Here is a 71,778-nt window from a genome sequence, read left to right as displayed (position 1 = left end):
CAGTATCCATCCTCTGTCTTCTCTCCTCGTCTCTGTTTGATCACTTCAAGGTACCTCTGGCTGTTGGCGAGCCATAGCCACTGATCACTACAGACAGCCCGCTCCTTCCCCTCGTTGGACCGACATCAGCCAAAGGGACACGTGTTTTTAAACACTGTTTGACTTCTGCATTCGGCATCACTACATGGACTGAAAGAAAAGGGTTCAACCGTCTGGAAGCAAGCTGGTTTTTCTAGTTTGCATCTCTCACATCGCATCCTTCATCATTTTGTATTCTTAGTCCTCATGTTGACACGAGGCTCTTTTTAAAAAAACAACTGAATCTGATAGTGATCTTTGTCAGTTAAAACAATCTGTGATTGTAACAATTTGATCCTTTCTTTAATCTTTTTGTAAACTTTTTATGATTGGTTGCCTCATGAGCTGCATACAATTTAAACAGAAGCCTTTTAAGAGGCTGGTTTTGTGGCTGGACTGTTATTCCTCAGCGTGAATCATGTTTTCATTAAAAGTGCACTTTTTTTGAAGAAGACACTGGGGCAGGGTGACGGTTTTTCAGACTTTTAACAAGCTTGAGAACTAACCCTGAAGTAGCCCCTGCTGAAAAGTATGCGGTCTTCGTAAGCACCGTACAGAAGACATTGGAACGGACTGTTCAGTTTTTATTTTCTCTCTCTCTTATGGTTTATTCACAGTTTTCCAACCACAGTCTGCATGAAAAGTAGTGATTCTTTGTACGCAGGTACCTGCCGAGAAGTTTTGACTTCCTGTTTTTCACTGAAGTGTTCCATTCATTTTTCTACCACAGTCTTTTATCAGAGTTGAATTTTCTGTGCTCTATGTTAGAGTGTATCGCTAGCACGTTTACAGTGCTTTAACAGATGCTTGTTCTGAGGACACGCTATTGACCAGTGATCAGTATCAGCAGGATGCTCGGGTGCCGAGAGGACATGCCAGTAACTATAAGTGTGTTTGAGCCCCTACAGGCTGCAGAGATGCATCTCTTTAGCTGACCCTGACCTCTGACCTTTCTCTGATCTCTGCAGAGGGGAAAAATCCAGGCAAAATCTCACGTGGGATCTAGTCATAGATCAAACATTTACGTATACCTTGAATCATCATTTGATTTGAAATCCACAATGTTTTTTTATTAAAAAACAAAAAGTACTGAACATCTCGACCGGCGCGACCACTTAAAGGTGATTCATTCCATTTTTCTGGCATGTCACTTTCACAACTTGATCTTTTGCTTCCTACCTTGCACTTGTCTCGCACTCAGTGTTCCACTGAATCAGAAGCTGAGGCGACAGAGAAAGATGGTATTTGATGCTACTCAGAGCATTATGAGCTGAAATGATCACGAGACGAAACCAAACCGCTTTTGATTGTCTTGATTCAAAGTTGGGTAAAAATGCTGAGCTTATGTTTGTTTGTAAGCCCAAAGATGTTGTTGTAAGATGCACACTAAATGGTGTGTGTGTGTGTGTGTGTGTGTGTGTGTGTGTGTGTGTGTGTGTGTGTGTGTGTGTGTGTGTGTGTGTGTGTGTATAAATAAATTGCTTTGCTTGTTCAGTTGAAACAGAAAAAGACTGATGCATGCTTCTTTTTTTCTTTCTTGCTTTACCCAAATAAGTGATGGTGACTAGATTTAGTGGAGTGTGTCTGCCTTTGTTTTCCAATAAGTTTCAAATTCTTTGGCTCCAGCGTCATCAAACTTAATATTGTTCCGATATGATAAGTTTTTTATTACTAGTAAATGAGGGAATGAATATTTCCAGCTAAAAATATTAAATTGAACCATGCTAATCATTACACCTACTTAGCATGTTAGCATAGTGACCATAGTTGCAGCACCCCCTTAGACCTCATGTCTCCCCTCTCTTTCCATTTGCCCTGTTTTGTAACTACTGCTTTAATTTAAAAATAAATAAATCAACAAAAACAAAACATCGGGCCACCTTAGTTTTTTCTTATCAAGTGGGAACTGTCCTCTTCCTGACACGTCCAAAGTAAACAAGGCCTGCAGTCACGCCGGTCTCGTGCTGCCATCAAAACAAACAGGTCAGGCCTGAGTGTGGGCACATGTCCTACATGGCTTAGTCCCCTCCATTGAGGGCCTAATTCCCCCCTCACCACCTCATAAAGGGATCTATTGACAGCCCTTCCTGAGCCCTGCTCACACATAAGTGACCCTCATTGTGAAAATATGTGTACCATCGTTTGGGGCAAGCTGCAGCCTATTGCCCTTCCCTTTAAAATAACAACATTTGGCTGAAATGGCATTTTGCCCCCTTTCCTGTCATGATACAGTGACTCAGGGCTTTTCCATCATGTACAGTTTGTAAACAAGGAAACGATGAAAGCTAAGGATTGAGGCAAATTACTGTTGAGCAGCGAGTTCGGTGGTCTCTTTGTTCACATCTGCTTCATCTTTCAGTAACCACTGTGCTATTTTTCTAATGCTGCTGCATGGTCAGGAGGGGAAAACTCTGCAGGCAGACCTAAAAATCTGATCCTCTCCTCATGTTTGACGAGGCTACCTAATCTCTTTTGTTCCACCCCAAGAGTCTATTTCAGGGACAACTGAGCCCACTGTAACAAAAAACCAGTGACGCAAAGCAGGTCATTAAACGCTTCTTCCACTTATTTATTGATGGACGCACAGATCAACTTTTTAAGTAGGTTGAGTGGACGCTCCAGTGCGAGTTCAAGGACGAGGCTTTACGTTTGATCTTTGAAAGCAGATGCGATGGTGATAGATGACATTTCAGAATTTAAAATCTACCAGGATACACTTGTGTTAAAAACAGTCAGTATTAGCTAACAGATTATTTTGTAGAATAGTCCTGTTACCTAAGAAAAAAATAATATAGTTTCCAGCTGCTGATAATCCAGAGTCACCTTCATCCAGACAGCAGTCAGTGTCACAGTACAAATTATACAATGAGATTTTTTTTTAAATAATAAAATCATCCCCGGTGACTTTGTATGTGGGGGATTTACACAACATACTGTAACCTTTTCACAGAAATGAAATCTACCTCGAGTAGATTTGCGATTAGGTGAGCTGGCACACTTTGCACAAAAAGTATATGGTATTGCAAAGATGAAATATAAGTGGTTATTAGAAAATATACACAACTAGACCCATTTTTTTTTTTAAACCAACAATCATTGTTTAGCACAGGGGTGGGCAATCTCAGTCCACGAGGGCCGGTGTCCCTGCAGGTTTTAGATCTCCCCTTGGGTCAACACACCTGAATCACACGATTAGTTCTTTAACAGGCCTCTGAGAGAACTTCAGGACATGTTGAGGAGCTAATTTAGCCATTTAAATCAGCTGTGTTGGTTCGAGGACACATCTAAAACCAGGTCTCGTGGACTTAGATTGCCCACCCCTGGTTTAGCATGTTAAAAAGCTGATTGACTCAAAGAATAATCTTAAGATGCAACAAATTTCGATGTCCAAAATCTATTCGGGAAAACCAAAAAAAATGAACAAACAAAAAAAAAAAAAAAAAAACCGAAGAAATTTCTTCAGAAAATTTTGTTCTATCGTTTATTGTAAGAGATGAAGAGAATGGCTAAAAACACTTGAGACCTTTGACAAAACCGTGCACACTGGCTCCAGACAGAGCAGAGCAGTAGAAAACAACTTTGGTTCTTTTTTCTTTCCCCCCCCCCCAGAGGTTTATCAGGATCCCCGACTCTCTAGTCTGACAAACGGACACCTCAAGGGTTAACTTAATGAAAAGTTATCAGAGCCAAGCTGTGCTGGTTTGTGCAGGGAGAAGTAAATATGGAAGCTTCGGCTTTGAGTTCCCTGCTTGCAACCTTCATCTGTTAGAAGCTTAAAAATGCTGATGAGTTGCAGAAAAACACCACCCTTTTTTATTGCTTCTTTAATCAGTAAAACAGCTTTAGTTGTGCCAACACAAGCTTACATTACAAGTTATAAACAATGTGTCATGAATGACGCTGTTAATCATGGTCATGTACATTTTTGATCAATTTAATGTAGCTAGATAAAAACAAATGTGCTTCTCTTTTTTGAAAAAACAAAACATGGGTAACCCAAACTTTTCAGCAGCTGTAATAATAACTAGAATTTTATTGGGCTGCCGGTAAATTATAGATTACAATCACACTAGTAAATCAACTAATCTTTAGTTTCAATTCCAGACCACAATTTTCGATTTTCACTTTAGTTTCAGGTTTTGGGTTTCAGGAATAATCATGAGTCATCTATTCTGGGCGTTACTACCAAGCAAAATTTGTCTCGTATTTAAGAGATTCTTGTACAGTAGTGCAGAGGAAATAATTTCACACCAGCTGATTTTACACACACACACACACACACACAGCGAAATGTTTGCCATGCTTCCTGTTTTTCTAAAATAACCTTACTGTGCACATCTGTCTCTGTCATAATGAAAGATGAGGACAGGTCAGAGTCCAGTGAGAGGCAAGCCTCGCACATCTTACATAATAGTACTCCGACAACCTGTCTGCCTGATTCAAAGAACACTCCCTGCTCTCACGGGGCAGTGGATAAATAAGTCATGAGCTGGAGGATTGTGTGACAACAGTGCTCGACAGACAGTCACAACAACACATGCTGGCAGGAAGAAGACAGCTCTAGGTTTGGCAACTGCTTTCAAATGGGATGCGACTGTGACTGATGGCCCCCAAAGTGTTGGTGTTGATTTCCAAAAAGCTGCAAAACTTAGATGCTAAACAATCAGCTCCATTAAGACGTCTGTGTAGCTGTGAAATGGTGACATGCTGCAGAAAACTGATTCACTGACTAATTAAAAGCACTGCAGGACCGCTTCTCTGCAAACCATAAAAATTAGGTCACTTCCACTACATAACTGAGAGCGTGGATTCAGGCGCCACACAGTGGTCAGTCTGAGCAGCCTCAGCTACATTTACTGAGTGGGTTATGCTACATTAACGTCTGCTACAGTTCACAGCACTGAAAATAATGAAGAAAAACAACAACAAAAAGCTACATCAGCAAGATTTATAGCATATACTCTGAAAACAACATGAAGTAGGCTCTGCAGTATTTTTAAAAGTACTATTTATTTTATTTTAAAATATTTAGAAACTTAAGAATCCCAAAGGTTTGTTAAATTCAGTTTTGACAACAAAATTCATCATTTTAGACGCGATTAACTGTGTTAAAGCACAGCTCTATTAAAAGAAAACAAAAACACCACAATTCATTATTAATGATTACATCAGCTGTGCAAAAGCATTCTTCATATCCAGTTCAAATTCCAAACAATATCACTGCATCACTAAAAAACAAACATGGAACCATAAATGGGAAGCAATGGGAGGTATTAATGGTGTCAGCAGAGTATACCGTGGGTGTGGAAAAAAAAAAAAAGTTCACCTCCTTTAGTGGAGAGACGCCGTCACCCGTATCAGACGTGCTGTGACCTGGGTGAAGCAAGTGAACAAGGTCCTGGAATGTAGTTACAATTTCAGAGTGCCCACAAATTAGTTGTTTTTGTTTTTAAAAGGACACCAGAAGGAATTCTAAGACAGTAATGCATGGTAACAAAACTTTAATAGTTAAAAATCAACTACATAATAAATTAAAAAGGTGAAGGGATGACTCTAGATGAGCACAGCACAATAAGTGTATTTTAATTCAGTCCTGTGAAAGCTTTTTCATGGCTGAATGTGAAGCCGCATCTCTCCACCTTCTTGGTGCAACACGTTGCACTGTAACTGTATCTAAACACTTCAATATAAAACCGTTCTAAGCACCATGGCTCCCTTTGCACCTGGCATCAACATGCATTCTGGCTGCATTTAAGTCCAACAATCCACATCTGCAGTCGCTTGAGGCACTAAAGATAAATAAGCAGGTTTGAAAGTAAAAAGCGACAACTACCAATGTGGAAGCAAACAATGCGGAATGCACATATATGGAATGTTTTGGTTGGGCTCTGTGTCACAGTGTTTCAACACTGATGGCGTTTATATCCACCAGATGCAGAAAAAGTCCTCTTTCTTTAACGCTGCTGCTAAGCATAGTTTCTGTATTGCTTTGTTAAACCTGATTAACCTTAGAAAATGTTTACACGCAGCCCACTGGGGTCAAATCGCTGGAATTGGAAAATGTGGTGGATCATTATTTGCTTGATGTGTCGTTTTGTGTGATGTGAAGCTGAAGTTATGATTCATGCTAATGCCAGATATCATAAGAGCCTGTGATACCATTATCATCATTAGCTCTAATGTTGTATAATATCAAATAGCTATATAAAAGTCCTGCTTTGACAAAATCCATTTACATGTTTTTGTGGTTATGTACATTTATAATAAAAGTAACCAATATCACCCTTTTTCGTTTTCTCGAATCAGAACCACACGCACCATTTGGAACTGACTGAGGGTTTGTCTGTAAAATGATGCCGGGGGTGGTGAATCTCCCACATTCAGACTGGCAAAGTGTCTGTTCTGTGGTATGTTGCTCAAGCTTCAAACTCTGAAGTCATACTTATCCTGTAGTGTGAGTAGGCGGAAGAGGAAGGAGGAGGATTGGTGGGATCCAAAGTCTTCGGAGGAAGTTCGGTAAGTATGTATTCGGGCAAGGCCTCTGGCGCTCCCATTCCCAAAGTATATTCCTGAGTGAAATCCATGCATAGTAGTGGCAATGACGACGAGTGCGTCAGTGGTCACAGAAATTGCTCGCGCTCACACCCACGCATGTCGCTCACAGACAAATAGTTAGTTCATTGTTCACTGGCTCAAGCAAGCTGCTAGTAGTTGAGTAGGCGCTCCCTTTCTGTGCCAGACCAGCTCTTCTTAGCAGCAAACACCTTTGCTTTGTTCACTGACGGACCTGTGAAGAGTCAAACACGTTAAAGTCAGTATAAACAGCCTCTATATTGGTGCACTTGTTTCTTCTATTTACCGCATTACTGACCTATATAGCTGAGCAGTACAGGGAGGAAGATGAGGCCGTGCGCCGCCCCCAGCAGCACTATGGCCAAGTACATCCTAAAATAAAAGACCTGGAAGATCTGCGACTTGGAAAGTGCCAGGATTAAGATGCCTCCAAACTTTGTTAATGTGATCCCACTGAAAACCTGCAGAAAGAGGAAAAAGTTACATGAGGCAGTGATAATTAAAAGTAAACGTGACCCTTTCATCTAGCAGTTTTTTATGCGCTGCATTACCAAAGTGCCAAAATTATTCTTTAAGCCAAAAGAGATCATAATACGACGCCCTCTTGTGGATTTAATGAGAGGTGAAAAACTTACTGAGCTGCCCATGTGAGCTAGGGCCTCCTCAGCACGCTCCACTCTGTTGTTCTTCACACTGACGGTGAAGGCTCGCACGATGTGACTGCAGAACTCCACCGAGATCCCACAGCTCTGCAACAGAGGACAGGAAACACCTCAGCACCACCAACATGAACATTCAGGAGTTCTATTCTGTGTGAGGTTTTCTAATCTTTTTTTTTGTGGTTTTTTTGTGTGTGTGTGTTTTTTTTTAAATTAATACAACATATTACTTTGCCAACACATCTGCAAACCTTTAGGGACACTGTTACATTGCAAAGACAAAATCCCTGATTGGAGGACTGAAAATGTAAACAGTCCCAGTTTAAAGGGTACAGCGTGTGAACCAGATGCAAACAGGAACAAAACTTGACTACACCTACATTGTGTTCCGTTTCACCTATTCTACAGTAACAATTGGGGAAACAGTGGCTGGAGGCAGCAGCACAAAATGACATCGGCCATGGCAACCTTGCTTTTATATACAAATATACCGAGAACACAGTCAAGCTGGCAGCCACCGGAATCACTGATTGCAAAGATGTGTTTGCAATCTATAGGCGTTTAACAGTGAGAGAATTCTTTGGAAATTTGTCTCACTGATTGCAGTCAGACTGTGATTGTTTGAAGACAGGTTGCCTCCCACAAGGCAATCTGTGCAATTGACTCAAGTAGCTGCTGGAACTGCTTACAATGAGTTGCTGGATGTTAAAGTTTAAAATAAATAAATAAAGAATTCAGTGCAATCACTGGGCAACCACAGATTCTACTCCTATTTGCAAAAAAAAAAAAAAAAAAAAAAAAAAGGCATTTTTCTCCTACTGTGACTGAGCTATTAAAGGTTATATCTTTAATAATATCACAAAAAACAACACCTATATAAAACACTTAACGCTCAATGAACCAGTATATTAGGATTAGTTGTTACTGTATTGTGAAAAGCATGCAATAGAAAACAAAATCAACAAAATCTGGGTTTAAAATACAAAGCTTTTTGGTTTTCCACTGTATTAAAGTGGATATTTTGGTTAAATGATAGACTTTCACATGATTACAGTGTAAAACAGGCTCACTCTATCAAACCTCAACTCCGAGTCCAGTGAATTCAAGGTGCTCTTACCATAACCAGGTTCACAAGTGATACTGCATTGAGACTGATGTCCCACAGCCACATGACACCGAACATGTTGACCAGAATCATCGCGATGGTAATGCTGACCAGCACGCCTGCCCACAGCTCGAAGCCCAGCAGCACCGTCGTCACCACAAATATGGCTGCCAGCGAGACGCACAGGTTCAGGATCGTGTCATTCATGATGGTGAGGTACTGCTCGTAAAACACGTAGAAGACGCTGCAAAGGAGGAGAAGACACATTAGTTAGCAATAAACTGTTATCTCAATAGATAAAAGAGTATGTGTTTAATACTTGTATTGAAATATTGGTCTATATGTTTAAAAACAACAAGGAACTGTCGCTTTATTACATTGCATTTTTAAACTAGTTACCAATCATCCTGTTCTGACAAACAGCAAATGTAATTTCATAAAAAAATAAAGTGAAATTTGTAGAGAACAGAAAACGCTTTAATGTCAAACATCTGCATTTCCATAAATGTTAACCTTTCACTGCATTATTCCTGATTCTCCTAGGTAATATTTTTATATTTTGAATTGACCCTGAGATGCCGTACCCATTTTATTTAGCCCCCACTCCTGGTGCTTCCCACCTGTTTTTGTACTTCGTTAATGTTTTATATCAATAACTTATTGCATTATTGTGAAGCACTTTGGTCTACCTTTGGTTTTAAATCTGCTATATAAATAAAATTGTACTGTATTGTATTGCAATGTTGTTTTCTTTGCTGTGTGTTTATCTACAACCTACTTCCCCACCTCTGATAACCCTAAAGTTTCAGTTCAAAAAAATTCAGCATACACCACCATAAACCATAAAACAGCGGCTGAAACTGAAAACTTTTCATTTGGAACAAACTTTAATAAAGAACTATAAAATGATTTATATATATGCGCGGCAGGTTGATACGATAGGTCTTACCTGTAGGCGAAAACTTTGTGGTCCATGGACTCACTGATATTTTTGGCCAGGATTCGAGCCATTTTCAGAGCCTCTACATAGTCTGGGGACTCCTTTAGGATGGTGTGGTAAGTCATGAAGTACGTGGCTCCTACCCCTGTGTTGTTGGGATACAGGTCAACTGCGGCAGCATAGGCTGCATGGCCACTAGAGGAATATGGGAAGAAGTGAAACATCATAATCCACAACAAAGTTGGTACACCGTGCTTTCAATAGAAGGAGGAGATGTCGACAGAGCTTTAAAATTACCCTTTTCCGCATTTCAGGTTGGGGTTGTCAGACAGGAACATGGGTAAAAAGTGCATGAAGTCTTCTCCTTCAGGCCTCTTTTTTCCACTGGGAGTCATCGGCCGACAGGATACACAGGACGAGTTCACCACTGGAAAAATACATCAATCAGTACATATAATTCTGCACATTTATTGTGACAAAAAACACAAGAACAGAAAACTAATAAAGTAACAAGTGAATGTTTTGGAAAGTCTGATATACAACATAGAGGTGATTAACATACAATATATACAGATCACACTGTCAACATTATTACTAAGATTACCATTATCATCACCATGGATACAGATTCCTGCACCTGTTTTTTGTTCTGAAAAATGTAATGCACCTTACTTTAACTGTTTAAGTTCTTATATTGCCTTGTTGTTTTGGCATGGATTATACGTTTTACAGCCATTGTTTCATATGAAGAACTAGAAATAAAAACCTTTGGCCAGACTGGCCCATTGTAACGGCAGAGTTATGGGGTTATGAAACAAGCGTTCAAAGCACTGAATAAAACTTTACCGGAGGCATTGCAGAAGGCCCCGGTGGTGTTGTAGTACCGACAGCAGGTGGACTGAGGCTTCACCCAGTCAAAGTAGTCATCCAGCCAGGAGGATGGTGTGCTGGCAATGCTTGTGCTATAAGCAGAAGAACAAATAAATAAATAGCTCTGGCATCACAACATCAAAGCAGACAGGTTTCAAAACCTTTGCAGGATCTAAAGTTTAGCAATTGATATATTAATTTACACAAACACTTAAACAGTTGGATCAGGAGCTCAGACTTACTAGTTGCTTATAAGTGAGGCTGTGTAGACCTGCTGCACCAGGGAGTTGTTGTTACACCCCACCCCTCCACACACAGCATTCTGACCCTCTGGGCTACTGTAGTTGAGACCTTCCTCTACCACAAAGTAAACAGGTGCTCCAGTGTGGAGATACTCGCTCATGTTCTTGAAGTACTGCAATACATACGAGTCCTAGAGAGAAAGAAACTGTCAGAGCTGCCCGCAGGAAAAAGGATGTGAGACAAGATATCGTGCTTGTTCCATGCCCCCCCACACACACAGCTGTGAGAAATTATGGCACATTACATGCATGATTTAGCTTCCTGAATGACTAAGCAGCAAACTAACCAGACTACAAATTTCAATGTCACTGCTGAATGTTGCTACAATCAACCTGTAGACAAACTTTTCCAAAAGTATCAAAATGGTTGAAATGGTGTACATAAAACTTACATCCGGCATGGATAATTTCTGGTCCAGTCCGATCTCAACTTTATTCACCACAGCAATACTGAAGGAGAGCATTCCCACAAACACTGCCACCTATAAATAACAATGATCATGAATGCATGCTCATGATAAACAATTCTTCAAATCAAACCCAAAAACCTGTTTTTAGCTAATTATTAAAAGGCAGGCGTGCATGACTGCACTGAGGTACTCACTATGACCGGTCGCACCCACTCTGTGAGGATGAATGGGGCGAAGACTTTCTTGAAAAACTGGAACAGGAAGCCATCTGTTTTGATTTCCTGTCCTTCTGGCAGCGTCACGCAGCAGCAGATATCAAGTCGATTCCTCTATTAGACACAAACAACAAAGCATTTGATAAGTGTACGTTACCACTACTGACCTAGTCTGAAACTATCAAGAATATGCACTCAAACATTTGTTATTGAGATTCAAATACACTCCAAACTCCACTAGGAAATTTGAACAATAAGAAGAAACATCACTGCACCAATTTCATTTTAAATCTCCTCAAAATTAGATTAAGAGTTTGCTGGGACTGAAACTTTCAGCTTAAATATTTGGCAAAACATCTCCATAAACCCTCAGTCTGTAAATCTCTAACTCTGTTCATATGATCGTCTCACCTCTTGCCTTTTAGCGTCCAGACCGAGCAAGCTGACAAAGCAACTGATCTGCAAAAGGAAATCAATAAAAACAGCCAAGCCAGCAAACATGGAGAACGTCCTGACTGCTGGCATGCTGGTCAGCGCTCCTGGAAAAGAAAAAGAAAAGAATTATTTTATCAGTATGTGACTCACCAGAGCATTTTGACACATTTTGTGGCCATGGCAACAATTCGGACCCAAAAAAAAAAAAAAAAAAAAAAAAAATTGTTCCAGCTTTTAATGCCTTTGATAAGTGTAATGGAAACAAACACTATTAGAATCAAGATTCAGACAATCAGCGTTACACAGCCTTGGCATACAGTCAGAAGAGTGAAATAAATAGCACCGTCACTGCCAAGTGACTCAGTTGTTAGAGATTTGAAATAGTCCCATCAGTACAAACAGTGTTACAGAGCATTTATTATACAATCACTGTTGTATGAACACTATGTCAGGGTAGGTATTGATGATAAAAAGAGCAGTTTGATCTGAGAGCTCTCTGTGTACTTGATGTAGTAATAAAGGAAAATGTAATAACCGATCTATTTTACCCAGGAAGAAGGCGACAGTCTCAGAGAAGGAGGACAGAAACAAGCTTGGGGCGATGTCTCCAAGAATACGACCGATCTGCTGGTGGAGTTCTTCCTGTGGCATCCGCTCATCCCTCTGTTCGAAAATACAAATGAAGAACCAATTTAGTACACGTAGCTGGTACAAAAGGGACCCATTTTTATTTACAGCTCCATTTTTCTATTCTTGGACTCACCAGAGTAGCTTAACATGATTCACCGTCCGAAATAATCCTTATTAATCTTACACTGGGCTTGAGCGCAGCCCCTCAGTTCATCATCCATCTGAAACATGCCATCTTATCTCCCCTTCTATTTAGACCACCCCCTCTTTACTCTGATTGGTTGTCAGCCTGACTGACCTTTTGGCAAACATGGATCACTTGCAGATAAGCTGACCTCATTATCTGAACGTTTAGTTATGCTTATAAGAAAAAACCCAAACCAAAACAAAACATAATAGAGAGACAGAAAATTGGACAATAATTTATATTTAATATTAATAAAGGTCTAGAGTAGCACCACATTATATGGCAAACCACTTGTTAATTATGTGTCAGTTTAATGGACTGGATTGAAAGAGCTTACCTGGTATGTCTGTACTATGATAAAGATGTTGTCCACTCCAACAGCCAGCACAAGGAAGGGAATGACCTCAATCACAATGAGCGTTAGTGGGACACCACAGTAGCTGAAGATCCCCAGTGAGCAGGCCACAGAGCTCAGCACAATCAGGATACCTGCTATACCCAGGGAAATCTTAGAGTCCACCTGTAGGGGCAAAAGTATAAAAAGCCCATTATGTGCACACTTTATGCACGACTAGAAAAAAAGCTGCCAATCATGTTGATCCAGTTTAGCTAAATTAAAGTCATGTGTTAAATTCTATGGTCACAAACAGGAAGGAGGAGTTACAAAGCATAATGTGTCAAACTATTTCAGGCATGGATTATGTTCACTGATCATTAAAAGCACATGCACAGTGAAGAGAAAGAATTTAATTTTTACCAGCACTCTTCTAAAGCTGTGGATGTGACCCAGGGCCAAGGAGATGTAGATGAACATAATGCCATAGCTGAGGACCACAGTGCTGATGTCGCTGTTGCTCTCTCTGTTGATCTCATCTTCAATGCTCCTCTCTGCACTGAAAGCGATGGTCAGGTTGGGGTTGCTGAAGTTCTTCATAAATTTGATGAACCTGAAATGGAAGCAAAAAACCCAGATGTTAACGTAGGAGCAGCATCTTGAGCTACCGTGAGCTTATTGATCGTTTGTTGTCTCACTCGTTTTCCCATGCCCGAGCTTTCTCCAGTCTGACGGTATCATTCAAATAGTTGTTGATGGGAAAAGTGATCACGAGCGCAGTGGCATTGTTGTAGTTTGTGTCTGTAGTGGGAAAAGAAGGAATACAAAAAACAAGATGCATGAACCACTTAAAATGCTTCTCATTTATCAATCATAATAATTAGGATTACTGAACTGACAGTTATTGCTTAATGTTCCTTTTGAAAAAGTGTACAGATTAAAATGGCTTCTAAATTACATCGTCACACTTGGCTGAAGACAAAAATGGGAAGTTGTTCTTACTTTTGATTTAGGCTTTATTTGGATGCAACATTTCAGATCTAGTAATGCTCCATATTCTTGCTATTAGTAGAGATGGCACGATACCACTTTTTTATGTCCGATACCGATACCGATATCATAAATTTGGATATCTGCCGATACCGATATGAATCCGATATAATGTTTTTTAATCAACAAAACTGTTTTTTAAAATATCTTGCTGCATTTTGTGTAAGTTCATACTCAAGTTTAAAACAACAACTACACTAAAGCTATTCTGTTATACCTGTATGCAAAAAAAAATATTTCATAGTTCAGCAATACTGATCAATCTAATAAACTTAGACCTACACCATCCTCCCTATTCTGGTATTTTAAAGAGTACTTAGCGTAAATATTAAGCAACCTAACTAATAGGGTTCCAACTCCCAGCAACAACAAAAATAAATAAATAAAAAATAGGGAACCACCCCTCACGCTCCACCTCATGATGCTTAATCAACGTAATCAACCTTAATTTGATGCAGTGTGAAAAAAAATGCACAGAAATCAATTATTTTTCAAGAAATATTAAATAGATTCAACATCTTTCTTCAACAAAATTGCAGACTGCACAGATGGTACCTTCCCAAAGGAAAATGTACTATAGCTTACTAGGGTATATATATATTAGACTTAATAGTCACTATATACAGTAATTGACTTCTATTCATTTTACATCAAATTAAAACTTTGGGTGTCAGATAATTATTTATTAAAAGCTCGACATTTTAAATGAGAATAAGAAAGAAAAGTATGTCTTTGTGCCCCCTTTTCCCAGTTAATGCCCTATCGGCCCCCCTGGCTAAACTTTGCTAGATCCGCCCCTGCACAGTTACCAGCCGTCAGCTACGTAGAAAAAGATCCTGGTGTAGAAAGAAATATTAAATAAATTGTAACAACAGCTTATCAAGCTTAAACGTGCTGCTGTTGTTCAGCCGCTGGTTTGCTCTTTCTGGCGCAAAGTGGGCCAAAAACAAACAAGAGAGACTCACGACAGAAAAGCCGATCAGCTGATCATTAGCAGTTTCACGATTGAAGTAGCAGCCGGAGAGCGAGAGGCAGTCGCTCGTTAAGCTTAACGTGGGAATGCTTTACAAACATTCAGAGATGGACTTACACACTTGCTTTACTTCTCTCGGGATAACTTTGTTGGAGATGAAATGCCGGGTTGCTAGCGAAGCTCCAAATGCTATCCAGACCACCGACAGGTCCCGCATGCCACAGCTGCTCTATCACGTGATGCATACTGCTCCGACGTTCTGAGGCGAGTTACGGCGTGTTGCAAGTTTTGTGAGGTGCTTTCGTGATATTTAATGGATCGGATTACATTTTTTATTTTTCTCCGATATCCGATCCAGTAATTTAGGTCAGTATCGGACCGATACCGATACGTAATATCGGATCGGTCCATCTCTAGCTATTAGTACTTGAGTCATTTGTTTTTCATTTTCTAATTGTAGTACAAGATCAGTTCTAATGATGTTGCACTACACTATAATAAATGCAATGCCACAGTTTATTCTGAATCAACACTACTACAACTGCAACATAGCCCAACACCATCTAAACCTCGCCCCGATACTTGTCTCCAACCTGAGCTGTCCCCTCTAAAGTTATTACAAAACCCATCCTTCCATGGTAACTCCAACAAAATATTACAACATAAAATGAATAAAATTAAATTAATGTAGGTATAAATGAATTATATAATCAGTCATTTGGAAGGCCAGACATTTTCTTCTACAACAATCATGCACTGTAGTACTATTATTATTATTTTTTAATTTACCTATTTATATATTTTATAACTTAACACCACTGAAATTTAGACATGTTATTTCCCCCGTTGGATTTTTCCTGCTTTTAACTTGCACAGAATTATCTCTCTCTCTTTTTTTTTTTTTCCATTGTTTGTTTTGTATGCATTTCATGGCACTTTTTTTTAAAAAATCTATTCCATTATTTTATTATAATTTCTAATCAAATTTTTGGCACTTTAGGCCCTCCATACACTGCTACAAATGGAAAGTTTATACGCAGAGTACAGCGAGTGATCAAAGACCAAAGTGTTTCTTTCAGCGCAGTAAAACTCAATAAAGGAATAATATGAGAAGCTGTAAACCAATTATGTAACTACTGTAGGGGAGAAAAAAGAAAAAAAAAAAAAACTATTCCCACAGTTCTGGGACAAACAGCAGTAATGATTTGCACTTAGAATTGCTTTTCTATGAAACGTGTTGCATGCAACTTAAAAGTACAATTTCATTAAAACAAAATTCGGAATTGGTGAATACGCAAGTTTCCCCCCCCAATGCAACAGTTTAACTACCAGGGTGGCGTCCAAACAACTTTTAACATACAAAGCTGTGCCAGTATAACCCCCATGCTCTGATTGAAGTTGTGTCAAACCGAAGTCATGTGAATATACTTCACAACTCACCATCGTATCCTCCCAGTGCAAGCCAAGGGAAGACAGGGCCACCAAAGGTGCCTAAACAAGGGTCATGTAGCATAGTGGTGTCGTTGAGGGAAGCCGGTGCACTGCACAAGCAAAGAGAAAACAATTATGTTAAAGACAACCGTCAGTAAGGGTTTGCAGAAATCTGCGTCACATAAACATTTATTGCACATGACAGCGAATGAGGAAGTTTGAGTGCACTATTTTAAGAAGACACTTTTTTCAGTGACCTCAACTGCACAAAGGAGATTCTTGTTAACTGCAGGTGCCATTTTTCAACTGTTGGTTTGCTTTTTTTAACTTTTAAAAATATTTCTTAGACATTTAACACAAATGTGACAGCAATTAAAACAAGCTGATAAGAAAAGTAAAGGCTAAATCTATCAATAAAACAGATACAAATACTTTTACCTGACACAGTAGAGGAAGTGGTCATGATAGTCAGCCCAGATAAAAAATTCATCTCCCATTAAGTGATCCAGTGTAGCGTGGCTGTTCTGGAAGTAGTTTAGGACACTAAGAATTGTACAGTTGTCATTGTACGGAGCCAGAGGAGCCAAGCAGATGTCCTTCAGGGTAACGGATTCTTGATTATATGAGGCTACGAGGCCTTCAATTTCAAGCTGCAGATCCAGGACCTGGTAAGTTGAAAGAAAATGGAAAAAGAAAGGAGAACCTTTTAACCACCGTATGAAAAATGTGCTTGCTTTTCACGTGCAAAGCTTCTATTTTATCTAACAAAGGAAACAGTGACGTTGTTACAGAATTTACACACTGACAGCATTGTGGCTCGGTGGTTAGCAATGTTGCTTCATAGCAGAACGGTCTCTGGTTGAAAACCTGCGTGAGTCTGCATGTTCAGCCAATGCCATTAATGTGGAATATATTAGCCAAGGATACGCTCAAAACAGAGACACCATGGTGCTGTATTTATTTATTTATTGAAGATAAGAAAGTCGCTTGTGTACATTGGGAGAGCATTAAATCATATCTAACCTCATTGAAATATTTGGATGGTTCGTTAATACCTTTTGTTTAAACTTCTATATAGTTTATATGTGTCAAAAATTGTCAAAGTAGACTGAACAGGCTTCCAAAATAAACCAGTGTGTGAATGGGTGAATGACTGAATGTAGCGTAAAGCGCTTTGGGGTCCTTAGGGACTAAGTAAAGCGCTATACAAATACAGGCCAATTGTTTTGTTTTTTTTCCAAACCAGTCTGACTTCAACTCACCTGATGCAGGAGCTCTTTGTTCAGAACCGAACCGAATGGGAAAGATCCTCCAAAATACGGATTGTAGGTCTCATTGAGCTCGAGTGGAGTAGTTATGATGAGCTGCACAGTTCTAAAGAAAGGTCCAAAGTGTTTGTCGAAGTAATCCTTCTCTTGACGAGCTTGGCTCTTGGGAGATGACCAGAGCTCAACGGGGTCGGTGGTGATGCGCATGTAGGCCAGGCCCCCAGCTGAGGCTCCCACCAGTACCAGGCAACAGAAGAGGATGAGAAATGGATGCCTCACGCAGAAGGAACCCCAGGAGCTGAAGAGCATCCGCAGGCCATTCTCAAAACGCTCACCCAGCGTTTCACAGCATGATGCATTTACTGAAAGGTAGGAAATACCTAGAACTTAGTTTGGGCTGTGTGGTAATTACATCAAGACACATTTGGAGAAATTATGCAGTCTCAATGACATTTCATAGCTGTACCTTGATCAGGATCATCACTGTTAAGTGACAGTGGGTTATTACTGTCCAAAATGGGGCCATACTCAGATGTGATAGCTCTTTTCCTGCAAAGAAGGACAAACATACGATATCATCCAAATCTGTTTTCCACTATGAAATATATTCAGCTACATTATGTACTGCTTGACACAGGACCCAACAGTATACAATCAGAAAGATTTGTTATTTTAATTATTCAACGAATTATAAGATGCAGTTACAATTTCAATGTAAAGCAAGGTGCAAGGCACTCCGCCCCCCGCCCCTTTTCTTTTTAAATTTGCCTGATCAATTAGTTTATGACCTTTTGCCTGCTTAACTTCAGAGAGTGGCATTTGCATTTGGAAGTTGCGACTAAATGAATTCTCAGGGCAAGTAAATCAGACAATTCCTATGCTATAAAAACAACACCGGTTCCTGCTCTTATCATATGAATGTTTGAGTGAATGAATGAGAGAGAGAATATCAGGAGTGGGATAAACAGTCTGGTAAACTTATGAGAAAAATAAAATGAATCACAAAACGTGGCAACTTGAAAAGGCTCGAGTTCCAACTCAAGGCAAAAGTGGTGGATGCTTGCAGGATCCTTTGAACAGTAGTGATAATTTAAAAGAATCACATCAACTCTTTGGACAGACAAACGCAAAATCAGCATGAGTGACGATGTATTTCCCCAGATGAAAACCAAACCATAAGCAGAAAAATAAAAAACAAAAACAAAAAAACCTGACAACTGAAACCAGCTGCAGTTAAGGCCTGGCAAAGCATCAAACCTCTTCACACAGTCATCGCCTTTACCCATCATGCGCGTGCAGTCAACCCTCAAGGCTTATCTCGTACCAGAAAAACCCTGCTTAACCTTCCTTGAAGTGTGTCATCATACAAATCTCTCCACATCCAACTATACAGTGTGTGTTCAAAGCTAAAAAATTCCATTACCTGTAACACCACACTCCCAGAAGAACTCCAAAAAAGATGAGCAGGAAAGCCATGTAGGAGATCCACATGATGACAGCCATGGCATCGATACCAAGGATGGTCCATGGAGGCGGGAGCAGTGGAGGTACGGGTTTCGGGCCGCAGGACTTGGCGCAGTCCTGACAGGAGCACGGACCTGAACCATCCTCCAGGCTTTCGTTACAGGCGTACGTATTGTTGTTCATGGGAGTGTAACCAGCCAACGGGACATCTAGAGTAAAGACATTGCACATCACAGGACAACAGAGGGATCAGACACTTAAAAATACTCAAGCTCAGAAAACTACTGCTTTTGGGGAAAAAAAAAAAAAAGTACTTGAAAAATACTGACCTGTGAATTTTGGATCGATGGGAAAAGGGGTCTGTTTATTCTCGGTATTGAACATGAACTGGATCCAGTTGGTAGCATTGCATGCTTCTGCAGTCTTGCCACACAGAAGAGATAAGGCCTTCACATTGCTAGATGGTGCCTGGACATCCTTGCATGCATTGTACATGGCTGGCAGAAGTCAAATGACATAATTTTAAAAACAAGGCAAAAAACAAAAAGGTGGCATATAAATAATTAAGTCAACTCCAAATTTAAATGTTATAATTATCAGTCACCAAAAATGAAACAATTACACAAGAATTTGTATAGAACTGATCAAGCTCCCTACTGTTACAATACTGGGAATTCTGGCTAAAAACCTCACCGTTAGAAAATGTTTGTCCAATATAGTATTGCACTGCCATTACGTCTTTGCCAGTAATATTGGTGACATTCATAAACTGACTCTGGTGTGGACTGCAAGTCAGCTCACAGAAGAGGTTCATGAGATTGTAGAAACACGCCGGGCACCTGCAGGCAGCCGCACAGTCAGACAGAAACAGGGAAACAGATTTGCTGCTATAACTCACAAAATAATAAAACAAGTTAAAGTGTAAAAGTCTGTAAAGGTTTCTTGGAGAAAACAAAAGTGTGCTGACATAAAATGAAATTCCTTTGGCCTTTGAGCGAGTCCATGTCTAAAGCAATTAACTGGAAAATGCAACGTTGACACTTGAAACATGGAAGACTGTCAGTATGCTGTGTGCCACTGCAGAGTTTATCATCAGAAATTTTTTAAAAAGGGAACAACGATGCCAAGTCAAGCAGGTCATGTGTTCTGGCAGTTTATTATATAACATCTTTGCGTACCGAGACAGGAACTGAAGTGGCAGCTGGAGACTGCCTTTGAGGGTTCGCAACTGGTCAACGTTGCAGCAGAGACTTTTGTTTCCATAGTCGTACCCAGGACAGAGCTCCTTCATATTCAAACACAAAGAGAATGACAACACTTTATAAGAAGATTTCTGTAAGAGGAAACCTGTGGGATGCTTTAGGTGTCAAAAAATGTGAGCAATAAGAGAAGAAACCCCCCCCCCCAAAAAAAAAAACATCAAAGGGCTGTACGTACAGTGAGAAGCAGATAACCATCAGGTGGTAGTGGCTTAGGTGGACCAGTGTAGTTGCAGTTGTACTTTTTTCCAGGCACAGGCGAGTTACCGCACTCACCGTACCACACGCAGTGATGGGCCGCAACATGATACTTGTAAAACAAGAAAATCAGAAGTCATTTATTTAGTTATCGCAGCGACAACTGCAGTGCAAGTTTATGCTCGTTTCAGCTGCACAGTCCAGTACAACATGTTTTTTGTTTTTTTTAACTCATGTGACTCAACTTCAATTTTCACCAAGTGAGGATATGGTCAAAACCAAGAGGGCAAAGAGAAAGCCCAGACGCATTTAGTTTCTCTAAAGGCTACAGCAGACCATATGACTTTGTAGACCAATGACCTGACTTCCTTTAGATACATTTCCGCCTCAAAGACTTTCAGAGTGAGTGTGCTTTGAGGGCTGCAGAGATTTATGAAAAAGAAAAAAAAAAACACCAAAAAACTAAAACTGTGATTAAATGTAATTGATAAAAGTTTACAAGATTAAATATCAACTCAGGATGTTGGAATGAGACTTGAAACAGTGGCAGCAGTTAGAAATGCTAGCACTTACACAGTGATTTATTTATTTATTTTTTAATTCGTCTCACTCACTCTCAATCACTTTTTTCTATAAGGTCTAATATTCACACACACCAACTTAAACTGGGGTTCAGCATTGTGCCCAGGCTGGGGCTAACTGGGGAATCGATCCACCAACCTACCTCCTGAGCCACAGCAGAAGTGGGTGGCCCTTACGAGCGTTCAAATATGTGTGAAAAGAGACCACCCCTTAACAGAGCCACATTTATGCATTCTTGCATTTGTGTTTGAGAGTAATGAGAGTTCATCGGTACATGACTGCAGATTCTCACTTCCCTTACACAAACGCAAAGAGTGGCCACATTTGTCTCTCTCCATTCCTCTCCTGTCATCCCTCCAAGAGGGTGAAGAGCTGAAGTGAATAGAGGGAGGTTTCCTTGCTTTCACTCCTCTCCGCCAGCTTTTCCTCCAGCAGACTGTGTGACTTTCATTGAAACTGCTTAAGGGGATTTAACAAATTTGGATGCAGACGACATTTAACAGAGTTAAATATCAGACCGGGTCTCATTTCCTGTGTTTCTAGTATCTTGTGCTTTGTATGTCTGAAAATAGTCACTTCACTTCTGCAAACATGTTTTCTTTTCATCTGGTATTTTTAAGAATACCCTTTGAAAAGCAGACAGACACATTTCTCAGTTTTTGTTTTCCAATCAGTCAACCATGGAGAGATACTCTTACATAAAGATTTAAAACTAAACTTTTTTTTTTCTGTTTATTCAGCATCAGTGCGCTCTCACATGCTTTTTGCTTTCCGATGAGTAACTTAAGGAAGTTGATTCACTTACTCCACAAACTTTTATGGGAAAGCCTGTCACACTTTGTCCTACTCGTGTCTTGTGGTGCGAAGATGACACTTGACATTAGAATATCACTAAAAATTGAAAGTGCAGCCAGAGCTAGTGACCAAACTCTGCATCTATCAAAATTAAGTCTTGTTAATTCAGGGTAAAAAGCAAAACTCCGCCTGGGAATATTCAGAGAAATTCACCTCAACTCAGGAGCCATGCATACTCAGAGCCTTTGCTAAAATACTTTCAGCTTCATCCACAGCAGCCACAAATCAATACTCTTTCACTGATTTTGACATTCCTGCTGCTTCTGTCAGGATATCTTATCCTAAAGAGGTAATGATTAATCAGATTCTGGTGTTTTAGCAGGATTTCAAAAAAGTGCAGTCAGTGGACTGACCTAATTACATCATGAGGAGAGCAAACAATGCAGTGACAGTCAGGAGCTGGGAGGCTTAGCATTATCTACATCTGATTAAATCACAGACAAATTCTTTTTTTTGTCTGCTTTGATCAAAAATCCTTTAAACTGATCTTAAATTATTTTATGGGTATTTCTTAAGGAGATGCAGTAATTTAAACGTTTATCAATACATGCAGAAGTTGAAGCTGGCACACAAAACTGTGCTTTTTTTTATGTGAATTGATGTTAATCTCAAAATAAACCCCAGTAGTTTCAAGTCTCATGAGCGTCTGTATTCTCTCAGTGCACCATTTTTTTCCAGCAGCTCCGCGGTTACTACATCAGCTACATGACGTGTAGTTCAAATACTTGATACATCCAAATAAAAAGCGAATTTTTCACCACAGCTATTCCTTCTAACTAGCTAGCTTTTAACTCGCAGGTTTTGTTCACCCTTTGACAGGCTTGAGATTTTAGCGACATTTATCATAGCTGTGATGACATTTCGGGAGCCATTAGTCAGCACACAAATCTGGTTTCGACAATCGCTGAACCTAGAACCTGTACACGCACCGCCGGTCTCATGTTAGTCCGCAACAAAGCAGCAGTACTAACCCCAGCTATATGTTCAAACCGACATTAAGCCAATTATCGTCTAATATTGTCTTCAATATATGCAAAATAGGGTGAATACTTTTAATAGCTCAACTCAGCCTAAATCCGAGTTTCCCTCGACAACTGATAAACAAACACTAGCTACGCCTGAGCTGAGTCATTAAACAGTCACGAGAGCGGTGACGTTAAATCAAACTTACCGATCTAAAATAACCCTCGGCCAGGAATATAACGAGGAAGAGCAGACTTAAGAAGCTTCTCCCTGCCATGAGCCCCATCTCGGTGCCTGAAACGATCAAATTCAACTGACTTGCTCAGGTAAACTTTACATTTCCTCACAACTGTCTTCTTCTTCTTCTTCTTCTTCTTCCTCCCAATATTTATTTGGGGCGGAGATAAATATTTATCCCAGCGCTGCCCCCTAGCGACTAAGATGACCCACTGCACCACGAAGGCCACGAAAGGAACTCCCCCATTTAATTTAATAATCCCGTTACCTTTTTTTTTATTGTCTTCACGTGAATTCACATGATTAAACTAGGGATTAGAGTGTTCTTGAGTCAGATACATTTGGGTTGTAGTGATAGACATCTCCTTGCTTACATAATAAATGATTTACCTTATTTTAAGACAATAGAAAAATTATTTAACCTTAGCTTATAAGGGGAAACCATATATACCTTATAATAAAATCTAACATTTTTTAACATCTATGGAACATATCATACAGTAGTCAATCATCCGTATCAGTTTACCACTCACAGCCCTACCCTGTCCTATGTCATAAATACAATCATTAAAAAAGTGACTGTACTTTATGTAAATATGTGTGCCAAGAGTTTGTTTGTTTCAAGATTTGTCCCGGGGTTGATGTGGCATTCCTTGGCCTTCCTTTTCCCAACTATTTTTAAACACTGCCAACCAGGAAGTGAGCATTTCTATTTTATTGATACCACAAACCACATGTGTTTTCAGCATTCCTTTGAAACACACAAGTTTGAATATTTTACCAAAACAGGGTAGAGTTCTGGCTCATGTGTCACCTGAACAGCTTTATATTACTGTTATAATTATGTATTCTGGAAATGTCCAAAGACAGGACAGAAACTTCAAGAAAGCAGAGGATATTTCCACATTTCCCCTGAAGCCAAACGATTTAATTTACCTTTGATCCTGCTGTGATGTTAGTGGCTCTCTGCAGTCGCAAATCTAATTTAAATAATTCTTTCCTGCAGGCTGACGTTTTAATTTCAAGTTTTTCTGCCCACAACCCAGCAGTCATTACCTTATCTCATGTCCTGGTACTGCAAGAAACCTTTTGTGTTTTTTGTAATGACTCTGTTTCCCTTCACATTCCTAGTTTTTGAGGTCCACCAAAAGTCGTCTGCTAGGACAGAAAAAAGTGCATAAGCGACATATAAACCTGTAATTTGTTCTGCCAAATAAATTGAATGTTTTAGTCTATGCACACAGCTAAAATTCAATCAAGAGCATATCTTGATGTCCGGATCTCTTTAAAGCTGTGAGCAGAACACCTTAATGCATCGTTGTTTCACTAAAACAGAAACGGGAAAGCATTCAGGCTGCACTGAAATAACAACAAACAGGAGACATGTCCATAGAAAATAAGATTTATTCATTTACACTTTTGAATGAAATAATCACAATTCAGGAATAAGTGCATATTCACATATGATATGACAAAACTGTGTACTGAGTATAAATTACAGGCGACTATGCCGGGTTATATTACAGCATACACACTGTTACCTGTACATGTACCTGTGTAAAATCTGCAAAGGTAGGTTTACAGGCTGCTACAAAACTATATTCCCTTAAAACTAGGAATAAATATTTGTGAGGCTTAATGCTGCTGCAGGACTAAAAAAGGCTTTAAAGCTAGGAACAGATTCATAGATGGACTGTCAACATTTTTTGCGAAACAACAAGGAACCAGCCAAAGGGGTTCTGGTGATAATAACAGACCGCGGGCGTCAGAAACATTCATCTCTAAAATATGTCCCAGGGAAGTGCAACTACTGCTACAGTTCAAACAATTTACTCAAACGGCCTAAGACAGGTCAACCAGCATTTCAAACATGGTACAAACAAGACAAACGTACTATATATGTAGATCACAACTGGTGCTGCTGAGATTTTTCCCCAACTTGTCTATCTATGATGTGGTTTTTGCTTGCCCAAAATAAAAAAACAAAAACAAAAAAACCCAGCTGTTTTCTGAAAAGTACTCAGTCATGAGGGCTACAAATGACTTCCTTAATACTCAGACTTTAGTATGACACACTGATAAAAAAACCTCAGACTATCTCGCTTTGTGGGTCTCCACAAATATGCTTCATGTTACAAGAACGCTGCCGATTCTGAGCTACAAAACACAGCAGGACGAACGGGAACATTTGCTGTATTTACCATCACATTCTCCACATAGTTACGACAGGGAAAAACAAGAAGCTCAGCTCTCTTGTTCTATGCCAGGTGATGCGACAGTCTTTTTTAATACATACAGAATTAATTTAGAACATAAAGATCACACATTAAAATGACAATTCACCAGAATTCCCCTTTATGCCGACTGTACATTCCCTACATTCCAAGGTATTTGACTCATCCTCTAGGCGGGGTGCCAAAGGAATTCTGGGGAATCTTTAAAAAAAAAAAACTCCCTTTAATCTTTTTGACTTCACCACAGAGAAACAGCCTCTAACTAGCGAGTCTACAATGCATGTACCTCAAGTTGTGTTTTTGGGTTGCGCTGCCCGCTTCGGCGTTCTTGAAATATTACCGGAGGTGTTTACACGCTTTTAATAGCATTCCTCCACCAACACATTTGGATCACAACATCTTTTGTGCATAGCATCTACACATTTCTACTTCTCACATTTTCAGAAGAGAGTTTCTCTTCCTGTCAGGAGGTACGTCACAAAGGTGGAGTCTATCTGGTCTCTTAAGGTCAGCTGAGACATGCGAAACAACTTTTGTCGTTCTCATTGGTAGTTTGGAGGTGGTGTGAAAAAAAAAAGTCTTTGGAATGAGACTGGTTTAACTTGAAAGCATGCCAACAATGCTGCTCAAACTGTCAGCTGACTCCATAAGATAGGACAGAGTAGGGTGGTACCACTCAGCAATCCAGCCAAGATACTGAAGATAACGCCTTTCATAAGTAGTCTCTTATTTCTTGTCACATTCCACTAAGTCAGTCCGGGCCCAGGTACTCTGCATTCTCCGCTGCCGGTATGTGTCCATTGGTGTGGGTCTTGAAGGTGGGAGTGAAATCCTGTTGGTAGTCGGGGTTGTCTATGCTTTGCTGAGGCAGGTATTTCTCAATGCTGTGGACCGTGCCGTTTGACGTGAGCGGGAGGACGGCCGGGGACAGAATCTCATTGAGATATTCTGGTCCGGCGGCCCCGTTCTTAAAGTAGTTCAGGTATTCTGTCTCCGTATGGTCCGAGGAGATGGTGGGAAGAAGGGTGCGAGGTGGACCGGGATGCTGATAGATAGGATTCACCACATCTGAGATGGGATTCTGGTTCATGTAGCCTGCAAGAAAGGCATTTACATTAACGAGGGCACCAGACAATTTCTCTGATCATAACAGGAGCGCCGCATATTTTAGGGTATTTATTTATTTAGATCAACTGACTATTTAGACATGGCATGAGTGAAGGCTAAAAGATGAGTCATGACATGCAGCAGAGACCCCTGGTTTGATGCGCCACGAGCTGAAACCATCAGTGCAGGTCTTTTCCGAAAGCTCCCAAATAATGCTGTAATCTTTACGTTGAGCTATTTGCATATATTAGAGCTATTTCTTATATTTTGTAACTTATATTATTATATATATATATTGTATTATTTAATTTAGTTCAGTCTGTTACTGTTCTTATTACCTTGGAGCCACTGTAACCACATACCTTTCATAAGGATTAATAAAGTATTCTGATTCTGAAGACAAAATGCTACAAATCTACAAATCTATGCAGAAAGGCATTAATAAGACTCATTTTATCCAACAAAGAAAGTCTTCTTTTTCTTGTTTTTCTTCTTCTGCCTCTATCTCACCTTGTCCCTATCATCCTCATCATCACTAACCCTCTCTCCGTGTCCTCTTTCATTACATCCACGGCAGCTCCATCTCTCACATCCTTTGTCCAGTATATCTACGATCCCTCCTCTGCACACGTCCAAACCATCTCAGCCTGGCCTCTCTAGCTTTGTCTCCGAGCCTGAGCCGTCCCCCTGATGCACTCGTTTCTAATCCTGTCCATTCTTTTCACTCCTGATGAAAATGTTCAACTCTGCCACCTCCGGCACCACCTCCCTTTTTTTTGTCTGTGCCACCGTCTTAAGACCGTACATCATAGCAGGTCTCACCACCATCCTGTAAACCTTCTATTTCACACTGCTGTCCTTATCTCACAAGTCACCCCTGACACTTGTCTCCACCCACTCCACTCTGCCTGTACTCTCTTGTGCACTGTCTGATCTTTGGATGGTTGACCCCAGGTATTTAAAGTCAGCCCCCTTCGCTACTCTACTTCTCACATCATCCCTGCTTCACCTGCCTCCCTCTCATCTCCAAAGAAACTGGGACATGAATAGGTGTGGCACGTCAAGGTTGATAAGCATTAAAGACACATATGCAAAAGCCTTACAACGTCTGACAAAAAGAAGCGGTCAAATCCCAGTGGAGATGGTAATAATAGTTGCTCATAAAATCTAATGCCTGATTGCTAAGCAGTTCTCATTTTAAGTTCCCCACTAGATGTTCTTGGGCTAAAGATTTGAGTGGTAACACTAATGTAACTAGTAAACAATACATGGGTTACTGCATGTTCTGCTAACAGCATTACAGGAAGAGGGGGGCAGTACACTTGCTGGCCACTAGATGTCCCCCTTCCTCACTTAATCACCCAAAGAACACAGAGGCAAGCCATGTTGAGATTTCTCTTGAACTAAATTAAAAAGTAATGGCATTTAGTTGAAGTTTACTAACCTGGAGACGGCTGGAAGGCTTCATCGAGAAACTTGTCTGTGGGGTCTGGAATATATCGCAGGGCCATGCTTCCATCTCTGCTCGGGAATCCGTTCTGTAACAAAGAGCAGAGGTTTTCAGGGCTGTGGCACTCCCTGTGAAAATATTGCAAAGAGGCCAGCACAAAGAGAAAAATCCTTTTCTTTACAGGTATAATAAGGGTTTAATGCATTCTCACCAGTAAGCCAGTTCTGCTGTGGCACGTCCCGATGCTGCTGTTGAGGCTCTGAAAAATAGGTACGGCAAACGTTTTGTTAATCATCAAATGATGATGCCACATCAAATGCGACACAGGAAATTGTGTTTTATGAAGCCATAACATAATTAAATAATCCTCTATAAACCATAAAGCAGCCACTGAGTGAAGAGGAAGGTTTAACATTTTATTAAGCAGGCATAAGGCACCGTACAAAGACAGGCTGCTTTGTTTAGTTTCTTTTATTCTTATTTTTTGTTACTGCATGTTGCTTTTGGACACAGGGACGGCAAGTTCTCTCTGAACTGTGACATGAACGTGTTTTTATGGTCCCCGAGAAGTTATAGCTGCCATTCTTAGTACAAGCTGATAGGGATCAAAATAAACGTTCGCCGTGCAGATTCATATGGATTCAGACAATCTGACAAGCTTTGCTGTGTCCAAATCAAAGGGCTGTGAGTGGCATAAAACCATGAAAAATGGGAAAACAGGGAAAACAGGGTGACAGCTGTGGCAATACAATTACTTTCAACAAGAAAAGGAAATTAAATACGCTGAAGCACTGACCATGTGGGGAAAAAGAAAGAAAGAAGGCCTTACTGGGCCATGTCCCAACAGTAATATTACAAAAACAGACCTATTCTGAAGTTTTATTGGACAGAAATAAAAAACAACAACGGGAAAAAAAGGCGCCTGTAAAGGTAATCAAACCTGAAACCTCATATGGACTAACCAGGCTGTCAGTGGCCGGCAATAATCCCAGGTAAAAGAGCCAGACCTACGCATGGCCTTCACTGAACCTGCAGTAGAAGAGTTCTGCTTATTCCACCTTCATCAATCACAGGACAACTGGGAGGAAACGTGGGAGAGGCGCTGATTAAGGAGGGCGAGTGGGTGGCAGTCACGACAGGCCAGGTAAACAGAAGCAGGGCCGCTGGGGTCAAAAGCAGCCTTTTCCCACTTCAAGTCAGTAAAAGGAGTTAAATTCTGTCTAAACACCTCTGGTAGAGTTTAGCAGCTGCAGCTCTGTTTCTCCTGACTGAAGGCATGAGCAATTGTTTTCAACACAGTAAAAGAAAAAAAATGACTGTGTTTATTTCCATCCAGACTCACAGGGTAATGATTTATGCCAAAATCTCATTTCCCCAAAACACAGTTAACACAGCACAATTACATTTTCAAACAGTTGACTGCCTGTTGGTAAAGTGTTCACAGCTAAAGCTGTGTGAACCAAGAAGGTCAGTGTGAGTGAATCTGGTGTGGGTGTGTGTCTGTGGTAAACGCACCATTACATGGCTCATTAGGGGCCTTACAGCTCACAGCACAAAATACAGTGGCAATATTTTCCATGTGGATCCTGTATTTGTGTCAAAATCTTTTAAAATTAGAAGTGAACGTGCTGAAACAGGTCAGCAGTTCAGCATTTGGCTTCAGCCTTGTGCTAATAGAGGGACAGCAATATATATATATGTAGAGAGAGGATATATTGTAAGTATATAAGGGCTCTTTCTGTGTCTATAGTCATAATTGCATCAATTTTGCAAGATCCAAACCATGACAGAGCCTACACCGTTTACTGAGCCTCACTCACTCTTCCTGTTTCCCTTCATAAAAAATGGCAGATGCATCTCTCAGATCCTGGATTTTTCAGACACTGTTCATCTGCTGTAGACAAAATGCTTGAAGAAACAATTTAAAATAAGTTTTATTTCCCTAAGTTGCCTGTTATGTGTAGACAACACTGCCTCATCCCCTGAGTTAGGTGCCTTTTTATGCTCGAATGACACATTATTAAGTATTAAGAGGATTAAAAAAACAAAAAAACATTCCTTGGAAAACGGTCATGTACAAGGACTGGATTAAAATGAGTGAAAAAGCAGCCAATGAAAAACTTAATAAACCTTTCAGAAAGTCTGGAGAACTATTGCTCAAGATCACTTACAAAATTACAAGACAGTCTGGCTCCTTGGAAGGAAAATGTGATGAAATGAAGAATTGCTCAAGACTTTTGCACAGTACTTTAGTTCCTAGTATTCACAGCAGCAGTGACTTCAGCCTTTTGATTACTAGGTGCACACAGCACAGTCAGTTTGTGTGATGTTCACAAGAACGATAGAGTGGGTTTCTGGTGAGCTGCGTCACCTTGTGGGTGTAATAAGGAGTAATCACTACTCAGTGTGACACCAACGCAAGTTGTGATGATTTCCCGTCTCGTAATTACATCAGTTTTGATTTCGCTTTCAGTTGAGCTGCACTAGTTAAGCAGGAGCACGCTCTCCAACACTCCTAAGTTTTGCATAATTTCTAATGATTTTTAGTTTTACTCTTACAGGCCTGTCCTGACAAAGCAGAAAAGCTTCACGCCATTTCTTTTTTTGTGTAAGGATTGCATGATTTATGAGATTTCTCTAAAATCTAAATTACTGTAAACCACGTACAGACTTGATTTTACATTTCCATAAAGGGTCTTACTGTTGAGTGAATCAGTGGGGTGCGGGAGGTACTCGGGCTGCTGAAGAAGCCACGCTGTGGCACCAGATATTCATCAACATCCACGGCATCCTCCATGTCCTCCCCGCTAATCAGGCTGCGGTAGAACTTATTGTCTGAAGGACTCGGTAAGTGCATGCGGTCATCCCCCTAAAATCAAAGAGTTTACCCTTTTTGTTATACGTAAAAAATCACTGCTGCTCATCATCAGATATTCTGTATATTTAAGCAATTTTAAAGAAAGAAGTGGCTTAAAATTATACCTGGATGACAAGATAACGCGGTGGATCCCGAGCCATCTTTGTAAACTCCGCTATAAGTTCTCGGAAACGAGGGCGGCTGTCTGCATCAATCATCCAACCTGCGCACATGCATCAGCAGAGATCATCAGGGTGGGTTGACTCAGTAACATGAAGCTTTAAATTTGTGAGTACATTAGCAGACATAATCTGTAAAAACAGCAGGTCAGCAGGAAGCAGAACTGGGAAAGACGGATGATAAAGACAAAACTAGAACAAAAGCCTGAACCACAAAACAACTGCCATAAAATTTGAGTGTTTATTGAACATTCTGACGAAAAAAACTAAACAAAAAAGAAATTGCTTTGTATCATATTTGCTACATCACATCGATGATGTAGGAGTCTCGCGTATCAGATATGATACTCTAGGCCAGGGGTGGGGGAGCTCCAGGCCTCAAGGGCCGGTGTCCTGCAGGTTTTAGATCTCACCCTGGGTCAACACACCGGACTCAAATGATTAGTTCATTACCAGGCCTCTGGAAAATTTCAAGACATGTTGACGAGGTCATTTAGCAATTTAAATCAGCTGTGATGGATCAAGGATACGTCTAAAACCTGCAACACTCCGGCCCTTGAGGCCTGGAGTTTCCCACCCCTGCTGTAGGCTGTACAGGGGTAACATAAAAAACAACTGTTTGCTAAAGTGCATTATGTCTTAAAAACAATAAAACAAATGGTGATGTAACTAATTATTACTTTTTCCTTCCTGATTCATTTGCTGTTAACTGTCATGTGTGTGTTTGTTCTGGAGGAAACAGACAAAAAACACCCCCCAAAACAGACTAGTAATTACTGCAGCTCTTACATAAAGTAATAAATGCACACGGGTTTTGTACACGAGCTTACATTTCACCATGATCATGTAGACATCTATGGTGCAGATTGGTGGCTGAGGCAGGCGTTCTCCCTTCTCCAGTATCCCAGCTATTTCACTGGCTGGAATCCCATCGTATGGTTTGGTCCCAAATGTCATCAGCTCCCAAACTGTTACACCTACAGTACAGAGACGAGGACAGATGGTAAATGTCAGTTTGATGAGCTGTCACTGACTTTGTTTTGCTCCCAATAAAAAAAAAGAAAAGAAAAAGAAGGGAAGAAATGAGAGTGACAGGATGTACGCTTCTTAAGTATTGCACAGTATCAAAATAGCTATGTTGACAAATTGGCTCTGCATGCAGGAGTGGGAGTGAGCAGGATGCCTCTCTGCGTTGGAGGAACTGAAAAAGGGAAAAGGAGAAAAGGAAGCCCGCCACTTCTTCTAGGGTCTGCTGATGCTTTTGCCATACTGAGCGGAAAGCATGATCAAACCCTCGGGGAAAGAAGATTTGGAAGCTGGCCCACAAAAAAAGCTGTACTGTGTTTGGTTTCTGTGTGTGTGTGTGTGTGTGTGCTCCTGGGCTGGTAGAACTGTATATGTGGGTTGATGTGAAATTGTCCATCCGAGACTGCAAGCATGTAGGTGTGCGCTACCTAAAATTGCAGATGCTAACAAGATGTTCTCCCTTTTCACTCCCTGTTTGATGAGCTTTATTGACTCCAAAAACAACACGCTATCCGAAGCTTCAAAACGACTGCCCGCTCCCTGCCTCACTTTCTGTTAAAACGCTTTATTTAGCGATGAATGAATATTGCTCCAGTGAGAATGTCACCAATGCTCAGGAGCACGGAGGGCCAGCTGTTTTACTTATCAGAAGTTACACAAGGATTCGGGCTCAATCTGGGACAGCGCAAGTGAGGTTTTCTTTCCTTGTGACTCACCGTAACTCCATACGTCGCTCTGGTGCGTGTAAGTTCTGTTCAGGATCGACTCGAGAGCCATCCATTTTATCGGCACCTGTGGGAATAATCATTACAGTGTGATTAAAAAGAATGCAAAACCCGTGTGCACTTAAACTAATGACAAGTTACCCACTAACACGTTTATAATGTATGGTGTGTATATCATGTTGCATATGCATGCATGGGATGAATTAAATGTGACACTACTGATAACAGTGAGTTTATTTTTTGGCATCACTTTGCATCAAGTATTTGCAGGGATGTTTTCAACTTAAAACGCTGCAGATCTTTATATTTCTGAAATTGATTAATGTCTCTGGCCAATTCATTAGAGTTTATGATGCAATTTTGCTGCCACCTAATGGTGAGATATACAAAAGTCTCTTTTTATTATTAACCTCTTGAGACCCGAACTCTTCCACAGCATGCATTTTTAATTTCTCTTTGATATTTGGGCATATTGGGACCCGATGAATGTAAAAACAAAGAATTACCAGATTTTTTTTAACTGACTTTTGTTTCTAAGAAAAATTAGGATATTCATTTAAAATTTTGATAGAACAGTAGCAGTATAATGTCCTCGTAAGTAGATATCAGGCCCTTGTAGAGCAAATTTTGTATTTTGGTCTAAATAACCCAAAATGTGATGTCCACATATGTGGATGCCAGGTCCTAGGAGGTTAAGGCAGACTTAAGGTATGTAAAGACCGTCACACAAACCTTATGGCAGTTTTTCTGATTAAGCCAATTATATTTTTTTTAATTGCACTACACAAAAGAGTGTCTGAAGTTTAGTGATTCATCTGGATTTGTCCAGATGTTTCTTTTCCACACCTGCACATTTGGTGTTGACAGGCAATACAGAGAGATGTCTGGGCTGAATTTGTATTATATTATTTCTCCTAATTACATCTGATATAACATGCACTGCTCACCCTGTAGTTACAGGCACAAAAAAACAAACAGCACAGCATGTTCTTGAGTAAGGAATCCTTCAGTTTCCCAAAGGAAACAAAAGACAAGAAACCCTTTTGATTTGTCATTTCTCTCTGAATGTAATTCACTGACAGAAGCTATTTAAATACAGCACCACTTGCATGAGATACAGAACAAAACAAAGTACAAAAATATATCTTTTATGCAGTCGAGCTGAGTGAACTACAGGAAGCGGTCTGTCAGTTGGCAACTGGCTATAAATTCATTAAACAAGATCATGTTCATATTTAGGCCCATTTGTGTGCAGCAACAACTCTATCCATCAGTTTTCTTCCACTTATCTAATTCAGGGTTGTGAGGGGGCTGGAGCGTACACTCTAGACAGGCCACCAGTCTAATGCAAGGCTAACACAGAGAGACAGGAAACCATTCACACTCACATTCACTCTAAGGTCAATTTAGCATTGCCAATTAGCACAAACCCATCAGTGTCTTTGGACTGTGGGAGGAAGCCGAGTGGATTCTAAACTTCTGGGATCACCCGCTGTGATGCAACAGTGCTCACAACAACTGACTAATAAATTTAAAAAAAAAACCCAACTAACCTTTCCTCCATCCGCATGGTACTCTTTCTCATCTGCCTTTAGCAACTTGGCCAAACCAAAGTCAGTGATCTTGACATGTTGAGGAGTCTTCACCAGGACGTTTCTGGCTGCCAAGTCACGATGCACTAAGTGGCGCTCCTCCAGGTAGTTCATTCCCTTTAATCAAACAAATAGTGAAATACAGATTACATAAGAGCCGTGCTTTCACGGGCTCGCCGATATTGTTGGAAACGTGAAAACACCGCTTGCTCAGACAAAGTGAAAAATGACATCTGTCACGACAGACTTGTCATGATAATCTGATTACTCAGATAAAAGAAACGGTATTTCTTTACAAAAAACAGCTGTTCTTTATAAAACCTCTAACAAAAACGCTGACGACTTGACTCGCTCTGCAAATCTAAGTTTAAGCGTATGTTTTGAAATTGCACACCCACTAAGACTTAAACCCACAAAAGCATGTGATTAATATTATTGTTATTGAAAATAAAATAAATAAAATGCCTAGATTTATATCTTCATTGGCTGATACAGAGCTATGCGCATGTAAAACAACTCCAGCAACAACAGGTCCAACCTAATCAACAGATTACTCAACTGTAACGTGACACCTTTATGAACTTTCCCTCTTACCTTGGCTATCTGCACACACCAGTTGAGCAGGTACTGGGAGCCAATATTGTCCTTGTGCTCTTTGACATAATCCAACAGGCAGCCGTAAGGCATGAGCTGCGTTATGAGCTGCACCGTGGAGGTGAGGCAGATGCCCAACAGACGACACACGTGGGGGTGCTCCACACTGGCCATCACATAAGCTTCCTGTAAGATGACATAAATGATTTACATGATTTACAATTCAAAATTATGTTTATTTCTCTTCTTTACGTATTGGCTGTTTATGCAGCCCCTGAGCTCGTGTCTGCTTAGCGCCCTCTTCCTTTTAATGGACTTCTGCGAGGAAACCCGGTGATGGAAGCCATTTAGGAAATCCATGCCATGCTAGCATCGGATTCATGTAAGATTATTAAAAGAAAAAAACTTAAAAAGAAAACACAAGGTAAACAAATAACCAAGTGTTTAGGACACATACTTTTATGTGTGTTTAATTTCATTTTTTGCAAACTTTGTCCACATTTTGTAAGTAAGTAAGGGAAAGCACAGGTTCCCTTCAAGGTACAAAAGCAAAAAAATACATTTTTAATTATTCAAAGGTCCTGTGACTTATTGGCTGGTAGAGATATCCTTGTGAATGATAAACAAGACATTTTTTTAAATACCCGTTATCAGGCGATAAGTTTCTCAGGAGCAGTAATACAGCACCAACAGCTGTGTATTTTATTGCTCGACAGTGGAAATTATCAAAAGAGACAAAGTACTTTAAGAATTTAAAAAATGGGGATAAGGAAACCACTGCAAGCAGTAATTCAAACTGAACTTTATCTAGTTTCCTGTCATGAAAGCAGAAATGCATGCAAAATATTGTCTACACGCCTAATACGATATCAGTATTGCTCAATAAATTCTCGGCTTGGGGCTACGCAATTCAGACAGCCTGATGAAAACAAGGTTTCCAAACACGTTCTACTTTACAGTGAAAGACTGCCCTTAAGTTAAGAAGCTGAGAGGACATTTGTGTCCACCACAGCGAGTGGACGTGCAGTGACTGAGCAGCAGAACCACAAAATCACAGGATCCAAGATGCACATTTGTCTGTGTGCATAATGCATTTAACACAGGCTGCTTTCTCGGCACTGCATCAGCGCTGCATTCCTTTCCAGAACACCTCAGCCTTGGATTACACCAACGCCCACTCGCTGCCTTCCCATGAATTAATCCCATTTCCAGCAGTCCCATAAGATGAATGCCATGTAAACAGACACGTTCTCCATTACAAGGAAAAGTGGCCATTAGCTAGATTATAGGACACATTAGTGGAAACTTGACAACCAGCAGCCAACAACTGTCGCTCCTTAAGGCTGATGTAGTTTTGAGTCAAAATATTGTGATAATTCCTTAAAAAATGTGCGTAACATTTGTAACTTTTAAAATGTATACTTTCATTTCCAGCCCTTAACAGAAGGAGGCAGGGAGGGAGTATTTCAAATGAGCTGTTGTGTTCAGCTCCAATTTAGTATTACGGTAAGCACAGAGACCAAAAATTACCACATAAAATGAGTGAACCTACATCCAAGATCTCCTTGTTTGCTTTAGGGGACGTGGCCTCTCTCAAAACCTTGATGGCGACCGGGATTTTCACGTCCTCTCCCTCCGGGACCCACAGACCCTGCATGGACACAAGCATTTTATTTTATGTGCTGCAATTAGACCTGAATCATCAAGTGAGCGCACAAGCATATGTGTAAATGTTAGCATACACTGTGCAGTACAAGTACAAATATTGACATGCATGTGCAAGCCAAAGCTACACCTGCTCTCAAACATACAGTAAACAGTGCATTTGTATTCTGCTTGCAGTCCATTCTTTGCAAAACTGTCCACACTACGAAGGTCAAAAAGCGACAAACAGGCAGAAATACAAAGCAGAACATCGAGCTGACCTACAGTCTCTCCCTCTCTCTCTGGAGAGTTACGCTAACCTAAAACCGAACCCTAAAATAAATGGTTAACCTTGAGGAGACCAGTGTTTTGTCCCCACAGGGAAGGAGAGTTTCCAGAATGTCACTGCATAAACGCATAAACCCAAATTAACACACGAGCACCGAAAGTGAGACTGAAGTCACCCGTGCATGATCTGGCTTGTTAAAAATGTGGTTTTATAACAGAAAAATTGACAACAGATGTAGCAGATGAGTGAAAACGCTGACGGTGTGTTGGTTCTGGCTCTGAGAGAGACCCAGATTCAGTAAAGCTCAGCACTGGGGTTCAATTATAAGAAAAAAGAAACAACTCCAGGGTGCCGCTTTTTGTTTTGTTTTTTTACCTTGTAAACAGTACCAAAAGCTCCTGATCCCAGCACCTTGATTTTCTTAAACTCGGGTTCCTTCAGGATCCGCAGCAGAGCCTGGTTCGGTGCCTCTCCACTGGGAGTGAGGGGTTCGACCAACTAGAGAGAAGAAATCACAGTCTTGCATATTGTCTCAGCTGTAAATGAATGCTGACATTTCCTTCATCATCTTAATGTACTCCTCCAAGCGCGGTGACTCAGCTTACCTCTCTCTCTTGGAGCAGTCTACGCATGGTCCTCTTCCTCTTGATGTGGCGTCGGCGGAGCAACACAAAAACAGACAGGCCTGCGATGAGAGCGGCCAGCAGCCCACCGACAACACCAGCCGCGACCATGGAAAGACCAAGGGGGCTGAAAAACAGGAAGGGGGGGGAGGTTGTCAAACAGAGTGCGTTTGTGAGTTTCAGCAGAAATGTGATTAACACATCTACCTCAGTTAACTTATCCCTAAGAAGTGGTGATCTGTGTTGCTGTGTTTACTCACCCTTTGCTGTGGCAGCCTTCAAGACCTGGTCCAATGCACCTGTAAACAAATGAGTGCGAAGAGTCTAATGCAACTGACAAAATCAGCACAGAGGGATTGTTTTCCTATGAAAAACCCTTTGCAACCAATCAGAAACCAATGCTGTTGCCACGCTTATGTTTCCCAGCGTACTTGATTTCATTTCTGCCACATAAAGCACCAAAATCGTCTGTAAAATGCCTACAAAACTAAATACTTTCAATCAATGCATCAGTCACTGGGGTCAACTGGGGACTGTTTATTTCCACGCAGTCCAGTGGTTTATTTATGAAACTACTAAACCCAGTTGTGGAAACACATATCCTATTCTTCTTCGCAACAGTCACTGAGGCTCATTTACACAGCAGCTTTCGGTGGTTTAAAGGTATCTCAGACGACTTCCAAAGTTACTCATTGGGCTTAACACTGATCCTCTATCATTGTGAAAACTGTGTCTGCTTTTAGTTCTGCTGTTGCTATTATTTCTTTGTTCTCAAAAGTACTACAGACTTGCAAAAACAACATATAGTTGTCTGAAAAGGAAAGTTTTTCACAGGAATCTAATCCAGTCCTCTCAAGCAATTCAGCTAATCAAAAGCACTTTAACTGATCACCACTAAGTGTGAGAATCTCTGGAGCATTCAGGTGTGTGTTAACAAAATGCCACAAGCTTCCCAGGATTGTACACCAGCAAACTCACCCCAAGGTCAGAGAAACTGGAAAAAAATTCCACGAGCTACATCTCAGACTCTACATGAAAGTGAAGTTCATGATAGTACAATCAGAAAAAGACTAAGTATGGCTTGTTTGGAAAATACCTCTTCCTCTAAAAAACCCTCCAAAAACATATTTGAACACAATCAAAGGTAGACCTGCTGCGGGGCTCTCGAGGGGAGTCGACCTAGCTCACCCAATCAGTGAATTCTCCTTCTTGATCTATTCTGGCAGGTATTCAGAAAATCTGGTACCGTATGTTTCAGTTTTCTCCATGTTTACCTTCTCATACTGTCTCTGATGGGTCTCCAAGGAGGTCCAGAGGACTTGTGTACCTCACTCCCTGTCAATTAGCCCATCTTTTTGCCATGAGGGCTCTGAAGCAATCAGGTGGTCTTTGTCTTCCACCAAAATACGCTCAAAGACAGAAAAACCTTTATTTAAAAAACTCATATGAGGCCTCTATTCTTGTGTTTAACAAGATTTACTATAAGACATGAGATAATTTTCCTTTGGTATAGCTGAGGTGTTATATATACTTTTGCTATTGCTGCTGAAGGTGCCTATACAAGCCACAGCATCACAAGGTGTTCTTAGTTCTTCACAGAGAGCCTCCTCACATGACTGTAAACCTTCTAGGTCCAAAAAGCATTTAAAAGAAGAAGAAATTAAGTCAGACATAATCGGTTTGTTTTAAATTGAAAAACACACAAAACCACACAAAAGTCCTGCAGTCTAGAACAACAACTCGTCTCTTGGGGTGTCTGATTTTAATCAGAAGTCCAAGAACCGCCTCAGCAGACGCTTCAAGCTCGGGGCACATTTCTGCATCAGTGTTACAACAGACAAATGTTTCCAAAACAGAGAAAATGCCTGTGCCTGTTCTCAGGTCAGCTGAGCAGTGCTTTTTACCCCTGAGTGCAGTTTTTGTGGCATTGCTGGCACACTTTCTGTTCATCTGCGTATTTCCACACTAGTGCGTCGTCCTCCCCCAGCACGCCTTGGGGACAGCGGGGCACGCAGAACAGTCCATCTTTGAAGTTAGCACATTTAGTGCAGTTAGCAGACTCCTGAAAGTGGAAAAAAAAGAAGATAAAGATTTATTATGTTTACGACTCTATTGACAGCAGTTATAAATATTTGGTAAACTACACTGTCTCATAGTAATAATTTCTCAAAGCAAATGTTTGGCAAATACAACCAAGTTAGATCTTTCTTTTCTTCATCTTTAATTTTTTTTGGTTCAGGCTAGTGAAAAGACGATTTAATGCACTGATCATGCCTGAATAAAATAGCGGTAATTTAATACGTTTCCCAGATCTGCCTCCCACTCTCTCTTTGTCAGGTTGTGCTTCTGTTTTTGATAATTAGAGGGTTTATTTCCCAGTTATCAAAGTAAAAGAAAAAGAAAACAACCAGATTGCACATTTTGTGGCTGCGCTGCATTACAGCCGATCAAAGCTGCTGCTGACTGACAAATCCGCAGAACTAACGTGTCTGGATTGGATTTCACGCTGTGCAAATGTTAATCTCTTCTAAGCAACGCTCACAGAACTGTTTAACACAACTGCAAAGTGTTTTGTTTTGTAATATTAGTTTAGCTGCTGATGGCAAACATACAGGCGCGCTGCAGGTTGCGGTCCCGTTCATGTGCTGACACTCGGGGTGGCACTTGATGCAGGTTTTATTCACAGCTGTCTCGCGCGGCTCTCTGCAAAAACAAGAAAGAAAAAACAAACAATAAAAAGCATGACATGCCTAGTTTGAAACTATTATATGTGTTTTATTTTTAAAGTTTTTTTGAGGACAGGAGTTAAACTGTAAGCACGTCGAGATTCTTTGTTGGACAGAGGTCTCCGAAGATAAACAGATGTGAGCGACTGTGTCGTTTCGCCTCCAGTGTTTGTCTTAAATCCACTGGAGACTGAATTTCAAAATGCTTCGGATCATATCTGCTTTTCTTTTTCTGTCAATTAATTCTCAGGATCGTGTAGCGTCAAAGTCTTGGAAATACAAAAATAGACTCTGAAGGAGTGAACTGTACAGCATGGAGACCTGTTGTGTTTTTAGCTTGTTTGTTTTTCAAAGCTTATTAAAGGCAGTCAGAGAGATGCCTCCCTCACCCCTCCAGGATGTTGCAGGAGTCGACGCAGCTCCCGTCGCGCTTGTAGTCGCGGCACAAAATGCACATACTGGGGCCCGGACCCCAGCAGCCGTCCGCCGTGCACTTCTTGTCGCAAGTGTCGTTTCTCAGAGCTGAAACCCAAACACACAATCTCAGCGAGAGCTCTTTCCTGCATAATTATCCAATTTTGAAATTAAGATCCTGTAATTAAATCTTACTCGTGCAGCGCATAATCAAAAGCAACAACAACAGCAAAGATCCGACTGAAGCCGGTGTGAGACAAACAGAATTTACCGCAGGTGGCAGCGTTGGCATTGCCCTCTATATTAACAGTTTGGTGTGGTGATTTGAAAAGCTTCTGCCAGTGCTTTGCATCGGTGTAACAGAGTTCAGAGTTCTTAGAGACAAACACATCTCCATCACTGATTTCTCTGAGGGACCTCAGGCCCAGGTGGGTGATATGTAGACCAGCCACAACCAAACTGCGGCTTCCGCTACCAAATGGGAAACGAGAACAAAATAAGAAGAAGAAGAAAAAAGAAAACATTTTGTGATGGGTTGAATAACACTGCGGTTTGAATCAACAGGGGGTCTTTACAAGGAACATACCGTTTAGTTCTCCCCCGAACGACCTCCAGATTCTCAAAAGGACTCAGTGAGCTCATGGTATTTGGCCACGTTTGAATCCACAGGTACCCTGAAGCAACAAGGTTTGTTAACCTTAAAACTGTTTAGATGCACGCATTTAGATGCATGACTCAGCCCTTACGCAGTCTTACCAGTAATTTCTTTAACTGTCTTAAACACATTAAGCTGGGCAGGATCCATCTTTGGTGTTTTGGTGTATTGATCCCTGAAAATGAGAAAATACACCGTACTGACTGCTGATAAAGGTGATCGAGCACAAAGGCAGCAATGCTAGTCATAGCCCAGACTTACCCATTAATTGATGTGTGGATGATGTCGATGTTTCCATTGATTTTGGTGCAGTTTTCAAAGGAGCCGATGTTTGTGGCATTGATAGACAGAGTGTGAACCAAGTCTCCTGTTCCAAGTCCATTACACACTAAAAAAAACATTAAAAAAAATACTACGGTAGTTAATAACAATAAAAAATAATCATAATAGTTTAATAATAGTTTCTCATAGATTTTGGTCCATATTAATGTGATAGCATCACACAGTTATTCCCGATTTGTCATTTCAGTACAGCGAACTCAAAATGTTCAAGAATCCAATTTCAGATAATTTCAGTTTTGTGATGTGAAATATTATCTCGCTAGAAGCAACCATCAGAAGATGGGAACACTGTGGTCAAGGGGAAGACATGGTCAGCGGCAGCATTAATTGCATAGAGATCTGCAGCTAACTGGGTATTTTCTCTGTGGATCAGCAGTTTCTGAAATACTCAGAGCAACCCGTCTGGTGCAATCAAAGTCACTAAAATCTTGCCCATTCTGATGCTCACCTCAGCAGGTCATCTTGAACATAAGCCACACCTAATGAAGTGAGTCAGTGCATAAAATATAGCCTATAAATTTTCACCAAATCAATAATATTTGCTTTTTTATTCATCTCAGTTGTTTAAAATTCCTCTGAATATACGTAGGATGCATGACATGTCTTTGAAATCGAAATCTTATGTGCATTTAGAGCATGTGTCTAATATGCATTCATTCATCATAAAGATTCAGGAGTTACATACATTTTAACAAGTCGGTGCATAAAATCTGGCCTATGAGTTTTCACCAAAACAATACCATTTGCTTAAAAAAAAATCATCTCAGTTGTTTAAAATGCCTTAAAATGACTGAGTTTAATAAAAATGTTGTTCAGTTGTATCTGTGTTCCTCTGAATATAAAACCAAACAGAAATAGCTTAAGGATGAGTGACATGTCTTTGAAATCGAAATCATATGTGCATTTAGTGCATGTGTCTAATGTGCATTCATTATAAAGATTCAACTTGGCAGGAGTTATATACATTTCCATTAGAACGTACAGTGTGGTAAACATGCTCCCGTCCCAACTTTTTGAAGACGTTTGCATCAAGTTAAAAACAATGAAACATTTGTTTTCCTTCACTCTTTTCAATTAAAAAGGGTTAAATTATTTACAAATTACTGCATTCTGTCGTATTTACATTTTACAGCTTAACCTCTGTGAAAACAACATAATAAGAAATTGTTCTTAGCGTAGCTACAAACAGTTTGTTTTTTGTACACGGTGAGAAATATTTGTCCAGATTGCACAGTAACAGCTTATCTTCTTACCTTTTGGACACAGCCCGTCACACTTGGCGCACTTCCTGATTCCTCCTACCTCCACCTCATATGTGTTATCGTTGCACGTCCGCACACATGCGCCGTAATCAGAAATAATATAATTACCTGGAAGAATATGCAAAATATAAGCTGCTGCTGCTGCTGATAATCTCATATTCATGTGCACTAGATGGATCTTAAATCATCTTAAAATCATATTAAAATATCTGGGGGGAAAAAGCTTTTTTGTAGCAAATAATCTTTTATTAGTTATACAGCAGCTTAACTAGCAATGTTGCTGAACTGCAGAGCTCCTTCAGTGACAGACTGCTGCATCCTAGATGCATGAAGGAGCGTTTCCGCCCTGCAGCTGTCAGATTGTACAATCAAAACCGCTCCCAACAAACACATTTGAACATGTTTGTTTATATACATATTTAATTTTAATAACTGTACAGTACTCTGCTTTTGGTAACTATTGTCCTTGATGTAAATATGTAAAAAAAAGGTGTATGTTTCTGTTCTGTTTCCTGTGTCCTGTTTGTTTGTATATGTGTTTTTTTCTTGCTGCTGTTACAACCAAATTTCCCCTTGTAGGACAATAAAAGGATTATTCTATTCTATTCTCTATTCTAATGCATAATGATGACAGAATATAAACACAGAAATACAGGGACACACCTGTGCAAGTTAAAATGATAAAACGCAGTTGTTGCATTAACACACTCTCAATCATTTGCTTTTCTTGTTTATACAGTTTAAAATTAAACTTGGACAAACTGTCACGACTGAATGTCTAACCACCCTGAAGGACAACCTGGGCAACTGTTCTGCAAGTCAGCATGCCGCAATATGGAACAAAAGTGTAATCATGCATGATGAGCTTCATACTGCCGATTGGGACCCATTATTTTACTTTTATTTATCTTGACTGTCGAGACATAGCTACAATGCACGCATCAATGTAGGCTAATGTAATATATCTGTCTAGCAGGATTAAAAGTTTAACTGAAATTGGCAAAAAAAACCTAAAATAAAAAAAACCTAAAAATTTATCTGGTTAAAGCCGGCCTTACGTGGGCAGCTTTTGACACAGGTGGCCCCGAAGCTGTACTTTCCATGCGGATTAGGAACCAGCTGGTGCAGGTTGGGGTCGTAACGATGAAGGCCTGGGCAGGAGTCCTTACACACCCCATCATCCTGGAAGTCCCGACAGGCCTGCAGCACAAACAAGCGTCATCTAGCACACTGGGACCAAAACAGAGCCCCGCACTAATGATAACACTGCATTCCTTTATCACAGCCTTGGCTTAATACTCATAGCTGCACAGAGAGGCAGAACAGACGCTGTTATTCAAGGCACTGCCAAGTGCAAGATCTAATCAGACGCTCCACATCTCATCTCTACTGAAACCAATAACAAACTTCGGATGATAAAAACAGATGTCTGAGAGTGAGAGCTTTATTCTGTTGGAAGGTCTTCTTCAGGAACCTACAGAGTAGCAGAATTACGTAGTGTAGTGTTGCACTTAGGAACAGTTTTTTATTAGTTTTGGTGTCTTTGTGTTGGTTTCTGTTTGACTGGGAGTCTTACACTCACCAGGTACACCTGTTCCATTTCTTGTTAATGCAAATATCTAATCAACCAATCACGTGGCACTAATGGCTGCTCCTATTAGCTAAAAACAGGAAAATTAGGGTACAATTCAAACAAGGTTCACCAAAATTGGACAAAAGAAGATTTTGTGTCGCAAAATGTGTGTGATGCTATCATGTCAGCATGAACCAAAATCTCTGAAGAAAGTTTCTAGTACCTTGTAAAATCAATGGCATGAATAATTAAGGTCATTTAAGACAAAAGGGGATCCGACCTATATTAGCAAGGCATAACTAAAACATTAGCTGGTGAACACAGGCCTTGGTCACATGTTTGTATGATATCACACAGTAACATTAAAAGTGCCTTTGTCTCACCAGACAGTCTTCAGCTCTGGGTCCCGTGCACCCCGCGGCACAATGCTCATTGCAACAGTCACTCGGTGAAGGTCCTTTGCACCTCTTGGAGCACTGCTGGGCACAGTTCAGCTTTGTCACTGGAGATGAGAGCAGCAGAAGTTGAGTGGAGTGTCCAAGCCCAGGAATGAATTTGTTCTTCTTTTGATTCTGATGCCCTATCATCACCGTGCATTACAGTACTTTAAACATGTTCAAATTATGAAAAATTGGAGGATTGTGCGCACAGATTTGTTTTACCTTGCTCTTGTTTGCAGTAAATAAGCTAACAATTAATAAAACAGTGCTTACAAGTCTGACAGTTTTCAGGACCAGGTGCCCAACATGAGCCATTGAAACAGCCTGAGTCACATTTTCCACCTGTTGAAAAAGAAACATTGCGAAGCACCAAATTAAAAACCTTTTAACTCACAACAAATTATATCTCTGTCTTCTGGTGTAAAGTAATACTTACAATTTTTGTTTTTGCTAGGAGTTGGATCAATGCTGATGTTTCCAACATTAACAATATCAGACCACTGGATTGTTTCCACATTGCAAAGCTGGTTGGTCAAAAATTTTACTCCTCCTTTAAGAATTTCTGCAAAAAGAAAACTTCATATGAACTACTACGCAAACATGCACACGTTGGAATATTTACATAGTTTGTAATAATACTGAGTGTCATATAAAACATGATTATATTTAGGGGTTAACCTACCTGTCAGGCTGGTCAGAAGAATCTGATCGGTGCCCTTATTTGTAGATTTGTTATAATTGGAAATCACAGAAAGAGCAAAACTTCCATCATAGAGAGAATGGCCTCGAATGATGCGCAGGTTCTCCAGAGGAATCCTGGATACTGTATTGAGGGCGATCAGGACGTAGCCACCAACTTCTTTGATTGACTGGAACGAAAAAAAGACAAACTTCATTTTTGAATTAAAAAAACAAAAACTTTTGTATTTTCTGAACGACCTGCATTTATATACATTTACATTAATATTTTAAGAGAAAACTGTGAAACTGGTGGTCCATAACACTGGTAGACAAAGATTAATCCTATTTTTATTGTGCTAGAGTCACATTCAGTTTGTCTGATAGAGGTGTGTAAATTAATGTTCAGAAGCACAGGGACACCTACACATATCACCTAAATGAGCTGCTTAGACACTGAAAAATACCATGAAGCTCCCAGCACACAGGTTTTGTGCTGATGTTAATACCAGAGGATGTTTAAACCTCCTCTGGCAGAGTGTTGGTGACTTTTGCACACCGTGCTCCTCAGGTACTGGTGACTGGTAACTTGCCACTTTCAGGCTGAGTTTCACTTTCCAATAACAGCACATAGAGTTGATGGTGGAATAAATTTCACAAACTGACTTGATGCAACAGTGGGATCCTAAAATAGCACCAAAGTCAAATTCAGTCTTTTCTTTCCCCATTCTTTCACAAATGTTTGTAAATGCAGACTGCATTGGTAGGCGTTCGATTTTACACGCCTGTTGCAATGGGACTGAAAACACTTGGGTTCAAAGATTAAGAGGTGTGGCCCAAATACTTTTGTTCATACAGTGTATGTGATGGACGCTAAAAATAAGAAAATATAAATAAAAGCTATGAGATGTATGGTTAACTCCACAATGTCAAATCTTATAAATCAAATCGGGTTTTCTGTCCAACTAGAATAAGACTCACAGTTGTTTGTATTTGCTAACCAGTCAAGTTTCACTTTATATGTCATCCCTTTAATTCTATTCTGTACTATTCTGGTGAAAAGCGGTCATCAATAGCATATGAATGCTTAAGTTATGGCAAAATAATGTGTTTCATGAAGTCAGGGTGACCTTTATTTTTGACATCTTTCTTGAGATATTTCATGTAAAGGATTCCTTCGACGCGCTCTTCACATATCAAATACATAAGAAATAGACAGATGTGCTCACAAGCCAAAAACATGTGTCGATGGCACTGAATCATAAAACTTTCAGCCAAACTATATTGCCTCAGGTCTACCTCTAGGGCTACAGACAGCCCACCAGTAGAATGGTTAGCACAGTATGTACAGTATGTTGCTCAATAGGTAATACACAGAGCCACAATAGAGATGGGCTAATCTGAACTGTGGACGCTGGGCAGGTCCAAAGTGATGAGAGAGAAAAGTAAGGATGAAAAAATAGGACTCTAAAAGTGACATCATTTAAGACACTTCCTCTTAATATCAGTGGAAATAAAGCCTTAAAACCTCTGAATAATATCTGCTGACTGTATGCTTTTCTGTCTTTGTGTGTGCAACCCTTCATGAGAGTGTGTGTGCCCAGTGTGCAAACCCCTATACAACCTTAAGCAAAGCTCCATCCACAGCATTATAAATACACCGAATCATCATACCTATTCACTCTCCACTGATTTTAATTATCTGAACTGAAGCGATGCAAGAGGCTACACACATCCAGTATAAGGGGCTTGGACAACTTTTAATCGCACTCTTTCTCTAATCTGCTATATACATGCTTATCCTCAACTCCTAACAAAGTGCGGCTTTTACCCGGAGGAAGGACAGGTCACGGTGATCCTCCATGTGTGTGATCTCCAGGTTCTCCAAGACTACGGTGCAGTTGCTGTAGGTCTTCACCATGTTCCTGTAGTGGTCCTCTTTAGTTCCCAAAAGGTTTAAACGATTGGTTACACCTTGGCACACTGCAAGAAAGGAGAATTCATCATTGTTTCATTTAAATGTTAAAAGATTCAGATTGTAAATCATGTGGAATTGCAGTGGAGAGTCACCAAAGTATTTAAACCAAGGCCCACAGTGCAATCAGTCAGAAACAGAAACATTCCCTGCTTATGCAACATGCTGGCTCCGTTTATGACTTTCTGTGTGTGTGTGTGTGTGTGTGTGTGTGTGTGTGTGTGTGTGTGTGTGTGTATCTCTGTTGGAGAATTTAGTCTGTGCAGTCATAACTTGGCATGCTTTCATGTGAAAATAACAGATCTGGGCTGCATCTGCAACAAAATCAAATCTCAGTGACGAGTTAAGTTCTGGCCCGCGAGTCAAAGTCAGCTGCGTGTTTTTATGCTGGCAAAGGTCTCAATCTTTCCACTTGTATGAAGGCTGGTTAAAACAATCCCTGTGACCAGTAAGTCCAACCCATTGTGGTATTCTCCAGAAAAGTTCTGGTGTGTCACAAATTCCATGACAGTTGTAGGTTTTTGTTTTTTTGGAGAGGAGATTCACATGTCTACATCTCAAAATTAAAAGTCTAATTTCTAGTTTAACCATATTTGACTCAATCGCAGGATTCATGACATGACGAAATGACAATTTAGTGCTTAAACAATGTTGATAAATGAATGCTCTCTGAGTTTTCAGCTCCCAGAGAACAACTATGGGCTGATAAATTCGCCTATTTAATGTTACGTAATACAATGAGTGAATAAGGAAGGTAGTGCAACAAACAGGGAGGCTCTTTTTTTTTGTTTTAATGAATGAATGGATTTTATTTAGAACAGCTCATCTTCTCTTATGCATGTTTAGGCCCCAAGCTGGTCAAACAGGTTCTGACTGGCAATGAAGAGAGAGCCATCAGTTAATCACCGCAACAGCTTTTTAACACACACACACACACACACACACGCACACACACACATACAGTGTATGCACGCATAATAAGCAAGTAATTGATTGAGATTTAAATGATGGGTTCACTTGAGCAATTAACTCTGAAAAACAAAATATTCCTCCTCGTGATTATTAGAAATTGCGGTGCTGGCGTAATCCCTAAAGCACATTCCCAAACATGCCTGCTCTTGACAAAAGAAAGCCAAACAACTTGGTCCGATTTCTCAGACACACCTCACAACACATAACAGCTCATGCAGTTGTGCTAACCAAGACACATGTGATTCACATCACTGAGGGAAAAGAACAGGGTTTCTCAACTGGTATCAAAGGATAAAACTGCGTTTTTCAATCGCACTGTGTGTTTTACTTATGATGTTGTGCTGGGTTCATACACAATAAGCGCAAAAGGAAGCTAATCAGTGAGAATTAGGCACAAACAGCTGTCAACCGCCCTCCCTCTTCTTCCTCCTCATTAGCTGGTCCCTGAGGGTTCTCCCTGACATGAACCCTGCAGTCCAGCAGCCCAACACCAGAGTAACAGAGGCAGATGAGCAAAAGCAAGCTGACAGTTTTAATTAGAAGAGCCACGTGAGTTGTAATTAGCCCTCTAATTATTACTCAGATTGTGAAAACCAAACTGTAATAAACAAAAGGTTGTCGGGTTTTTGCAGCTGTGAATATTAATAAACCTGATCTGAACATCGTGAATGCTATTTTGCAAACAGAGACAATCACTTAGAGTATATATACATGCATATCTCCCAGTTATATATAAGCAGCCTGCTCCCTTTTTGAGTTATGAGCAGTGAAGGTGGAAAAAGACAGGTGAGGCTGATGGTTCAACAAATCTCCTCCAAGGGAAGATCAGACCTTGAGTGCCAAACAAGGAAGTAAAGCAAACAGCCAATTGGCCGAGCAAGCAGGCACACAGCCACAGTAAAGGTTCTCCTTGTCCACTTGGTGATTTCACAACTCTCTTGCAGGTGGTAAATGATCTGATATTCTATGACCATAAATGGACTTCCAGGAGCAACAAAAGAAAAAACAAATGAGGTCAAGCTGTGGGACATAATTGTTAAAATCTGAAAGAGTGCTCTATAATTGTGCTGGGAATAATTTGTGTTAGACTTTAACCTGGGAACCTTCTCCAAGTGAAAATGACTCATGTTGAATCACATTTACAATAAAAGTTTGCAGACGTGGTAAGCTACCTTCGCTCTGAAAGAGACAAACTGTTGCTAGTGAGGAAATGAACACGCAGACTGGAAATGACAGGAACCTGTTTAGTTGCTTTTTTAGTCCATAAACCGTTGATTCTGAAATGTAACCTACTGTCTGCAGCCTGCTATAATGCAAGGTTAAGGGTGGGGTTTCTTATGATGTAACTGATACTGTGACAAAGACTAATTGCAGATTGCTTCACTCATTCCAGCTGTACTGTCGTCACAAAACGTCCAGGAGGTAGGTGCAGGGAGTGGTACGGCATAAGTGTGCGGGTGTGTGCACTAGCATATATGCAAGTGAGCAACACTCTAAGCGGCACAAGCTGGATTGAGCTCCGTTGATCAGCACCCAGTCAGAGAATGACAAAGGACCTGATAAACCCGATCACGAGTCATCTAAACTTGCAGAAACGTCCAGTCGCATGTTTTGATGTTTACTTGGGAACTAGTGCTGGAAGTCGAAGGTGTGCGGGCACATATCTGTTTCTGGAGGCTATGGCATCTGCACCACTACATAAAAAAGAAACCATTGTTTAGTATTTGAGATAATTATCTCATTATGTCTTTAATAAACATTTACAAAGAGAATACAGAATAGAATAACTTTATTAACCCGATCAATGGTTCACCATTCATACATACACACATACAAAACAACAATAAATAAACAGTATTGGTAATGACCAAAGTCCTTCTTCCCCCAAAGGGGGTTAATCGGTTGTCTGTCTGTCTGTTTGTTCGCAGCTTAGCACACACAACATGAATATATCTTAAAATCTTTAATTTTTTCAGCTTCTGGAAGCCAAAGAAATTCTGCCAATCCTGCTTCAATCATATGGATAAAGATAATAAAATACACCATTTTAATATGTAATACTTTAAGGTCATGGTCAAAGCTCAGTCATCAGCGTGTTGTATACAAAAGGCTGATGTCAGCATGTTGTAATAAAAACATCATAAAACACCAGAGTTTTAGTAGGCTATGGCCCTTGCCCTTCAGGGGAAGTTGTGCTCTCTGGTTGCTCTTGTTTGCTGTGTTGCTGTAATAAATCAGTGTGTGCAAGCCGTCTTTAATCAAAATGCTATGCTAAAGTGCAATTATTGTTGTTATGCATGAATCTTTAATTTTACTGTTTTGCAAAAAAGCTGAAAATACACCACACAAGTAATGGATTCCTGAAGAGAAAACGTATATTTGCAGTTGAATGTTCTGTTCATTTTTTACTTCTCAGAGAAGTCCTGTGTGCCAGCTCAAATATAGGTGACTTTGGTTTGTTATTTGCCTAATAAAGAACAACATCTTTTATATTTTTTCAACATTTTTTGATGACAGATTTAGAAAAGATTTCTGTTTTTTTGGTTTTTGTTTTTACGACAGGTGCTCTATTAAATTAGTCAAATGCGCTCCTCTTGAGATTTCAAGTCAATGTTCGAGTAGGCAAACTAGTAATCCTGGAAATTGGGCTGGAGAGAATTGAGACTGAATGTCTGTAAAGCATAAATATGAGCTGCAACATCCAGCATTGAAAAATGAAGTCAAGGCAAAAGTGCCAAAAACTGCAATTCCTCCCTTTATAACTAATTCCTGTCTCTATAAAAACTATACTGGTGCTAGTTTTTATGACTCACCTGTCAGCTTAAAGCTGTCAAGGAAAAATGTGTGTGTGTTGCTGGAGGCCGCTAGCAGTTGCTAGGTGAAGATGTACATGTGCTGCACCAAAGGCCTCCTGCGACCGCTTTGCATTCAATCTCATAGCGTGGTAACAAAACTGTGAAATCACAAACACCGTTTCCCTTGCACCTTTTGAAATAGGTTAGCTGTAGCGGTAAAATGTGTAAGTTTTACTGTGAAGGCGAACGTCTCAGGTTTTGGATTGTGTCATACTTTTTCAAGTTCCACTAAGGCTCAATGACTAGTTCGCATGAGCAGATTCCTTGAAAACTACAGGCAACCTGCTAACAACCAAAGCAATCACAAGGAGGCTTTTCCTGCAACACCATCAACCTCCAGCTACCATTAGCCAACCATTCGGGGAATACACATTTTTCATTAGCAGCTGGTGGTTGCTGATCGGTTTCTAGGCCTGTATGACTGAGGACTCAAAGGAATGGGTCAACGTTTTGGCGAATGCACATTTGTTTTCTGATGTAGGGGTTACATTAGAACATCAACACTCTCTATCCTGGTAAATAATGTTTGCTGAGCTCCAAATCTTGCACTTTTCCTTTAAAAATCTTTAAAATGACACATGAACTAAAGGGTAGGGCTGTGCGATATGACCAAAATCTTATATCCCGATATAAAACATCTATCGTCCCGATAACGATATAAATCACACAAATTTAACATTTTCTGTAAATTCTGTGAATCTCGGGCAGCTCGACTTGCGTGAAGTGTTTCCAGCTGGGCGTCGTGTAGCTGGAGTCGAGTGTTTTAACCGATGCACGATACTATACATTTTTAGACATAAGTTGTAAAGGCCGCCGTTTTCTTTGTGAGTATTTATTACACCGCGTGCTGCGGGGAAAAGCCTGTTCTAACGTTTGAGTCTAAGGTTTATTTTTTAGCACCTGACGGCTCTTTTTTGCTTTTCATCTGTAAACACTCTGCATACTTTTTCACGTGATTCCGTTTATTTTGAAAAGTCTCAACAGGATCTTGAGCTTTATTGTGAAAGGTTTATGTGGAAAATAAACAAGCGGACATGCGATGGTTTTACCGTCGTTGTTGCTAAGACAACCCATAAAAACAGGCACTTGTCCGTCGGTAGTGTGGTTATATTAAATATAAGAGAAAGAGAGAACTTTAAGAAATTAATATAGCCACTACAGTGACCATCAAAACGATGAAAAAAAATATTGCCGTAAAATTTTGCGACACCACGAAACAAACGATAGCCTAAAATGAAACCATGTTTTCTACAGTCAATGAATGAAACGATAGACGTTTTTATATCGTCATCCGATACGACTAAAGGGCTGTCGTATGTTTGTGTTAGCATAAATATTCTTAGATTATATTCGTAGACTGATGTATATAATGTAAACCTTTTCTTTGATGGTTGGCAAAATCATAATTATTTATTAAGAAAATGGGTACAAATTGCAACGGGCCACAACACCACAGTCAAAGCAGACAATATAGTGTAAACATTTGAGAGACATTAACCAAACAAGATGAGATCGAATGTACAATCTTACTCACTAAACCCAGACAAGAAAAGAAAAAGTCAGTTGCACAAATTTACATTTGAGGTCTTATTTGCATGTTTGGATGAAACTTAGCCCCCCCCCCCCCCCCTTTAAGGCAATAACGAGTCCTCACGAAAGTAAACCAAACTTCCCTGATATCCCTCTAATGGTTTCCTCCAACAAAGTGAGCCGCCATCTACAAAATTAAATCATAATGCTTTATACCTTTCTGCAGACAACAGAAATGGTCTTGCCGCTTTCTCTTCCTCTCACTCACTACCTGCGATTCAATTATGCTCTGTCCAGAGTCTCATAATTACATTACCTGAAAACGTATACATGATTAAAGGGAGGTAACGATGCTAAGTGACAGGACTCTCTCAAGTCAACAGCATTACGGTAAAATATCTTGCACAATTCAATCTCCAGTGTATCCGCCACTTTTATAACAAATCGATGCCAAGATTAATTCACCTATTTAGAAGTACATGTGTATTGTAAGAGGATAGTGATGGGAAGAGAAGAAGAAACCATCTGCTTTAGTTGGCTTCGGTTTCAAGTTGACGATTACTGGTGTTGTGGTTATTTTAGTTCCTGAACCTTCAGATTTAAGGGAATTATAAATTTCCCAAAGGCAAGTAAGTTAATGATGCAAAAAAAAAAAATTCAAAGAAGTACATTCAAGCTCCCTTTTCCCTCGCTTATGTTTTCTGATTGGCTGAGATTGAGAAGGCACTACAAGTGGTCATATGTGCATTCAGTGGTGTTCATTCATATAAACATACTTTGTAGTTAGGATATCAGGAATTTTTAAGTCCTGCTTTTTTTTGCTGAGGGGAAATGCACTCTTCCTTTGCGTGGGAGTCATATCAATCCCTAAGAGAAAACATCTTCGGGCCTCAGAAAAGAAAAAGGGGTCAGTGTGGACTCAGAGGATACCCTCCCCTCCACACACACACATGGAGACACTCTCCCTCCCTATCCCCAATGAATGCAAAAACACAAGGCCCTCTGACATCTCAGGAAGTTGCTCTTGCATGGGGTTAGCTGGCTACCCCGCAACACTGAACCAGATGGTTGTTAACAGTCGTCTTTAGGGAGAGGAGGACACGAAGAATGATTTAAACTGAACTTCATGTACTATTTGAGAATAAGAAGTGACTGAAAGGAAATGACAGGGGGGAAAAAAACTGAAACCAAAAAGAACAAAAAAAATGTCAGGACTGGTTTGTGGTTTAGCCAACAGAGAAGTAAATGTGGGACACCCGGCTGTGGGGTCAAACTGTGGAAAGAGGGTGTAAAGCTGAACACTTGACGTATGGCCGTGGATGACCTTTCCCTAAAGACCAACAAAGGGGACAAAACATAGGGGTGGACAGCTGTAGAAGACCAGCAAATGGAGGGTCTTACTCAATACATCACATGTCCTCATAACAGTTCAGTCCCAGTGACTGCATTTGTTGGCCCCACTGCAGATGGAGCGCAGTCAGTGAAGTTTAGCTGTTAAAAGCTCAGCAAAGTGACCAAATAAAGACCAAAAAGGCTCGTGTTTACTCTCTGCTCCTGATGATTCCTCTCTACCAGTCACTGAGACACTCCAGATACCTGTGGCTGGACCCATCATAATGTTTACTCTCCACCTCAGTGTGAGGAAACTGTGGATTTAGGTTCTGCACAAACACAGGAAAAAAGTATGTATACTCACTGCTGCATACTGTGATCAGCATTTTCAAGACCTTAAGGCAGTACACAGTGCTGGAAAGGCTACATTAATGGGATAATCAACTGACCTTTGGGAGAAAGCAGTGAGCTCGATTTATAAACGAAAAAAAAAAAAACTACTACTTTTCCTTAATTTAGGCAACAATAATCAATATTTAATATTAACAACAGGTCAGCTCACAGTGTGTGAAAGGACAAACCTCGACAAAGAAATAACACCTGATTATGAAGTTACCTTGAGCTCCACGAAACTCTATCAGCTCATTGTTTTGGTTTCTCATCCAACAGCTTTACCGTTTTGGTCCAGCAGTTTAGGTTATTGCACAATAATTCCACTGCGCCAAACATGATTTTGCTTAGAAGTTAATAGAAACCAAAACAGAATGAAAGGGACAGTGGATGCCAAAGTTTTGTTTGCCTAGTTGCTTGGAAAAAGAAAATCCTTAAAAAGCTTTGTTTGCTATCTTCTGCTTGTGTTTGTTAAATACTGATCGTGTGATTATATGTGTCATTTTTGTGTTTATAGCCTGCTGTGTTGCTGTTGAATGAAATGATGTGTTTTGGGGGGCACCATGGGCAGAAGTCTCAGACAAAGAGAATGAGAAACTAGAGAAACAAAAGCAACTGTTTGCTGAAGGCAAGAGAGAGAAAAAAGTGTGTTGGTTTTCTTTAACTTTCAGTGAACAAAGTTCACCCAATCCTTAAAAAATAAATATGTTACTGTATGTGCCTATTGACTTACAAGGGGCCTAACTCACTGACTTTCATCCTAGTTATTGTTTGAGCTTCTCCTGTGAATAATCAACATTTCTCTTCATAGTTAACAGAAGAGATAAACCTTCAGAAGGAAATTTGTGGGAAGAAAGTCGATTTTTCCGGAGTGAACTAAACAAAACTGTGCTCCTTCTACTCCAGAGCTGAAACACTTTCGTGTATAAATGATGAGTATAAAAGAACAGCTGAAATAATTGAGGAATAGTTTTAATTAGGCGAGTCTCCTTCATAGCCTGTTGGAAAGTCCATTAGTGCTCAGTAAAGGCACCCATCAGCTCCACTGCTGTAACTCAAAACTCACCACTTCATCCCCATTTACATTCCAATAATGCACCCACCATTCCCCTGAAATGCTCCGACATTTAACCCACTTCCTCTTTAACATCCAGACATTCTCCCTATTGAAGACCGTTCTGGCCAAGACAACTCCCAGCCCCCCGACTTTTTCTCCTTCTCTTTCTCCTTCCCTGTTAAAACCATACTACTCTTCAATCCCACAGGAAGCTGGAGAGGAAGACTGAGCGAGTGGGCGTCCAACCCCCCCCCCCCCCCAAAATCCTCCTTTCCAACAATCATCATTGAGCCATGCCTGGAAAAGAAGAAATGAGGGTGAGTGAGAGCGAGAGCGAGAAAGAAAACCAACAACCACTAGCAAAAGTAGCCCACACACTTCACACATCGTTCCAGCAAGACAAAGCAGATGTGGATCGGGAAATCCCTGTTGGTTTAAGCATTCCCAGCCCAGTTCAACTGCCCCCAGGTTGGAGCACCTCAACACAGAGGACAGACAGATAACTCTCATCGACTGAAGTCCTCAGTTCATCCAAACAAAAGAGATAAACGCTCTTCGAGACACCCTTTCTGCTTAAGGACTTCTTATTTTTAGCCCGATAGCTGACAGGCTCATTTCTGTGTAGCTCTAGCCACTGCTTCACAGCGCTGCCTGCCAACAACTCTGTTAGAGCCTTAGTCATGTCTCCAGCAATTCTGCCCCACTGGAGTCTTCACAGAGAGTGACCCCATAAAAGGAATATTCTGTAAAAGCCCTGGGGTTTGTGTTAGTAAGCCTTGCTCTGTGGCTCATCCCTTACTCACAAATTCAGCCTGCGCTTTACACATCAGCAGGCCCCAAGTCCACCGATGAGTAGTTTCTTCCTCATCCACATTGGCAGAGGGCAAGTGTCAGGGACAAACGGAGCTCAGGGAATAAGTTTGTACAGCTGAGGAACTCTCATAATTTTTCAGCGCTGTGAAAGGGTATTTAGTTGCGTGTTGTGTTGTACTTGCCAAAAGCATGACCGATTTAATTTGCACAGAAATGCTTTACAGTTGAGCTACGTCTTCCTGGTGACACACAGCTAAAAATGCTTGAGATGCTATGGTGGGCCGCTGCCAAGCACATGAATCCAGGGAGTGCTCTGTTAAAACCTTTGGAGTATTTTCATCTCCACAATAGAAGCATGACTAGCAGGGACTGACAGAAAGTGTTGGTAGTTTTTCATCGAACACCTCTCTCCAAAGCCCGCAGCTCAGTTTTCTTCCATTGTTAACGTGCGGGGCGTTCTCCTTTTCCTGACAAAAAAAGCACATCACACATGCAGCTCCAAAACAATGTCCAAAGCTTGCTTGCTTAAGTTGATTATGACTGAGGAGGCCACCCCCTCACTAGAGACAGAGAAGGGCGTTTGCACAACCTCAGGCCTGGCTGCGTTGCGTCAGTCATCAAAGGCATGAGACTTGGCAGACTAGACTCTTTTCTCGCTATCAGCTACACTGCTGAACACAAGGACCACGGCTCGGATGCACAGTGTATAAAACACACACTACAAATTCTAATGACTACACCAGAGGATGGACGATAAGTGTGCACGCCGGGATAAAAACAAAAAAACAAAACAAAAAAAACTTTCCAACATTAAACCTGCAGAGATAGAAGAAGAAAAAAATAGGCAACCATCTTCAAGCCTTCCCCTATGGCCGCATGCCTGTCTTCGAACAGACAGGCATGCGGCCTAAGCATGTCTTTTATACTGGCTAAAAATAAGTTAAAACTCAGTTCTGAATATGCACAAGCCTAAATCCCCACTCTCCCAGGTAGATTTCCTTTAAAATAAACAAATAAAATTAGGGAAATTTGCTTGAGTGCAAATTTCTAGAGCAGGCATAGATAAGTTGACATATCTGAAAGCTCAAGAGGGGCTACTAAATGGACCTTGAGGTTAAACTGACTTAACCTTTAAGCGAGAAGGTCTCTCAAGTGGCGGAAAAAGGAAATCTGAATGTCTCATCTACCATAATCAAAAGCCTCAGTCTAGTTCCTCAGTGAACCTTGTAGTAACCGTGATTTAAACACAGCTCAGCAGATGTAAAGATGCTTCCAACTCCAAACACAGAATCCCATTTCAGATTTGTCACTTTCTTTTTCAAATTGACCAGCAGTTGCCAAACATTTATTACTTTGATCATTTTATAGCTCAGAAGCATAAGGAATCAGTGGATTAAACAGTAACCAACGTGGACAAAAAAGGAAGAAAGAAAGACAGCAAAGATGGCTTTCTAACATCAATATTGTCAGTGACTCGAGTGTTTAAAAGGAATCTAATTTAGTCGCCTGCTTACGTGTCCTCTGACCTGAAAACCCAATTTGGTTTTAAGTATTTTTAATCTTGTGTAAATCTTGGTGACTGATAATAAGAATAATACTAAAACAAGTGGATTGATATGACAAAAAAATAATAATCTCAGACTCCTGCCTAATCAGCTCAGGAAGAGGTTGTTGATGAAGTGGATACAGTGACAGTTCAGCGGGCTAATCCTACTTCCTGGCACTGGTCCAGGTTTGCACTCTCCAGGGCATATCAGCCCTACCCATCCTCCACCCAGCTGAAGTGGTTTGTTATGAAAATGAAAATGGAGGTGTATATATTGACCATTTATCAGTAATGCTTTAAGAGTGATACGATTTGTGGGTATATAAAATATGTGAGCTTGACTAATGGTTTAGTGGGAAGTCTCGCAATGACAGGGTTGGGTTCAATCTTTTTTTATTGAAGGAAACGCTGCCAGTGAAGGAGTGCTTGTTTTTTTTTTTTTTACAAGCCTCTGGCTTCAATTATGAAAACATGCAGTAATGAAGATGTTCCGCTCAAAGTCCCACCAGGAAATGAATTCTGAGCTCAACGAAACATTGGTGTTGTGAAACCTACCAGGCAATTAGAAAAGGTACCTCACGAGGGGCGTTGAGTATATTACATTTTAGTGCTGCTGGAGTAAAACAAATCAAGGATCAACTCTGTAGAAGTCACTGCCACAGCTACAATATCATGAACAACGCTGTCAGCTCATCTATAAATGGCTGCGATGAAACACGTTTTACGATGGTGATGAAATCGGCGAGAGGTGATGCTGGCTTCTAAAATGCTGGAACCAAAGCAAGAGAAGAGCTGATCTTCTTTTCCTCCTCTAACACACCCTGCCACAAAACTGCCAACAGTGTTATAACTGCTCGTAACTGAGGCAGAGGTTTATCATAAGGAAGGACGGTTATTCACTTGTCAGAATTGTACTTTACTTGCTATCAGGAGATAACCTGGTGGTAATCACAGAGCTCTTTCTGTTTTGGAGACAAACCTGTAGGCATAAACATAAGCCTCATTTCTTTATGTTTTGCTTCCAATGAGATGCCTTTACTTGTAGTTTTTTAAAGTGATTTTAGAAATACATAATTTGTTCTTTCAACGAATCTCCCAAAAAATGCCAACAATAGCGCAGTTTGAGTTTGATAAGCATAAAAATAGTCTTTTAGCACCAACAGGTTGAATCCCAATGAGCTATTAGCTGAGAACTTGGCATATCTCAGCATGGTCAGCAGTGTGTCCTGAAAAGAATGTGAAGAAACTGGACAAGGACTAAACGATAAGTCCTAATGCATTTGGTGTCCAGCGGTTCTTCTTTTGATATGAATGACTGGCTGAAATTTGTGGTGCAGTAGTCCCTCGTTTATCACAGGAGTTACGTTCTAAAAATAACCCGTGAAAGGTGAAAACTGCGAAGTAGTCAGCTTTATTTTTTACAATTATATATATAGATGTTTTAAGGCTATAAAACCCCTCACTGCACACTTTATACACTTTTGTTAGACAGGCATGAACATTGTCACACTTTTCTCTCTTGTTTAAACACTCTCAAAGTTCGACCTTCGTAGAAAAATAAGTCCAGTATTATAGAATGAAACCAAAGATCAAACCCTGTTTTCTGGTTCAGAACATGGGAATGGAGCAGCTGTGAGAGAATTCAACATTAATGAATCAATGGTATGGAAGTGATAGAAGCAAGAAGAATAAGTTGAGTAAAGTTTGACTTATCTGAATGTTTTGTTTTCGCTTAATGCGCCTTATAATCTGTAAAATACAGTAACTTCTACCTTCCTTTAGCATGTCCAGAAGTCCAACTTTTCTTCTTCTGCCTTTTGGGTGCTACCACAGGTGCGTTCGACGGTGCAAACGTTTCATCATCATTGTTGTGTTTGTTGTGGAGAAAACTTACAAACATGCAGTACAGCACTTCAGAGTCACCCTGCCAGCAATCAAAGATTTACGTAAATTTGACAAGCTGAACGCATTCTGTACTGTACAGGAGACACGGCACGAGATTGATTGACAATTGTCTACAGCCAATCAGGACGCAGAACACAATGCGCTGTAAAAAAAAAAAAAGAAAAAGAAAAAAGCATGCAAAATTGCACACAAAAAAATCTGCGAAACAGCGAGGCCAAGAAACGTGAACCGCGTTATGGCGAGGGACCACTGTATTAGACTATTGGATGTGCTGCTTTACAATCTATTACATTCAGTTATATCAGTAGACCTGTCCCAGCTTTATTTGTATAGGAATCTGAATGATTAGCTGTACTGATCATTAACACAGTTAAAACAATACTTAAATATCAGTGTTTTAGCACTGTAATATGTAACACTGTGTGCCTTAGTGGAGCTTTTCATTTCCAAAAAAACTCTTATATCTAACTTGGATTTGCTGCCCTGATTCAATATCAGCTCAACTGATTCCGCTATTCACGCAGCAGCCTCATGAATTTGAGCTAATAGGCATGCCTTTCTTCTCCCTGTTGACACAGGGTTGTAAAGTCATGTCCACATGACAAGATAAGGTCAAAGAAGACGACAAAGTCTTGAATAAGGAACCCTTTGTCCAGACTTGGGGTTTCTGAGGCTGATGTATTCATGTTTCCTTTTCTTTGTGTGCGTTTCTCAGTCAAGCGCGCACTCCTATTACCTTATTTAGAAGGCAGCCACAAACAGACTATGAATGTTGTTTCATTTCGAGCTTTAAAATTTGCTTTAGGAAAGAATCCTTCCTGTTAGGGAAGCTCACCACAGTTGGCACCCAGTAAGCTCAGATCAATCTTCAATGACAGGAAAAGGAGGTCTAGACTGGAATAAAAGAAATAAGTTAAGAGATTCTGAATGTCTGTAGATGTGAGCATAGCACATGACCACACAATTTTCCTGTGTACATAGAGTTTAAACTAAATTCATGAAGTCAACAAGCCTATTTTATCTTAATGCCGAAGTGTAAGCCGAGCTGAACGACAGAGAAAAGGTAAAAACATCACTGAACCTGTTTTTCTTTTCCACACTGAACACACAGTACATGCCAAATTCTTTGGACAAAACAAGACAAATCCCTTTTGTTTTCTATTTGACTAGAAATTACTCAACAGCACTACCTTTTCAATCTATAAAAGGGAGTCGTCTTGTCTTGTCTGTCTTGATTGACATGACATGCAAACTTTTAATGGAGCATATAATGCCTTAATAACAGAGGAAACACTCTTTTTCATAGATAATAAAAACTACGGACCAGACAAGCCTGATCAGAACTCCTTTGAAAGGCATCAGGATTTATGTTTGCAAAAAATTAAGCTGATAAAGTTTGATGTTCACTCTCAAGCCAAGCTTTACACAGTCAGCTGCATGAAGTCAATTTAAATCAGTTGAAGCAGAACAATTTTACATCAGTATCTGTCAGCACTGTTAGGAGTGAACATGGAAAAAACAAATCTTTTGAGCAAAAAAATGGACCAAAGCCAATGCACGCCAATAAAAAAAAAATAGCATAATGCTTCTGGTTAAATGCTCTTGGGGACCTCTAACATCCTTTTGTAATCAGGAAGAGAAGCAGGAAAGCCCCTCTCTTTACACTGCAAAGTGGTGAACAATTAAACATCCTGGACCTTTAATGCAATAGTTTTTGACAAACGCTGGGACTCATATACATAACCTGGACTAATTAACCATATTGTGTCACAAGGTCCAAACCTCTAACACAGTCTCACATTAGTGAATCACGCTCAGACCGCACAGGAAGAGCCTAAATGCTATTAGGGAAGCAAGTTTCTGAGATCGGCCACCACCCCTCACAAACAATGCTTTCTTCTGAAATATTCTGAGATGGACATTTATTTGTGAAGCTATTGTTCTCGTCCCTGTAGGGGATTCCTCTTCTAGCCGGGATGCAGTTTGAAGCATCGCGCCTCATAATGACGTGGAGGTCAACAGAGGTGACGACACACCTGCAGGAGGTCTGCAGGATAATGCTGAGAGACTCTCATCTGCAATTTGGATGCTACACTGAAGCGGCAGCAAACTAAAAAAAGAAGACGAGGCCTCTTTGATGAACAATTAAACGAGGACACGGATAACAAAGTCAAAGATCGCACTCCATCCTTCTGATGTTTGTTTGCGTATCCCGACTTTCCTGCTTGTCTCTGCTGCTGCGATTCTTCCTTTGATCTGTGCACAACCCCTGTCCGTCCCATTGACATCTCAATGACATGCACATCTATAGAGCTCCACACTGAATACAAATACAGCAACCTATTTCTTTCTAAAGAAAAACGTGTTTCAGAACAGGCTATGCAGTGTGGCAGAACCATGGCTTTCATTCAGGCTAAAAGCCTGCAGGATGGAAATATGTTCAGCGCCCACTTTCCAGCTAAAGTCAGCTTACTGTTTCAGCAGTTTCACTGCAGCTTAACCCAAGTTTCATATTTACACATGAGGCACTCCTAGAAAAACACTGATTATCAACACACTGTGAATTTCTAGTACATTATGAATCAGATGTGAGCTGCTGTATGGCATGTTTACCAAAGATAAAGACATTTTTCAGCCAAACAAGGGCTTGAAGCATTACTCCAAAAGGAAAAAGAATGAAATCAGACAAAAGTGTGACAATCCCACAACGCCCCTTTCCCCCCCCTACCTCAGCAAAGCATTCTTTAAGACATACAAATGCAGTCATAATAAAACTATTGGAGCTTTGGCCTCCTTTCCCTTTTGACACGACACTGCACTTGATGAGATGACAGATAGCAGAAAGCCTTTTTTTCCAGCTCAACTCTGGGTCTCTTTCCACTGAATACTCCATGCACAACCAGCGGATCATGGAAAGGCCATAAAGTGCTGCAGATGGCTTTGCTACCATAAGTAACCCAATAAGTAACCCACATATCTAGCCCCTTACTCCATGCTGGTTTCTCGTTAATGTATATAAACTACAGAATGGGTAGCATCTTTAGTTGTTGCAGTAAAAACACTGGCTTACTGACTGAGAAAACAAAGTTTTTAAAGACTGCAATCCACGCCACTTGAGGCTGACTCCAAAAGCCAGACAATCCCCATTGCCACTATAAACACATATCTCAATATGAACATTAATCTGCAGCAATGGTTGCAGTTCTTTTTGTTTTGTTTTTTTTAGTATTCTAGCTGTTTGGTTTCAATCTGTCCTCCTTTTGTAGTCTGAATTCTTTTGACCAGTCATGTTTGAGCAAGCCTCAGTTGCCTTGAGGTAAACAGTCTGTATGGTAAGGAGGGATGGCATTTGCATAAATGCTGTGAATATCCATTGGTTACTGTCTATAAACTATCGAGTCTTCAATGAACAAGATTCTGTTTGTGGTGTTGGAGGCTTTTGGAGCATTTAATGGATAATATTGCCTAAAGTCTACACGCTACACCCCAGAAAGCTAATTCTGCTCATCTGGAGAAATGTTTCATCACTCATTGAAGAAACTTCTTTAGGCTTTCGAGGATTTCTGGGTTTATGCTTCATGGTAGTGGAACCGAATGCATAACATTTACAGAAGTGCAATACTACTTGACTTGTAGGTCGACACAATAGATTTTATTGTCTTTTCAGAAAAAAAAATGAGGTAAAAAGAACAAAAGCTGCTTCACTTCTAGGCTTCCTCTTGATGACATGGATGTCTAGCCTCGGGTGCGTCTGCTACACAGCACAGATCTCAGTTGCTCGACAAAAGTATCAGTGCTGCCAGATCCCCTGCTTTCTACAGAGGCACTATTGTCACAGGGTGAAACCGAAATCCTGCACCTCTGCAGCAGTCTATGCTGCTCAGACCTGGTGCAGTTCATCAAAGCAAGCAGAGAAGGCGGAAGAAGGACGAAGAAATTATATTCCTGCTCCCATGGCCCAAACATTAAGGAAAAAAAAAACCAACATGATTTCTGACAATGACTGCAGCAGATGTAAATCTGGGAAGGTCATCAGCGGACCTGCAAGAGATAGCAGCAGCCACAGCAGTACTTGGATCACTCAGAACACTAAAATGCATGCAAGATGTTCTAGGATTACACAAGATCATAAACTATATTTCACTACTAACATTCATCCAATCCTAGAAAAGAAATGGGTTTCTTAAAGTGATGAAAAAAGAAAAGAAAAAAAAACAGATGACTTATGGGGGAAGCTGGCTTGTTACACAGGGAAAAGCACTTACTCAGGATGCACTGCAGGACTGAAATGTTGTCATGAGTCAGCTTAACTTTTGCAGGTGTGCAAGCAGATGTAAATGCAGTGATTGAGGCAGACTTCCTCCTATCTTTCTATCGCTTTCTGTCAAGAACTTGATTAACCTGGGGGGGAAGCATATTGATATAAGCGGGTTACATTGTGTCAAAAGCAAGCGAGGGAGCCTCGATTTGGGATTAAGGATTTAGCTCTTGACATGCTCCTGTGATTAGTTTCATCTTTCACTGGTTAACTCATGTGTCAGTTAGAGTGGCTCTTAGGAAGGTTTTACTGCATATTTCCGGCTTGGCATCATTCTACAAAAAAAAGTAGAAGTGCTTAGAAATTTTTGAGTGCACAATAAAAAAAATATATAATCATCGCCTTTGCAGTACAAAGCCAGTCACAAACAGTCACAAAGGAGTAATCATTCTAAAACCATTTAGCGAATGTGAAATAAATCATCCGTTATTACTTGCGGTCGGCTGCTGGGCGAAGCTGTGGGCATTACTCGCAATAACAAACTAATTATGCCAGTGTAAGGAACGAGGAGCTTTTCCATTTTGCAGCAGGAACACAAGAGTGACAGGCGGGCGTCCTGAGGGAAAAGCTTCTGCATTATCAAATCTCAAATTCATTTCCAAAAGCCTTAATGGCCTGTCAGTAGCACCCCTAGAAACAGGTGGGCTAAATGGGCGAGCAAAGTGGAGAAATGTAATAAGCTAAATCATCACAGATGGCAACTTTGGCTGATTTAAATGCTTCTTTGGATTACCGGAGCTATGCCTCCAAAGTAAATATCAGAATCAGAATCAGAATCAGAAAGGGTTTTATTGCCAAATGTTCAGCGGGTTTACAACATTAGGAAATTGCAAACATATTGTTATAAATATGAAGTTATGATTATAATAAATACAAAGTTACATCTGTAATGCTTCTTGAATCTTGCCAGCGACCACAAGTTTGATCTCAACTGTAACGCTCCTAAATCTGATGTAACAGAACTGAAGCACGGCAGTTCTGCATGTATTTTAGCTCTACCAGGTGGCCTCTTCAGTGAAACCTTTAAAAACCTTTAAAAAAAAAATGCCGCTGATTGTGTTTCCATGACAGAAACTCAGTTCCAGCACAGAGACCTCCAGGGTGAAATAGGTCACATGATCTGTAAACTTAGATAAAAAAAATTAATAAAAAAACAGGAGTTCAAACACAGAACAATATGCAAAAAAGTTTCCATGATCGCAACCAATTTCAAATTGTTCTAAACTTACATTTTCCTTTCTTTCTTTTTTTGCTTCTTCTAAGTGTAAACCACTGGCCAGATGTTCATTTGCTTCCCAGCAACACAAACACATTTTAATAGGTCAAACAGACACTGCTTAGTTAGACTGACTAGTCAAGCATCCCTGGAAAATGTGCATCTGCCGGTCTTGTTTTTTAAAGTCCAAAGACTACACTCTCCTTGATGTCCTAAGAAAACGACCCTACTTTTTTCTAAAGCTTAAGCTGGAGTGGCATGGTGATGACCATCACTTTACAACAAAAAAGGCATTGGATCAAATCTACCAAACATCTGGGGCATTTACTGGGGAGTTTGTCCTGTGTGGGTACTCCCACAGTCCAAAGACATGAATGCTAGGTTAATTGGTGATTCTAAATTGCCCATAGGTGAAAATATGTCTTTGTCTGTCCAGGATGTACCCCACCTCTTGCCCTGTGACAGCCAGTATAGTTTTCAGAACAAGTGTGACCTTGGAGAAGAAAATGTATGAATATGACATCTCCACAAATATCACAATAAAAATATTGAGAAGGTGTGCCCGTAAAAATGTAAAACATCAGGAAAAGTAATTAAATACTAGAAGGCGTAACACACCCGCGCCCCCATTACTACCATAGTAATATCATGTATATCCAGTCCTACAGTAAGTAGACTGGTATCAGCATGTCTTTACACATACACATGTAAATCTCCCCAAGACAAGACTATAATCCAAGCACTAAACAGCTCAAGTTTTCAAGTGTTCATCATGTAATTATTAATAAACTCACTCCATATTTGGTTTCTTCTCAAGTTACTGGATAAACCTGCAGCACAGCGATGGCACGACCCCCCCTAGTAACTAGTATTTGGACTTTTGATTCCAAAGGAGCGTCATGGAGATGTATTTGCCATCTTGTTCAAATCAATTTGACTGCTCTGGACACTGTGTGCTAGTTAAAACACAGCGTGGCACATAGAAACATCTGTCTCAGCCCCTGGCCAAAAACACACGAATCAACAACAACAACTTGAACTGTCAAAAACATATGTTGCAGCTCACACTTCACTGGAAATTCAAATGGGATCAGTTGTAAAAAAAAAAAAAAAACTAACAAAAAGAAGTGTAATTAAACCTAATAGTACTGCACAGCGTATCTGTCATCACAGCTGCTCATCACTAATCTTCTCTTGTCTTAATAAAATTCCAAAATCCTTATTTACTGTGGGAGACTTGCTGCTGCATGAAATGTCCAGTTTGTTTAGAAGCCCAGAAATATTTAGGGACTCTGTCTTTTTGGCTCGCAAACACTTTTGATTTGTTATGGTTCTCTTCAAAGCGGCACTGGTCTCCACTCGTGGAACCAGACAGGAGAGATGGGGCTTGCACGTGGGCCGGTGGCACTATGAGTACACGCTTATCCGCTTAAAAAGGGGAACAACACTGTAATGAGTAATGATACATGATTCACGAGAATAGGAAGTTAAATCCATTAGGGATTAAAGTGATATGTTTGGTCACGTTCTCTCCTAACATCTCCCCTCTGTGGGTCCTGAGTAACTCAAACCAACAAGGAGTAAATAACATATATATATATATATATATATATATATATATATATATATATATATATATATATATATATATATATATATGTACATATATAATTTGTAAGTTTTTGAAAGTAGGCTAACAACTAATGTACTACTGATTTTTCAAATAACTCAAGGATACTGAAAATAGCGGGAGAAAAGTAAAGGAACAGTCATAACACTGCTATCTTTAAAAATAATAAGACTACTTTGACCTTATTTTCAGGGCCAAAAGAACACTTAAACAAAACCCAACTTCATATCGTTTGCGCAAGTCGACTAAGGAGAATGTTCGAGCTGATCTAGGATCAGATGTTTATCACGTCTGAAGATGCTTAAAATACTAACAAACAAATGTGACCGCTGGTGTGAGATCTGGTCTGTGAGAAAGGATAAGAAATCCACATTTATGAAGTGTACTTCAGCATATGCCAGTAAGAGTTTTGTCACAAAACGGAGTATGGAAAGCTCACACAGTGCTCGCACATTTCATAAACAGACGAGATTAAAAGGCAGAAATTTCCCAAATCCACATCCGTTGCCTGCCTGCATGATCCTCAGAGTGGTGCAGATTTTCTCGGTACGGTCAGTGCCAGATTTTTTTTGGTGGGGAAAGATTTGAACAATTGACTAAAAGGAAAAATCACCTTTTTTTCTCGTTTCTTTCTTTCTTTAAAAAAAATAAAAAATAAAATCGGTGTGTTCGTTTTCAGTGACTAACCTCTTCTGAGCCCCTCTGTAGCTTTAACCAGGTTACAGCCGGAGCAGCGAGACTGTGAGAAACTTTCTCCACCCTCCTATTCTGGATCAAGTTTCTCTGCGGCTTCGTGACCGGCCCGAGATTTCTCTGTGATTTTAAGTTAACGCTGACAGAGAAGAAAGTGAAAGCCTGCTTACCATTAAGACCCAACTACGTACACCTCACATACCTTTATTTTGCGCCAGACCGCAGAAGCTCAGCCAAAGCAGAGACGTGAGACTGATCCACTTGAGAAAACGGGCTGCCATCGTGTTATTTTGAAGCTCCCGGTGAGAAGGTGTCATTCCATGCCAACAAGCCGAGATATTCCGCTTTCCCAAAACTTAAAAACGTCGCCTTTTCCCTCTCTCTCTCTGCTCGTTGAGTAAAAAAGACTTTTCCTTCTGTGGGCAACTCAAACTTTGACAGCTCCTCCTCCTCCTCGCAGATATCTTCACCAGTCCCAGCTCAGGCAGCGACTGAGGACAAACTACTGGCTTGATCTGACGTCACCACGAGGTAGGACAGATGCGCCTCTCGCGCAGGTACACGCCGGATGTACAAAGAACTGCACAAACCAAACAGGAAAAAACGAAAAAAAGGGGGAAAGAAAGGCAGTGTTTTCGGAAAATGGACTGCACTGTAGAAAAGTGGCCATAATGTGAGCTACAGCGTGCATTAAAACATGTACAAATAAAAAAAAGCTGAATAAACTTCCTTGAGCAAACAAAGGCAATAACAGTAGCTCAGTAGCTGCAGAACAGAAACACCGGCTTTTATGGTCTGTTTTCTTAGTTTGGTGAAGAAAAAGACAAACAAGCAAAAGAGGAAGATGTCCCTCATAAAGTCATTGACAACCTGAAAGAGCCTCGCCGATATTCGATGAATGGAATATCAGCTGTTTTCTTTCATCAGTACATTTTAATTTCTATTTTTGAAATTTGTCATAAATACGAAAATAAATAAATAAATAAGCAAAAGGAAAAAAAAATCCTCGTTAATTTTGTGCCAAAAATGATTGTATTTAAATTGTGGTAAATGAGTTGTGGACCATATTTAGCCAGAGCATAGAAGGTGCAATCAGTTTTTTTGTTTGTTTGTTTGTTTGTTTGTTTGTTTGTTTGAAAGTGACTTTTATATATCCTTTATTTATCTGGGTAAATAAAAGTGTAATTGACATTAAAAATGTCTTCATCAACAGATGAGACCAGTGGAAATTGAAGCAAATAACACATCAGAGTCATGAAGACACTTGGAAAACAGGCTATTTCTTTATTTTATATATGTCTCCCTAAAAAATCTTCTTGACTATGGTCAGCATTTGCTATTACACATAGAAAATAGAAACACTGCTTTTTGGCACAAAACAGTTACACCGCGTTGGACCGCATTTGCCTTCATAACCACCTTAATTGTTTGTAGCATAGATTCAGCAATCCGCTGGAAACATTCCCCAAAGATTTTTGTCCATATTAAGCATGACACAATCGCTGCAGATTTGTCGGCTGCATATCCGAAGTTCCTGTTCCATCACATTCCAAAAGTCCTCTATTGGACTGGAATCTGGTAACTGGAGGCTGTATAAGTACAGAGGACATATTGTTATGTTCAAGCAATCAGTTTGAGAAAATCTGAGCTGTCTGATGGTTGTAAGAAGCCATAATAAGATGGACATGGTCAGCAACGATCCTCAGGTAGGCTGTGGCTTTTGAAGGATGCTCAGTTCAATTCAAAATCCTGCTCCTCACATACAAGGTCTTAAATAATCAGGCCCCATCTTATCTTAATGACCTTATAGTAACATATCACCCTATTAGAGCACTTCGCTCTCGCACTGCAGGCTTACTTGTTGTTCCTAGAGTATTTAAAAGTAGAATGGGAGGGAGAGCCTTCAGTTTTCAGGCCCCTCTTCTGTGGAACCAGCTTCCAGTTTGGATTCAGGAGACAGACACTATCTCTACTTTTAAAATTAGGTTTATAACTTTCCTTTTTGCTAAAGCATATAGTTAGGGCTGGACCAGGTGACCCTGAATCCTCCCTTAGTTATGCTGCAATAGACGTAGGCTGCTGGGAGATTCCCATGATGCATTGAGTTTTTCCTTTCCAGTCACCTTTCTCACTCACTATGTGTTAAGAGACCTCTCTGCATTGAATCGCACCTGTTATTAATTTCTGTCTCTCTTCACAGCATGTCTTTATCCTGTTTTCCTTCTCTCACCCCAACCAGTCGCAGCAGATGGCCCCGCCCCTCCCTGAGCCTGGTTCTGCCGGAGGGTTCTTCCTGTTAAAAGGGAGTTTTTCCTTCCCACTGTCACCAAAGTGCTTGCTCATAAGGGGTCATATGATTGTTGGGTTTTTCTCTGTATCTATTATTGTACGATCTACTGTACAATATGAAGCGCATTGAGGCGACTGTTGTTGTGATTTGGTGCTATATAAATAAAATTGAATTGAATTCAGTTGTGATGAGCCTCAGTTTCTTGTTCTTTACTGACAGGTATGACACGTTGTGGTCTTCTGCTGCTGTGTTGTGCATTCAGAGATGCTCTTCTGCACACTTTGGTTGTAATAAGTGTTCATTTCAATTTTTCCTTCCACTCAGCTTATAGCAGTCTGGCCATTGTCCTCTGACCTGTGGCGTGAACGAGGCATTTTTGTGCAGAAAACTGCTACTCACTGGATTTTTTTATTTCTCTTTTCCAGACCAGAAAAAGACCCTGGAGATGGCTTTGTGGGAAAATCTCAGCAGACCAGCAGATTCTGAAATACTCAGACCAGCTCGGCTGACCTCAACACCTAAATCACATTTCTGCCCCAGTCTGATACTCAATTTGTACTTCAGCATGTTGTCTTGATCATGTGTACACTGAGTTGCTGCCATGTGATTAGCAGATTAGATATTTGGATCAACAATCAGTTGAGCAGATTTACCTGATAAGGTGCCCAGTGAGTGCAATCATACTGAAAACTACAAAAATGTATAGCTGCATTAAAATCAGACTGATATTTATTAGTTTATATAGTAATTGATGATATCTAATCAAAATCAAATACATATTCACTTTAAAAAACAAATAAATATTTTCTGAATTGCAAATAAGGATAGTACAAAATGGTTAAACATTGACTGGTTTTCCAGTACTTCCTGCTGGTTAAGCCAATATTTACTGAAAGGTGGCCACATTCCTTGGCCCAGTTTTCTAATGCGGCTTTAACAGAGACTGGTTCTGTCTGTTTTTGGTGTGATTTCAATCCTTTGGTGTTTTTTATGTAATAACACTGAACCAAGTGGCTGCAACTGGACTATAGAGAGACAAATATGTACGTACAGCATTGTTTTACAGCCAAACGCCTCCTTACTGGTGGATTTTTGTCACTTTGCAGAAGACCTGGATCTATTTTAAGTAAACACCTAGGCAGAAAAAGCTAGTATGATGATGACTCATCCATGATATCAAGGCCTATAACTTTTAGAGGCCTCACTGAATGTGCCCATAAAAACAAAGCCAACAGTAAGTTTTGACATCCTGTTTCGATGTTATCCGTATTCATTTGGCGATGTATGAAAGACGGTCGTCAGAATCAGTGTCAAGCAGGGGTTGAATGTACAAAATGTCTTGAGAGTGCTGACAGAGTGTCTGTCTTATGAGAGCTGAGCCTAATTGGACGTCAAGCTGCTCAGATGTGTTTGTTGTTGTATATCAGACTCTATGGGGACAGGAGTGATGGAAATCATTTTTCACCCTGGTGTTTATTTCATTATCGCAGCCTAATGGCACAGCAAAGCGTCTTTGCTCGTACTGTTGGAGGAAGAGGTTATTGTGTCTGGTGAAATTATAACCATTCTCCTCGAGGAGAAATTACCTAATGCGAGGCTAACGTTTCACTTGAGACGGCACAGTGAGCTTTTGTTCCCTGTGCTATAGTCATAGTGCAACTGTCAATTTGACTGTTCTTCGTATTGTGATTGCTTAAAAAAAAAAAAAAAGTCAGTGGCCCTTGTTGTTTATGAGCATTTGATCCACAAGCAAAACCTGACTTAGTTCTTTGTTGAGAAACCTTTGTTGACAAACACAGCAGGAACACGTTTCTTATAGATGTCACCA

General features: G+C 40.3%; 3 protein-coding genes across 6 annotated transcripts in view; 1 reads left to right on the top strand and 2 right to left on the bottom strand.

Moving 5' to 3' along the window:
• cables1 (Cdk5 and Abl enzyme substrate 1) overlaps nucleotides 1-1,180 on the top strand; it is a 24,055-nt gene extending 22,875 nt beyond the window's left edge. For all 4 annotated transcript variants that reach the window (XM_026149470.1, XM_026149471.1, XM_026149469.1 and 1 more), the window contains one exon: nucleotides 1-1,180. This exon is cut by the window's left edge and continues 210 nt beyond it. The gene's annotated coding sequence lies outside the window, so the exon portion shown is untranslated.
• A 2,707-nt stretch (nucleotides 1,181-3,887) lies between these two features.
• On the bottom strand, nucleotides 3,888-23,168 carry npc1 (Niemann-Pick disease, type C1). The gene is made up of 25 exons (XM_026149451.1): nucleotides 22,990-23,168; nucleotides 20,362-20,493; nucleotides 20,103-20,209; nucleotides 19,618-19,763; nucleotides 19,254-19,421; nucleotides 18,884-19,133; nucleotides 17,927-18,009; nucleotides 17,455-17,822; nucleotides 16,631-16,857; nucleotides 16,202-16,302; nucleotides 13,437-13,539; nucleotides 13,162-13,351; nucleotides 12,742-12,924; nucleotides 12,136-12,250; nucleotides 11,564-11,691; nucleotides 11,132-11,266; nucleotides 10,920-11,009; nucleotides 10,468-10,658; nucleotides 10,202-10,317; nucleotides 9,653-9,782; nucleotides 9,365-9,550; nucleotides 8,428-8,659; nucleotides 7,287-7,400; nucleotides 6,950-7,112; nucleotides 3,888-6,865 (listed from the first exon to the last, which is right to left on the bottom strand). The coding sequence occupies exons 1-25, from the start codon at nucleotides 23,065-23,067 to the stop codon at nucleotides 6,783-6,785; spliced, it is 3,819 nt and encodes a 1,272-aa protein (XP_026005236.1). The 5' UTR covers nucleotides 23,068-23,168; the 3' UTR covers nucleotides 3,888-6,782.
• A 1,236-nt stretch (nucleotides 23,169-24,404) lies between these two features.
• Nucleotides 24,405-68,154, bottom strand: egfra (epidermal growth factor receptor a (erythroblastic leukemia viral (v-erb-b) oncogene homolog, avian)). The gene is made up of 28 exons (XM_026148792.1): nucleotides 67,863-68,154; nucleotides 47,260-47,411; nucleotides 45,433-45,619; nucleotides 45,187-45,312; nucleotides 45,024-45,092; nucleotides 44,694-44,812; nucleotides 43,796-43,937; nucleotides 42,729-42,845; nucleotides 41,395-41,521; nucleotides 41,235-41,308; nucleotides 41,065-41,152; nucleotides 40,750-40,949; nucleotides 40,454-40,586; nucleotides 39,951-40,041; nucleotides 39,243-39,400; nucleotides 37,599-37,637; nucleotides 37,321-37,465; nucleotides 37,091-37,213; nucleotides 36,335-36,433; nucleotides 34,783-34,968; nucleotides 34,150-34,305; nucleotides 32,588-32,663; nucleotides 31,676-31,822; nucleotides 30,792-30,889; nucleotides 30,511-30,678; nucleotides 28,021-28,068; nucleotides 27,804-27,897; nucleotides 24,405-26,347 (listed from the first exon to the last, which is right to left on the bottom strand). Exons 1-28 carry the CDS (start codon nucleotides 67,975-67,977, stop codon nucleotides 26,004-26,006), a joined length of 3,621 nt encoding a protein of 1,206 aa, XP_026004577.1. The 5' UTR covers nucleotides 67,978-68,154; the 3' UTR covers nucleotides 24,405-26,003.
• Nucleotides 68,155-71,778: the final 3,624 nt, after the last annotated feature.

The sequence above is a fragment of the Astatotilapia calliptera genome, chromosome 18 (assembly GCF_900246225.1).
Source record: "Astatotilapia calliptera chromosome 18, fAstCal1.2, whole genome shotgun sequence".
Taxonomy (NCBI): Eukaryota; Metazoa; Chordata; class Actinopteri; order Cichliformes; family Cichlidae; genus Astatotilapia; species Astatotilapia calliptera.
The sequence above is the reverse complement of the archived record's forward strand: the minus strand, read 5'-3'. Positions and strand labels throughout refer to the sequence as shown.

What these genes read in the sequence shown, in the direction of transcription:
- npc1 (XM_026149451.1), bottom strand. Translation starts at nt 23,067, where the DNA reads ATGGGGCTCATGGCAGGGAGAAGCTTCTTAAGTCTGCTCTTCCTCGTT. An exon ending in CTGGGAGTGTGGTGTTACAG is followed by an intron (nt 18,010 to 18,883) that starts GTAATGGAATTT and finishes CCTTCTTTGCAG; the next exon opens with GAAAAGAGCTATCACATCTG. An exon ending in GGCCTTCTGCAATGCCTCCG is followed by an intron (nt 9,783 to 10,201) that starts GTAAAGTTTTAT and finishes GTATTTTTCCAG; the next exon opens with TGGTGAACTCGTCCTGTGTA.
- egfra (XM_026148792.1), bottom strand. Translation starts at nt 67,977, where the DNA reads ATGACACCTTCTCACCGGGAGCTTCAAAATAACACGATGGCAGCCCGT. An exon ending in CAAACAAGGAGATCTTGGAT is followed by an intron (nt 34,969 to 36,334) that starts GTAGGTTCACTC and finishes GTCATCTTACAG; the next exon opens with GAAGCTTATGTGATGGCCAG. An exon ending in CGCGTTATCTTGTCATCCAG is followed by an intron (nt 30,679 to 30,791) that starts GTATAATTTTAA and finishes CTTTGATTTTAG; the next exon opens with GGGGATGACCGCATGCACTT.